The sequence below is a fragment of the Ixodes scapularis genome, unplaced genomic scaffold (genome assembly GCF_016920785.2).
Source record: "Ixodes scapularis isolate PalLabHiFi unplaced genomic scaffold, ASM1692078v2 PGA_scaffold3__209_contigs__length_174095766, whole genome shotgun sequence".
NCBI lineage: Eukaryota > Metazoa > Arthropoda > Arachnida > Ixodida > Ixodidae > Ixodes > Ixodes scapularis.
Window position 1 is genome coordinate 103,970,953 of NW_024609868.1, and position 72,089 is coordinate 104,043,041.

General features: G+C 47.1%; 1 protein-coding gene and 2 pseudogenes across 1 annotated transcript; all 3 read right to left on the bottom strand.

The window, feature by feature from the left end:
* Window positions 1-9,958: 9,958 nt before the first annotated feature.
* LOC120836643 lies at window positions 9,959-50,857 on the bottom strand (annotated as a pseudogene).
* A 246-nt stretch (window positions 50,858-51,103) lies between these two features.
* LOC115330328 lies at window positions 51,104-55,539 on the bottom strand (annotated as a pseudogene).
* A 366-nt stretch (window positions 55,540-55,905) lies between these two features.
* On the bottom strand, window positions 55,906-56,829 carry LOC121045835. The gene has a single exon (XM_040499177.1). It carries the CDS (start codon window positions 56,827-56,829, stop codon window positions 55,906-55,908), a length of 924 nt encoding a protein of 307 aa, XP_040355111.1.
* Window positions 56,830-72,089: the final 15,260 nt, after the last annotated feature.

Below are 72,089 nucleotides of genomic sequence, written 5' to 3' on the forward strand. Positions count from 1 at the left end.
CAAAGAGCGGGTGAGCTACTACTGACGCATCCCGCCCTCGACGCCCAAGCAACACCCTGGAGCAGCTAATGAGACCCACAACGTCAGCGGTCAAAACATGAAGAGCTCTAAACGGGCTAGCAAATTTGATGAGTCGCACAGACTTGTCTGATATCATATAGCAACATTACTGACGGCCCAGCAAGATATAGTGACCACTTCAGAGTTAGATGGACGCAAGAGCTAACTCCCGAGTGCTGAGAGCCATACGTACGAAATGTCCGGCCTCCCGCCTCCCCTTAATTTGTCGAACGATGACACTAAGGTCCATGACACGCCTGATGTCTATACATGGGTTGCACCGACGTCACATCGCATACTTTTGATCACCATGTAAGAGGAGAGGGAAGCTGTTTTTGTAAGAACGTTGAGTGTCGGGTTTATCTTGTATAATCTTCAAGGGAGGCGAATAGCGACGTCTGTGCAAATCCAGGGGGCACAAAAGGGGATCTTGATAAGAGGGAAGCTCCTTCTTCCCCTAATATCTGGTGACCATTGGAACACCCGTTGAATGGCATCGCGTGCAACCTATGGACACGATGACGAACCGGTGACTCTCTCGCCCTCTCTTTCTTTTTTTGCTTTCTACCTCTCCTCTCCTCCCACGGTCACCAACGGGCCTTTACAGTCTCGTAACCCTTCGTAATCTTCTATTAAAAGTAGTTATCTGGTTAGTGTGGTGTTGTATTGATGTTTGTGTGTGCCGTGTATGTGTATGCGCTCGTTGCACGTGTTAGGTGATGTTTGCGGTACGCGTAATGTATCTAGATGTGTGATGATAAAGGCAATAAAGTTGCCCGAAGCGCAATGGTAGCATGAGCCATAAAAATATTTTTCTACTACATGAATTGGGTGGTATTTAGTGCCACCTAGCCTAGTTACTTGCAACTACTCTGCTTGACCCTGCCATATAGTTTTGAGCAATCTAACTAACGAGGTAGAGGGGCTTAGAGTGATAAACCGGAAGTTCCGAAGTGGCACCCCCCCCGGTTGCCGCCATGTTTTACGCAAATGTGACCACTCGTCACGTGACCTCACAAGAGCCATGACGTCGCAGGTAAGATGGCAGCGCCCAGAGCTGGCGGATGCGAGTTTGTTCGGTGCGCGGCAGCCGTGATGTGCAGCGGCTTTCCGACGATTTCGGGCTTTTTCGTGCTCGCTGACGCAGGTTTATTGTGAAAATATGAAGGAATGAGACTTTATACCCTTTTTGCGCAAGATCGCTCTGGATCATATGGATATTAACACCTGTGAGACAGCATCAGCCGTATCGCCGTACCGGTGCTCGGATTCCGGGATGTGTTCGAGGATCGATAGAACTTTGAGTGCTTTTAGCATGAAATTTTCGCGTTCTCTTAGCTTTGTTTGAACATTGAAAGGGCTATGAATTGACGCGAAAGGTACACGTCGCGTTAGGGCCTAGGAGAGGTTGTTTCAGGCTTGCGTCACCGAATAACCATAGCAACTTTTAGCGAGGAAGCGCCTGCGCCCTTTGTGCTAATCGGCGATTCTACATTCGATCGCCTTTCTTCCTTTTTTGGTGAGTGCCAAGTGCACACTTATTTTCAGCTACGAGGATGACGTTTTATTGAGTGTAGGGATGAATAAATCGTTGCAGGCACCTGCTACAAAGCTATTCGACTTGAAATAACAACAACTGTTTTGGTGTATGCATAGATTAACTGCACCTTTTTCTCTTTCGTAGGATTTATTGCAGCAATACTTTTTTTCATCAAAACTGCATTGTATTAGTCAGTCAATTATTTACATGGTCTAATTACCTGGATAAGATGATTCATATTTGTTCATCCCTTGCCTGAAGAACAGTCTTGTTGAAAAATGTTGACCATTCCTTTCGGTCTCTTCAATAGCCTTTTTTTGAAAAGTGTGGGTTGTCTATACTTTGTATCATTGTAACCTGGAAAAGGACAACCGCCACAGCCCCCTCGAGCCAATCAGAGAGACAGAGCGAAGGTGTGTGACAAATCTGTGCAGACGAGCACTCTAAATGACATGTTGTCATGTGCCTCTCTCCAACGTGCATATTGGCTCACCGAGACTGTAGCCTTTGCTGTTTGCCAAATTGTGATGAAACAAATTACAGTAGCTACTACTCTAATTACCCCAGGCTTTCATACTTTGGTCATTTGTTCGACACGAATGTTACGTCCGCCATCACTGTGAACTCGGCTCAGCGCCCATTGGACTCGAATGCTGCATTAGCATTTCACGTGAACTGGGGCCCATTTGTGTGCTTTACGCCGAAAATAATGGCAACAGTTGTGTTGTTTGATGGGTTTCTGCAAAGGGTCTACGTATAGGAAGTGTCCTGCTATATAACGATGCATCAACACATACGATTAAAGTATATGCTCAGAGGTGTGTTCAGGAAAGGAAAAGTGGAATGAGTGCAGCCCAATGCAACAAGTCTGCCAGTCCGGTATGTCCCATCAATTAATATTGAAGGGTCAGAGATCCGAGTGTCCTCAAAAGGACCTGCGCGTGCGGTGAACACAATTCTTGGTGTATAAACTCTCAAGGCATAAAGGCAAGCGGAAATAGGTTTATCTGGTTACTGTATCAAATGTTTATTTCCACTGCATGACATAATTATTGATTCTTAGTTAATGGTTGTAGAACGAGTTCTTTCTGCGACAGTCTCCTGTCAGGCGTTCAATCGTAATACCTGTAGACCTTGTTGTGGGATGACGCTCCTGGCACGTCGGTGTTCAGTTTGGTCGAGTTGCAACTTTAACCGACTGATGACGTCTTGTAATCATACGTCATGTGCGCCTACTGACATCTGATGCACTGAAGCTGCAGGCCTGGCTTCTAATCCGCAAAATTTTCCTGGTAGTTTTCTGCATCAATGCAGCGAGCTCGGGCATGTATTGGTTAAATGGCTGTGCCTTTTGCTGTACCGTTGACTTGATAGCTGGCAACAAGGTTTGCTATCCAAGCCATTTCACTTCCATTTCGTAATGGAGATTTATTGTGCATCCCACGACCACTGCAACTTGTGCTAGTCTTGTGTGGCAAAGTGAAGTCTCGTGATGCTTGCAGTCCACTTTTGAGAGAAACCAACCATTCTATTTCTTAAGGCCACTGAGCGGCATTCTCCCTCAAAGTTAGGAATTGTGTGCTTCATGGCGTGGACACAGATAATTAGTGTCAGCAAATTATTAGGTATTGTCTTTGGGCGACAACCGACACCAGATCAACTCTCCTTGCATTGCCGCTCACCTGCTTTGTCATGCTTACCCCCCGTCCAGATGAAGTAGATCACGAGCTTCGGGGTAATGTCGGCCCCAGGGACAAAGACCGCCGAAGATAATCCTCAATCTTCCCCGGACGCTCGTCAAGACGTGGTCGAGGGTCGTTCAGCACGAACCCTTGCAAGCCAATTCATTGGTACGGGCACCTCCAGTAGACAAGGTCGGCCTCATGCAGTGGTAGCAGAGTGGTTTTCGGTTGGCCATACGCAGTACCTCCGTCTTCCTCGGTGTACTTTGTTAAGCGCGGACCTACACTGGTTCTTCTCGATATCGGGAATGCTTCGGCATTGGGGTATTTCGTTGAATTGGCATTGAATAGTAACAGGTAGCCGGTGGTGGTCGTTGTGACTTTGTGGCATAAGTCGCCCTTGTTTCGTCAGATGCCGCTTCGCTCGAACAAGTCTTTAGTTGAAACGCCTGTCAAACTTCTGAAAAAATCTCGGCGATCAAAATTAAAGCCGGGCAACTGATGGCAGGAACTAGCTTCCTTATCTCCTCCCGGACACCGTTGTGAGTGATGTCACGGATGCCTGGGGGGCTGGCGTCGAAGTTGCAGCTGGACGACTTGAGTGTCACGACGTTGGGGAGTTTTTAATATGACGTGCTCGGGCCTACAGTGTGCATTCAATGTTGGAAGCTGCACTGATATGAACCCTTCCACTGTTGTCGTGGGTTTGCAGACAAGGCTGCTGAAGGTGTCCCTCACATGAGGAACATGGGATTCTTAGCTTCTTGTCTTCTGTAGCATCAGGGTTGGCGTGGGTGCTCGATCAGAAGCAAAATATCCTCCACGAAGGTGGTGACGCTCTGGTTGGGGCCGTGTCCTGGACAGAATCGGGAATTCGGCTCTCTCTTGTCAATGTTGGCTGATGAACATGCACTTCAACTCGTTCTAGCAAACTTCCCACGACGTTAAGGAGGATTCGTGGTTCTCAAACCAGTGCCTCACAGTTTCTTCCACGAGAAGTATAGGTTCTGCAGGAGCTGGCTGTCCATCTAGCCACTGTGGCGTGCCACACGGTCATATTGTTCAATCCAGCCCTCGACGTCTTGTGCACCTTGCGTGAAAGGGCATCGGAGTTCGGGGTGCGACGGGCATGCAAACGATAGTGGGAGCGAACGTGGTTTGCTGGGGCAGGGTTGTCATTGTTGGCTTAGTCAGCTTCGATTTTTCTGGCAAAAGACCTAATTCCGTTGGTTCTTGCTAATAGCAGCGCCTGGCTTGGATTTCAAGTTCTTCGTGGTGTATTTCCGAGTTTCGCCCTTGTGGTACTCGCTCGTCTCGCAATTTTGCTGCCGGGCTCGGGATAAGACTTGGTTCACGGCTCGCCGGGGGTTTAAGACTCGGGATAATGTGCCACCCGTGTCTTGTTATCGGGCAACTCGGCTGAGGAGCCGCCAGGGTAGACACAGAGTGAAGGGCTATGGGTAAAGTGCGCAGCACCTCCACCAGAACATACAATGACAGCTGACCATGGCCTGGAACTTTCCAGAATAGTAAATATTGACAGAAAATGGAACTGGAGCAAGCATCCGAGACAATGTAACAAAACAGACAGAAAAGAGTCTATCCTGACCACTAAAGAAGCTGCACTGCTTTAGTGGCATTTTGTCAGAATGAATCCTCTCCTTCAGGGTCTGGCGACTGCCGTGGACGAGCTGAACTGAAACCGATGTGAGACCACTTTTCTGGTAATGAGCCGCTGCAGAATGCCGTCGCAAAGCGGCGTGAATGGGTGGACTGGGTAGGTAACGCGCGCGATGAAATGTCCACACAGCTTGCAATTCGCGTAACGAGTGTTGAAACTTTGGTGTCGACGAAACGTGCGACAGACCAGCGGACTCAATACCGACTGCAACACCTGTGCTCAGTGAAGGTGCAAGTCTACGCCAGAACAATTTAGTAGGCAGCACAGCATCACCTAAAGAACGGCACAGGAACTACCAGCTTGAAGGCAGCTTTTTGGCGCGCCGCACACCTGTGCTTCGTAAAAGAGCACGTCTACGCCGAAACAATTTGGGAAGCAGCACAGTATCACTTAGCACGGCACGGGAACTACAAGCGGCAAGGCAGTTCTGCGGTGCACCGCACAACCAAAGTAAGCCTTCGGGCATTTGAACGAAGCGACACCACGATTGCACACTGCCAAGCACGACTCACACAATTTCCGTCGCTAAACTGTAGTGTATCCATACATTGCACACGCTTTACTGCAGATCTCGAAGGTTCCGACGGTCAACGAGAGCACAGAAACGTCGCCTTAAATTTTATCCAAGCGGTATCCGAATCGATCCGAGGTGCGAGCAACGTAGGGCAGATTGTCTCTTCCGTGGCAACATCGCCATCGGTCACCAGCGAAATGCACACCGTTCCTCCGCGTTTTCACCTTGTACCTACGTCAGACACCACGCTGAACTCTGAAGTCGCTGTCGACCGGCCTCATATGACGGCTTCTGCGCCTGAAATCAACTCGCCGAGACGAACGACAACCAACAAAGCATCCGACAAGCTCCGGCCCAGCTGGGGCCAGCCGCTGCATGGGCGCTGCCACCTTTCCTGTGACGTCACGCATTTGGTTCGGTCATGTGACGAGTGGTCAGATTTGCGTACAATGGCAGCCGCCTTATGGGGGTCACTTTCGAGTGCCGACCGGCACCATGGTTTATCGCTCTAAGCCCCTCTACCTCGTTGTATTTAGCCTTCGTTTACGCTTCGAAGTGGAACACCGTGCAACAGTGAGCGAAATAGGCTGCTTCGCATTTCCTCTTTAAGTGCGGCTTTTGGTTTCGAAAATGGTTCACCACTCCTCCGTGACATGCGGTGCTACCAACGTTTCTAGAACCACTCAGTTGGGAAACTGCCATAGAGACTGCTCTGAAAAAGTGGCCCCGATTTGTCCTCCAGAACCGAGCTAATGGCGAACACAACGCCGCCATTTCTCCCGCAGCGGCCACTCGAGGAACTGCAGGTTATTTCTATTTTATCTTGAATCAACCATTTTGGCACCGAAAAAGATACAGCGGAAGAGGTTTCAGGAGTGTCACCCCCGTCTCCCCAGCGGACGCGCCGCGAATTACTACCGAAGTTGAAATGCACCTAGGTCGGGACGCGCTACCTGAAAGCACCGCTGAGGCATGGTTGTATAAAAACAATATTAATTGTTCCGCAAAACCTTGCAAAATAAAGATTATAAAAACATCACGCGCCCTTTATTTTGTACAAAACTCAAACAAAAATTCATACAAAAAGAGTCTTTTCCGTTTGTTTTTACACAAAAACATGCTTTCTAAAAGCTCAATGTGACCACAGTACAGACAAATGATAAAGAATGGCGCTGTTGTTGTATTTAGCTCGGTCTCGGTGGACGCCAGCGGCCCAGGTTTCGACGGCGAGTTTCCCAACTGAGTATTTTTGTAACGTTGGGTGCTACGAAGAAATTGTGGCTCGAGGAATAGAAGATATATGACCAATGTGCGCGAAGTAACTGGATTTCGGTTGTCTCCATTTAGCATGGCAATCCTGACGACGAGAAGATTCAGTGACTGCTTTTGAAACGGAAGTTTCTTTTCTCGCGGAGGAAGATGGCTTCGGAAATAAATATGGCTTGCGAAAAGCTCCTCTTACTGATTTTTAGAGCGCAGCTCCTAGGCGCCCGTTTCCGGCTTGAGCGGCGTCGCCGTCGCCGTCTGCGTAACTGCCCGTAACCCTCGTAACCCTCGTGAGGGTTACTCTCACGAGGGTTCCCCTCACGAGGATCACGAGGGTTGCTCTCGTGACCCTCGTGAGAGTAACCCTGGTAACCCGCGTAACCCTCACGAGGGTTACAAGGGTTAGTTACCCTCAAAAGCGTTACCCTCACGAGGGTTACCAGGGTTACTCTCTCGAGTGTTACGAGGGTAACACTCGTGATCCTCGCGTGGGTTACTCTCACGAGGACCACGAGGATTATGAGAGTTATCCTCACGAGGGTTATGAAAGTTACGCTCTTGAGGGTCACGAGAGTTACCCTCACAAGGGTTACAAGGGTTACCCTCACGAGGGTCACGATGGTTACCCACACGAGGGTTACCCTCACGAGGGTCCGGATGGTTACCCTCACGAGGGTCACGAGGGTTACCCTCACTAGGGTCACGAGGGTTGCCCTCACGAGGCTCATGAGGGTACCCCATGAGGTCACGTGACCCCCCCCCCCCCGAGGTCACCTGACCCCCTGATGTCACGTGACCCTTCCTGAGGTCACGTGACCTCCGGGAGTCACCTATCCCTCGGTACCCTTCCATCCTCCTCCTCAAGAGCTGCGCTCTAATCCGGCGTTACAGGGAGTTGTAAACGTCTTTCATTTTTTTTACTCCTCCTCTCCCCCCGTACAATAGACAGTGTCCTCGTCAAGCCTTACTGAGCTCGATTTTCTTGATTTGGGGCGGCCATAATAAGATGCAGACGACACAGGAACTTCGCTCCCCTGCTTTAAGGGAACGAAGGTTTCTCCCTTTCTGAAAGAACATACGTGTCAAGAGCGTTCCGCTGTTTGGCCTGCCATGCCGTTATTCAGGCGCAGTCGTGTCACCATGTCATCGAGCCGTAAACGCCAGGTATCATGGAATCTGAATGCACAACTTGTATGTACAACTGCGAAATGGCTCTGTCATTTTGCGCGCATCATGCGCTCGTCCTTCATGCACACTGGAATTGGCCTGATCTGCTTGCAACAGGGAGTAGAGGCGTCTCATGAACGTTCATCCCGCAGAAAAGTGAAGAGAGGCTGCATTCGCCATGTTCGTTATATATAACCGCTGCGCGAAATGCCCACGCATTTCTTCGAGAATCATCGTGGAGGCAGCGGCGACTTCTGCACATATGTTTTTTACTGCTACATCATTAACTGTCTTATGTATGAGCCGACGTCATGAGCTTTGAAGCCGCGCCAAGCGGAACCTAAACTCCTTTCTCCAAGTGAAGCCGCGATCTGATGGCTCCCAGCTTTGAAGCCACACCAAAAGCCTAGCCAAACGGCACCTAGTTTCCATGCTCCAAATGTGAAGCCAAAACCTGAAGGATTTCGGCTTCGATCCCATTTGCTAGCCCGTCAGTTTCAAGTAACGAGGCTCCCTTTGGCCGCTGTGGGTCAGTTTCAACGACGCCAGCCTCATTGCGCTGCATGTCCGCGCCGCCAGGGCGCCGGTAAAACCAAGTAGGGCAACCCCATGGCGCCACGAGCCCCGCGCCAGTAAAACGAACAGGGTGGCGCGCGCTCGGCGGCTTCTGCTCGTCTCGTCGCCGACGAACGTGGCGTCGCCTCCAGCATCCCCCTCGTTGTCACCCGAAACTTCGGCACTGACGCAATCTGCTCGTCCTCGCAAGTGCAACGAAGACAAACTAAGGAAGCGGAACGACGACATGCCTGCTTAAGCATTCACAACTCATTAAAATAAGCTTAGGTGTACCTCGAGTCTTTTTTATTCCTTTACCGGCCTCACCTCAACTATATACCTTACGTGACTATCACCGCCAGCGCGTCTCGCAGCGTCTCCCAATGAGCGAGGCGTTCGCTCTCGGAGACACCAAGATGGACGCGTCTGCCGCTTGGTGGAAATTCTCGTCGAGCTTGAACATATTTGGGGGCACGTCAGGGATTCACTAAAGATGGCAGCAGATGCAGCCTTGTCTTGCAGATGGTATGATAGTTCCTATAGCGCGTCTCTGACTGGTGCATTTAGCGTCCTACCCCGCCCACACACAAAAGTGGTTCCGAAATGGCAACAAATGATGTCACAGAAGCATAACTGTCTTTCTGTCAGGTGTCGCAACCCCGGTGGTTGGTCTTAGAAATGTTGGCGAAAAGCTCCAGCGAACGCGAGTGTCGCCGTCGCAGCGGCGTCCCAACTTCTGGCTGCCGAAGCTTCCGTGGAAGCTTCGGCAGAACAGGCGTCTGCGCATCTACCACATCTGAAGGGACATTGCCAGGATCGTGACCGGCGGCAGCATGACACTTCTGAGACTTCAGGAGGTGGTAAACACTCGAGTCAAGGACGCGTCCTAAGCACAAGTAAGAACCATCTATACTGGGAGAGTATGGCGGAAGGGAGGGACGTCCCGCTAGATTTAGCCAATTTAGTTTTGCACCGGGTCCGCCATGTTGTGCCGCCAAGCGAGTGAGGCTTCGTTGCCGCGCGCTGACGCTCACGGAGTTTTTGGCGCTCGCGTTTTTGTTGACGTTGCGAGAAGGTTGAAAAAGATGCATTTGTGAAGCAGGGCTTTATCCATGTAAGCGCTAGTAAAAATAACAATAAAACTGCAATCCATTGATGAACGGCAGCCGTTCATAGACGAGCCAGAAACCGTGATATTTTTTAACGTTCGGTGGCACCCAAAGTGTTTCAGAGCGACAACATTTTTGTTTTTAACACTGAATGAGACCTTGTACTACCTCGTGAGGTTTTTGCAGCGTTGCGGCACACAAATCTGATCTATGCATTTCTAGGAGGGATTCTTTTTTTTTTTTTTTAACGTGCGGGTGTGCCTTTTTTTTTCAGTTTCCATGCAAGCAAAAATTTTCGCACGGCTTGAATCCAGCACCCTTGATATCGCTGGACACAACTATGAAGTGCAAAATTGCAACTTTAAAGTAATTTTGCTGCATGATTCAGTACACTCGATAGAGGAACATAGACTGATTGAAACGAGTGGTTGTTGCGTAGCTGCTCTACAAAATGTTAAGGTTTAGTTAAAGAAATGACACTTTGGAGGCACATCAGGGAGTCTTGAGAGTGTAAGCCGGTTTATAGAAACGCATTTTGATATACATACACGTTTCACTTGAGCAGTCATTCGATGCAGAGTTATGATGGCATTGGGCACTATATAATACAACATTAATGGTTGACAAAAAACAAACATTACACACAGGAAACAAGAAGAAAACACTGCAAAGAATACATTGCAATAACTAACGAAATATATCGAAAAAAGGCAAAGTAGGCATACAAAATTGTGCTAAAAGTATGCGATAATACATAGGCAGCAAAAAAAAAAACCTTCACGTGATAAACAGTAACGTAGTGCCTAATTACTGATCACGCATTACTTCTTTGACGTCGATGCACTTGCAAACTTCCTAGATTCTGCTTATTTCCTAGATTCTGCTTATTTCCTTTAGGAAGATCTGTATCCTTAGAGAACCCTAAAAGGATGGCCCCAAATAGTCATACGCCACAACCTGCCTCCAACGCGTAGGAATGCCGCCAACCATAAAAGCAAGGCAATGCGTAGCCAGGACTAGCTCACCTTCTTCGATTTATTTTTATATGGTATAACCAAAAACACTCTGTGTGCTTGGGTCATATTCAAACTTGTCATGCAATTGCATCTTGTCAATCATCAGAACACACGTTTTCTGCTGAATGTTGATCGAGCTCACATTGGCACCTCATCATAGCAAAGACCTACGTTAGGGTTCCAGGCTCAAATTTAATGCCCCGGCTCCTTTCGCGTAAAGTGCCTTAAAATGGCATAGGGTGTTCATGCTCAAGCAGTAGATTATATCCTGTGGATCTACGGGCAAAATGGAGGTTCAAACACTTTTTAGTAGTGTCTGGCGACCATGTGCTGCCACAATTTTTCTCCCGAGATAAATGCTGAACCTGGTCTTCGTTGAACACAGACATCTGTCCTGTGATGACGCCCTTGTTTTCTTCTTTGAGCTGACGGTTTTGTTTTTGAAGACACTTGATATTATCTTGAGCTCTGTGATCTGCATCAAATAAATATCAAGGTTAGAACCTAGTTTATAACTAATGTCTGTCTCACAAAACCGAGTCACAGTTAAAAAAAATATCCAGTCAGTTTATGCTTGCATACCATATAAGTGGCATATCGAGTGGAAGCTGCAGGTGTAGAGGATCCCTGGAGGACCTCATAATGGTAGGCACCGTCGACACTGCCATAAAACCGCTGAAAAGGGAGAGGATTCTGTTTATGTTAGTAAAATGAGGAACAAACTAGTCGTCGAACGAAGCCGCACTTGCAAATTATTGAGTCAGTTTTACGCCTTCGTACCCTCTGAGCAGCGTCTTGAGCTGAAGTCGGTGGTCGAGAGGGTCCCTGAAGGGTCTCGTGATGGCAGGGAACGTTGTTACTGCAACCGAACTGCTAAAATGGGAGGAAATTTCGTTTATGTTAACATATGAAAAGCAAACCACTCGTCGAACAAAGACGCTTTTTTTTTTAAATATTGGGTCAGTTTACGACTCCGCGCCATCTGAGCAGCGTCTTCAGCAGTAGTCGCTGATCGACAGGGTCCCTGATCGAGAGGGCCGAAAATTGAGGATCAAATTTAGCGACACAACACCTTTCTGGAGGCACCACATTACTGTAACTTGTCACTGTAAGAAGCTACAACTTCTCACCTCCCGATGTTTAGGTGGTTTCTTGATATTGCTTGGCTTGAATTGCGGAAACACCATCGGAATCGTGTTGTGACTCAGCTTCTCGCGGTCGTGAAAACTGCTTTCAAATTCACTATTTTCAAAATGCTGTCTTGGGCGCCAATCCCGCAATTACTCGGCCTCTCTTGCGTCGTGTATCTACGCTCCAAGCGCCTCCTAGCAGTGTTGTTGCAGTCGAGAAGGGGGGGGGGGGGGGGGGGCTTGTGAATGTTTTGGGGGTTTCGGACTTTCCAAACCATTTTCTCCCCACCCTTTCCTACGCCACATGATCTTAGCAATCTTTGCAAATATCGGCTGATCTTCGAACATCTTATCTTATTTGTGCAGGAATGTTTGTTAATAGCCAAAACAACTACTAAATTTTGAAATTAATTTGTAAATTGAGTAGAAGTTACTCAAAAGGAGTAATTAAAGTAAACTACTAATTACCAAAATAAAAATGTAATTGAAAGTTACTAAACTACTCAGAAAAGTAGTTAAACTATAGTAACTTGAGCAGAGTAGTTGAACTATGTACAAGTTTGACACGAACTTGAAGTCCTGGAGATGGCAATGAGGTGTGCGTTCTACAGGCAAAAGCTACCTCGATTCCATAGTAGCACACTGAAACCATCGAAACTAAAAACAAAAGATGTATCTTAACAATTTTCTTGAGTGTGCCTTTGCTCTATGCAGTCCCCTTTATAGTGGACTTTTCGAGACACTTAAATTGATCTGCAGCGAAAAAGCGCTTAAGTTTAATGACGGAAATAATCCATGGAGAAAGGGAACAAGGGGGACAAAGGACAAACACAAAGCTCCAAACACTGCTAGGTGACTGGTGCGTGACCGAAAAAATCCACCTGATCCGGGTATTGTACCCGGAATTATTTTTAATTTTGTTCTTTGTCCCTCTTGTTCCCTTTCTCCAGAAATTATTTACGTCATTTTTGTCCAGCTCGCTAGCCCCTTTGCAATTAATTGGATTATAATCGCTCGAGTCCCAATTCTAGATTGTTCTCTTCACGTTGAAACTGAGACTCCTCCCGTTGCGCCAATACCAGTTTTTTTCAGCATTGAATATAGTTGTTTTATAGCTCTTCGTTTTTTAGCAGTACACAAGAAAGGCTGGCATTTTGATGATACTATCTGATACGAAGTGCAAAGAGTGTGCTCGAGAAAAAGGAGTATTATTTACTCTTGTTAAGTGGCTAACAGTGAGACAATAAGATCGGATCTAAGTAACAGTGTGTAACTGTGTCCACTCTGCCATAAAATAAACAGCAGTCGAAAATGAAAGCCTCTTCAGCAGTTGCTGTTGCTGCAGCAATCTGTCAGGGACAAACTGGGAAAGCAAGGGCCTGAAGGGCGCTACTCAGGCCTTGTTTGGGGAGCCATTGGCTAATAATTGAGTTTGTGTGTATATTTATACAGCGTGTAGTTGGTCAGCCACTCAAAGTTGCGACGTGTTACACGCTGTAGATCAGAATTTAGCCAGTGCAGTACAACCGCTAGCCTTGGGTCTTTAACATGCACCACGCAGTAGTGATACACGGCCGCACAACGGAGCCATGGGACGCGGCACACACTTTCAGAATTATTAAATGAAGAGAAATGACAGTCGTTATGGTGTGCCTCGGTCGACCTGGAAACAGTATCGTTGTACCAAACTCACCAGCAGGCAGGGTTGCCGAACCCGACTGCTCTGGGGAGGCAGGTTCTGTACAGCACCACTTGGAACTTGCGGGGGTCCTCAGGAGGACACATTCGCCTAGAATTGACGAAGACGGCACAGTGTTAGGCGTGCCTCACTCGACCTGCAAGGAGTTTCGGAGTGCCAAACTCACCAACAGCTGCGGCCATTGCGGCAGATTGCCCCGATTGAAAAGCTCCGCTCTCCTAGAATGGACAGAGATGGCACTAGTGGTAGGTGTGTCTCTGTCAACCACGAGACAGTATCAGACGGCCAAACTAACGAGCAGCAGTGGTTTCCGCAGCAGCCTGTCTTGGGAATGTTTCAGTACTGTGGGCTTTGCTTCGTGGTGTACTATTCAGACTATGCTGAGGGTGCCTCGGGAACGTTAGGGAGCGAACTAAAACTAATAAATGGAACTGCGTTTTGTAAAGGAGGCATTAAAAATCATCAATTTACGTATCGAATTTGTATTGTAGGACTGACCTAACGTGTCTAACTGAATAAAATAAAATATATGGTTTGTGAAATGTTTTACATACCATTAACATTTCTAGTTCTCTTGCAGGTTTACTCTCTTGGTTGAAGGTAACGAAAAAAGAAATGTTTGGGAGAGCATCTTTTCCAAATGTTTTGCTCTACTTTGTTTTGCATGATTAGTGTTTTGAATCAATCGATACTGAAGTGGTCCTGTAAAAGATTCAAGAGTCGGATTTTAGCTGAGACCACATCATGTAACGTCACCTCAGATGCCTGTTTTTGCAGATCCTAACTTAGCGTGCCAAAAACCTGCACGTAAAATCTGCTCTGTCAAAGCTGCTGGCGTGAGCGTGGGGTTCATCTCAAATGTTTTAATTGCTTGCGTTTTAGTTCCAATAAAAGTGCGAGCGAAGACCCTATTGAGGCTGAGAGAGCGAAAGCACTTTGAGCGGGCTAAGCACACACGTTCCTACTATATTAGCGTCGTCAGCAGAAAAAACATTTTCGCACTTGTCGCACTGGCTGCGCTCCCACTTATATTGAAACAGGCTATATATGCATTCAGGTGCTCGGGTCCGCAGCCGTGGCTGTGGACGCCTGTTTGTGTGAAACAAAGTATGGTACGTAAGCCCGTACGCAACACTTGACGAAAGAACGTAGTGCGCACGCACCCGTAAGTGGGAGCGACGCCGATGCTACACGCTCGAGCAGGAGCCGACCGTTTTGAACAATGCTCACTTCCACGGCACGGGCGTCCGTGCATGCCAAGTCGGCGGTGTTATGCTCGCTATTACATCGCTCGCGCTTACGGCGGAATGAAGTGCGTAGCTCGATCCAAACAGCTGTCTTTTTGTATGCTGATGAGCTTTATACAGAGCACCTATCTCGCAAAACTTAGCGGTTTGAGTCGGGTCTAAATCTTTTTCACCGAGTCGGTGAAGCAAGATCTTCCTTCGAGGTTCATTTTCCGTTCTAGAGAAAACATTGAAAAGCTTTCTGGCCGACTTTTGTACAGGCGCAGCAGCCCGTCAGCTGCGGTGAAGCAACAGCTTGGGAAACTAATGGCGACCGGAAGTCCAAAACCAAAAGTCTCGTGACGACCGGCCAATAGTGTGCGCGGCGGCTAGTTCAAAGAATGGCGCTATGTTTCCTACGATACAAGGCCTCTAGCGCAATCGGCGCTCCCTCGCTCCCTCCCTTCCTCACTCCATTATCCTCTGTCCTCTCTCTCTCCCTGTCTCCCTTTTGCGCGCGCGAGCCGAGCTGGCCCAAACGGCTCTTACTCAACGGCCACGGGTGTTATGTGGCTTTCATTACGCGGCCTTGGACTTCAGTCACGGGCGTTAGGTGACCTTCAGGAGACGACCACGAGGACATGATCCTTCAGAGCGCTCTGGCCCATGAAGCAATCGCTTTAATATCTAAAAATTTGGTGAATAGGGTGAACTACCAAAGGATACGCAACCGAACGAAACAAATGCCAAGACACAGCAAGAGCGTGTTCAATCAGAAGTGACACAGGAAACCGAGGCCAGTGCAGATCGAAACGCGACTTACATTTGATCAATGGAGACGGAACCCACCGATGGCACAATTGCTCATTTCCAGATACCCCTGAACACTTTATATCTCTACAACAGTTCCAAAGTGCTTCGAGTTTCTGGCGATCTAAATTCCTTGTCTTTTGATAATTATATTTTTTTCACAGTTCTCTTGATATTCTTCACACATTATTTAGCAGACCCAGATTTTTTTCTAAATCTAGTTGCCATAGTATGATATCTTTTATTCTGAGGGTTTCCCTCTTTCCGTTGCTATACAGCATTACTTCAGACTTGTCCCTACAAACCCTCAGACCCAAGATGTGCCCTTCCTCTCCACATATCTCATGCTGTTAATTCCTGCATTGCATTCGAGATATTTTTTGTTCTTGTTGTTATTAGGGTTATCTACTCTGACCCTTTGGTTCGATTCCCTTCGGGGGACGTCTACCGCAGTTCTATGTTGTAGTCTCAATTTATACGTTTACCGCTCTTCTGCGCAAGGGTATTTGTATCGTCTTACCGAGCATAAATCTCCCTGGAGGGGAGGGGGGGGGGGGGGCTGAGGAAAGCACTGCTATTTTATTTCAACCCTCGCGTCCACCACTTTGGTAAACAAACAAATCGGTTTCCGTAGCCCGACTTCAAATTCGCATCGGCGATTGAGGCGCCGCTCAAGCGAAATTCCCTTTGCTCTTTTGTGCGTTCCACTGTGGTAGCTGATGTGTTGAGCGACTGCGTAAATATTTGAATCGACGGAGAATAGATAAAGAAACCTTGAACAAAGTCGGTTAGCTGGTAACCGATTAATCACGAGCGATAGAAAATTAGGGATGCGTTCTGAAATTGTGGACATAAAATACCCATCCGGTGTCTGGAACCACCAGGCACGAAATGCGCCAGAGTTGACATGAAAACTCCTAAGCGTGCGTTCAACGCATGTAGATTGCTTTTGTTTGGAAGCAATGCACATAAGATCATAAAAAAAAAAAAACAGGCGAGCCCATAGCTCCAAAGATTTCCAGCGCTCATCATAGGAGCTTTTATGTGAACGAGGGACATACCAGCGGTTCGATTTTTGTTGTTACTTGCCATTGTATTGCCAAGCGACTGCCCAATCGACACTGATAGTAGCGGTGCTCAAACAAATAAAATTAAAAGAAACGCTTATTGTCATGATCCAGCAAACTTCCTATCGATAAATGCCCAAAAACTGATCCCTCAACCTACCGACCCGGTGGTTTGAGCAAGGCTTGGTTTTATCTTTTGTCGTGTAACGCGCCTCTACATATTCGCCGCTGAACTCTGCATTAACTCAGCCGTCGAAGCCTCGATAATGGTTGAGGTTTCTTCTTATAAATGGCGCTGCAGGCCTTCAAAGCCACGTACTCGGTTGGGGTTTTTCTGGTTTTCCGCCTTTGCATAGCTTAACACGTTTACATTGTTTTCCATATCGCATTTAAATCAATATTATTAAAACAGCAACGCTACCATTCAACAGAAAACAAACATGCGAATGAAGAAAGCAATATTTTCGTTTCCCCAGTGCTTGACCACCATTTTACCCATTGATATATAATGTTTTTCTTTTTTTTTGTTGTTTTTTTACAACAGCTTTACGATCTATGTGACTGCTGGAAATTTGAAGGAAATCGACATGTTGCAAGAGAAGGGTAAGCAAACTGTGAGCGTAGCCAGTAGTGCAAATGATTGGGACGCAGTTAGGAACACGCTTTCGAACGAGCAAGTACCTGCCGGCCACTACATCTGGTTTGAAGTAACCCTTGAAAGAGCAGGAGACACCAAAGTGCGTACAAAGTTCCCACACCCCTCACCCAGTGTCTCTGTAAAACAATTTATTCATACAATGTTCTCCCACTTCTCCCATACAGTTTTATGTCAATGGGGCGTTGGTCGCCATCACTGACAAGGTTGGTGAAGACCATATGACTGTATTTCGACAGGGGAGCAGACTTGGTTATCGCGGCACAGATAAACACCAGGGCTCTGTATACGAAATTCACTGGACCAGAGTCGATGGCAAAGAACTGAACATTTTTCCGCAAAATCCCACGGTAAATATTATCCTGGTTCTCACTAGTCATTGCCGCTCAAATTTGAAGGTCGATGTCCGGACGTCTTTTAAACCAATGGGCTTGAAAGTCATCGAGCCGAATGTAGCAGAGGCCTCGTACAGATCGACCATAGCGGTGGGCGGAAAAGGAAATCGCAACAAATGTATGGGTCATTTTAATCGTGCATATTTAAACTATGTTATTCGAATTTTCTGCTTTATTCTTCGACGCGCAGCACATCCGTCACGTATTCGAATAGGAATGCCACCTCTATTCCTTACGTTTCTTTTTTCTTTTTTTTTCAACCACCTCTTTCCCGAATCGGCAGCAACGACATTATTTTTTTCAAAAATAAAGTCTCTACATTCATTCATTTCCAATTTATATTGCCTCTAGAATAGTTCTCAAAATCTCACACTAAAGGCCAGTTCAAGCATACATTGCAGCGTTAAATAAACGGCAGAAAACAGATATGATACAACGCTGACTTGAACGAAGCTCATCATTGATTCAGCCTGCTCTCAGTGCTAGAGGTGCCACCAAGATGGCGTGAAGTCAGCGCTGCATGAGTAAGTCCAGAGCTATTTCCAACGCTTACTAATAAATATGAGGTAGCGCAGTGGTGTGTGTCTGTGGAGAGGTATTAAAGGTTGCCTCCGCCACGGCCTTTCTTGCGAATTCTGTTGAGGCCGTTATTGACGGCCTCCGACGAGGTGGTTCCTATCGTCAAGGAATATCGCGAAACGCGTCGCAGAGGAATGTAATGAGCTGTCCCGCAATGAACAACACTCGAAGCCTGTTCACACATACACTACCGCGCTATTAGTCAACAATGGAATCAGTGCTGGCCTTTCTGAAGTAGCGCATATTGTTTTCGTCCATAAACAGGAACTGTGCTATGTTCGGCATATCTGCGAAGATATGCCGAACAAAACATGTCCCGTCTTTCGGCATTATATCCAATGTATCGTTTTCGTTCACAAACAGGAACTGTACCGTAGAAACGCGAATGAGCTATTTAGGTTATGAACGTCAATTTCCCTCTATAACTGACAAGGGCCTTGCAGAAGAGCCTCTGTGTGCTTGTTATAACATCCATGCTAATTAAACGTGTCTAAAAACGCCCCAAAATTGTATTTATATCGACCTTTATCACTTCACGAAAGCACACCACTGCGCGAACCGCAGCACGCAACGCGCAGAGCGCCGGTGATGACAGCCCCAACATAAGGCCACTCAAGCGAATAGAACATGAATGCCGCGTGCTCCGACTTCAAGTCTTCAACCGATGTTTTCCCAACGTGCCTATACATTCAATCGAGTATTACATGAGTCCGCACACCGAATGTGCACCTCTCATGCATGTGCATCTCACTTCTGCAGGGCCACAGCTGACATTGGGCTCCAAAAGTCTCTCTTTTACAGCGAAGCTGTTTAAGGCTAAGGTTCCGTGAATTTTTGTGCGGGCAGCGGCTGAAAACTCTACGCTCGCACCGCCGCACGCGCACGCCTTCCCGTATAAAAGATTCAAACTAAATAACCAAAATAAGGCGTTCAGAAACGCGCGTGAAAGATGACATTTGTTTTAAGGCAGGTTCCCATTGCCCCATTTTCTTACGTTAAAGTACGTTAGGTATAAGTCACCGAAAAACATTCGTGTCTCGAATGTCGCGTGTCATGCTTTCTTCTTGAACTGGTAGCCTCGCTTAATATAAAGAATATAAAGCACAGAGGTCCCGGTGACTTCAACGCAATATTTCGTAACGTAACATAACGTGAGAAAATTGGGCAGTATGCACCAGCCTTTAGGCCGTTTTGCTTTTGAACACTTGAAGCCTTAGACGCCGACGCCCGCAGGCGCATTCCTTCCCCGTATAAAAAATTCGTAGTAATTAACCAAAATAAAGGGTTGACCAACGCGCCTGCAAGATGCCATTTTAGGCTTTTGCTTTAGAACAGTGACTGCTGCAGACGCCGGCACGTGAGGAGTGTGGAACACCATTACCTGCATTATCTTTGATGCTTGGGTAATTTAGCAAAAGGTCTAGTCTAGCAAAAGGTTCAGCAGATTAGTTATCAATAGGAACAATTTTCAAGACCAGTAGACTCTCAGGCAGATATACAGGTTTCTCAAAGATTTGCCGCTGTAGGACCGGCGTCGGCCATGTATACGCTCGCACCGCCCTCTCTTTGTCTTCGCTCCAAGCGCTTGCGTGCCTAGTTTCCTTTTCGTTCCCCTCTCCCGGGGTGGCGGTCCCGTCGCGCGTGTCTACTTTCCTGAGGCTCCTCGGGGCGGGTCTGTGTCGTGGGCTTAACAGCTTCGCTGGTCATCCACGGCGTGGAATGGCTCATGATTTTTGTACATTTTCTGACCGCAAACACCCGCATCTTGGATACCACCCGATAGAGAACGTTAAGCGATCAACAGAGTGAATGTTTTCGGGATGCCATCTAAGTTTGTTATCCTCCGTTTGGGGATTTAACACTCCACCACGCCAGACATGCAGCGAAGCGCTAATGTAGCGCTTCTCACGTGTCGTCTGCTACTTATTGTCTACCATGAACAGCAGTATTAACGGTGCGACACAAAGCTGGTGAACACTCCCGTCAGCACGCGCGCTTAGCGCGAGGTTAGCGCTACGCTTGTAGCGCTCCGCTACATTTGTGAACAGGCCTTTAGCCTAACTAGAGCCACTAAATGAGCTGCGCTTAGAGTATCGGCACTCCGTTCCCCGACATTGTTATGGGCGCCGCCATTTTGGGGCTTCTGCAGAGCAGACGGAACTGCCGATCGTCATGATTCAGAAGTGCGACATCCTCAGCATTAGATTCGGTGTTAGGAAGCTTATGTGATATTGTTTCTCTCTGTAGCAAACTGTTTAATCATTTGTTGAGGGCGGAAAAGCGTTTCCTGTGATTTCAGATAAAGCTTCAGATAACAGGCAATCATGATCCTATGCCACAGTATGGTCAAGTGTCGTTACTCTGAAGTGTAGCTTATTTAGTGGCACTAAGCCTAACAGCTTGTCAGAGGGGCCCATCCATTGGCAGTCGCGTACACTCTCAACAAAAGGGTAGTCGTAGGGTACTACATTTGGGGTAGTCAGAAGCTGTCACAGATATCGCTACCCCCCCCCCCCCCTCCCTTAGCAATACTAACAACCCCATGGGTTGTCACGCGGCGTGCAATCAACAGGTAGTCACAGTGAGCACCCCCCAAAGCAACATGGCGGCTGGCAAGCGACAGTGGAGCAATACGAGTATAGGCCTAGCGAGCTGGACTGCTTTTTGCTAAAATACAATTCTCAAGTGCGCACGCCCGTTCGCTGCCTTCCGTGCGCACTAAAGCACTCCAAAACGCGTCTCGAAGCACCGGCACCGCACCTATTACGAGTAGGGGCGGCGATGTGAGGGGGGGGGGGGGGGGGGGGGGCATTCGGGGGGTTTGTCCGCGACTGCTTTCGGCGCGGCCGGCTGCATTTACTTCGCGGCCAGAAAACATTCAAAGAAGGAATCGTATAGCGACAAATGAAATGATGTCTTTATTGAACAGAGAATCTGCTTGCTGTGATTGCCGCAAGTGATCGGGCGTTTTCGGTTGACAGCGGCAAGGCGAGGCACCACCGATTCAAGCGGCGTCGGTTCCGATCGTTCAACGCTCCTGCTCAGCTGTTAGCCCTCGTTATCCACTTTCAAGTCCCTGGTAATCCCCACCGCGTCTGTGCACGCACTATTCACCGCACGGAACACCCATTCAACTGGCTACGAAACTGATCCCACTGAGACGAGAGCACGAGAGGCCGAGAACCGAACCCTTTGTGGCTGCTCCGCGGAGCCATGGAGCGCCTCCATGTTTTTCACTCAAATAAGTAGACACATAAATGCGCGACTCCTTGAATTGGGCGGCGACACGCGCCACCTAACGGACAGCACTCAAACTAAGAAAAAAGAAACCAACAGTCTTGTGCTCTGAGCGGCTCGCCAGACATGCACGTACTACATTTTCCACACCACACTTAACACAAACGCGACATTAGACACCATACAATATTAGACATGAACGCGTTCACAAACAGCACAAGGTACAACATGAGATATTCACACACCACATTCCTATATATACGACTAGTCGACACAACCAGCTTATATACTGCTGTATTTTCTGATTAGGATGGTGACCACTGTCATATTTTGCATAAATACGGAAAGACTGTGCAAGATTTATCCGTATATATTATATTCCTCTACTGCCCTTAGAAAAGCGCTCGTATCTCTAATGTAATCCATTGCAAAAGTGACCTGCAGGTTATAAATAAAATTGAATTGTCGCTACACGTCACGTTTTGATCAGTTTCGTTTTCTCGCTTGACTACACTTCAAGTATACAGAAGCCTGTTTAATTAATTGTATTAATTATCGAAACCAATTTCTGCAGTCACAACTTTCTGAACACGCTGATGCATTTTCTTTTCTCTTTTTACATGTCCGAATGACTTCAGTGGCGGTTGAGTAAATGTTGAGTACACTGAGCGCGCGCAGGTGATTCTAGCGAACCCCGTCCGCCGGTCCTCCCCAAAGCGCAAGGAGGTTAGAAGTACTTGGAGGGGGCACGTTGCAGTATTGGTGAAGCCTAGTCATAAAAAGTTTAAACAATTTTGTGCCCAGCGTGACCGCAGATCTGTCTGGCGATTGGTGCGCGCGACATGTCACGTGGGAGATGGATGGTTGATTGTAGAACGACTCCTTGCAGGCTTGCGCGCGCTCCGTCCGGTAGGTTTTTGTCAGATCGAAGGCCAGACCGGCCAGACTGTGGTTTGTTCTAGTACCCCATAGCAGGACGAAGGCTACCTACGGTCACGTGATGTGGTCACGTTGGCATGGTAAGTGAGGAGAGTAAGGAGGAAAATGAGAAAGAGGCGAGGCGTCAAGGGAGCATGGCTGGTGGAGGCTACGCGGCCGACGTCATGCCCTCTCCTACCCTTCTATCCTCCTTGCCAAAGCGTTGTTTCAGTTTTCTTCTTTTCACTACAATTATTTCTGCTCAACGCGTCTTTCAAATATGCGTTCTATGCGCTCGCGCTCGCGCCAAGAGGACAGTGCAGAATTGCCGTTTTCGGGCCCGTGCCTTCACCTACAGCGAACGCGAAATGCGTATGTTAAATGATCTGAAGCCTGGTTCAGACAGTTGCGTTTGACTGCGTTGCGGCAGCGAGAAACCAGGACATCCCTGCTGCTTATATCGCGTGCCAAGACGATTCCTTGAATTGGATTCCACGCTTCATACGAAGCACAGATGTGCCGGTGAGTCGCTTTCGGTTCTCGACGCAACGCTGTCAAACGCATTCAAACGCAACTGTCTGAACCGGCCTCAAGCATCAAAGAACGCCGAGAACATGGTTCTCTGCGCTGCACCTGCTGGCTTCACCAGCAGTACTTTTTCTAAAAAAAAATCTAAACCAAAAGTAGCACGTGTATGTTTGCCAACGCCTTATTTTTGGAAATTTACTTGGAATATTTTATATAGGTAAAAGGAACGCGTGCCGAAAGGCCTGAAATCCTAGTCCCCTTCAAAGTACTCCACCTTGGACGACACACACTTGTTTGAAGCATTTTTGTTTGAAGCATTTTTTATCGAGTATGCTCGATGAAATGTGCCAAATGAGCCAGTGAAGGCGAATCATATATCCCAAGACAGAGAAATACTGAAATACACGGTCATGATCCCAGATATCTGTGTACGTTCGTCCTGTCCGGCCTCAGTCGTGGTGTTCAATGCTTCATACTTCACTGCACTTGAAAGCAAAAAAAAAATGGGTATGACAGGCGTGCGAGCTCGGCGGAACCGAGGAGGTTATTTGCAACTGATCTGCACGCAGAACTGACCGATCACATCTTTAATGAGAGCACGCTCTTTACTGAACCGCACAATAAAAGACGACAAGAGTATCTCGTCCGGCGAACATTCCAGTCAACTCACGCCTGTGCGTAGCTTCCTGTGCTTTTCTAGAGATTTAGTTAAATTCCTCGAGCACGACGCCAGCTGCCAGCTGTTTACTAGTAGTACATGGTAAAACCCGCGACGGAACCAAAAAGGACAACCGCGATACTTTTTATCTGCCTCGGGTTTTAGTAGGTGCCTACCAAGGTTGCCTGTACTCTTTGGCATGTTTGTTTTCTGCCAGTTTAGGCGAACCGAGCCACACGCCTGTTTCGACCGGTTCAAATTTGAATAAATGGTAACCAACGCAAAAAGAAAATAAGTTTCAAGTACTTTTTGAGATCTTTGAAGTGACTTTTACTATTGAACGACTGCATGCACTTGAATGTTCAATTCAAGAGTTTATGAAACGTGACTACCCCGTTCTTGTCACTTGCCAACAGGGTGGTAACGCTATTAGCGGCGAGATGTTTTGGTGGCGCCCTCCTATCATTCCCCTTTGTGACGTCATTACCTTGCGAACAACAAGTTCGATGGTGTTTGTAAATAGCATGGTGGAAGCCTGAAATCATTGCGCTTGCAAAGCAGCACTGCCAACACCGTCGAAATTAAAGTTCTTTCATTCCTCTTATTTTTGTCGATGGTATTGCCTTTCCGACGTCATAGTCACCTTTTGGGCCAATCGTGCAAGGCAGACCACAGCGACGCTTTCGGTCGCGCACGTCGCCAATATGGCTCGAGCCCAGTGGGTAGTTCAGTAAGCCTGTGTGGTAGCTACAGCCGTCAAACCGCGTGATGACTAGGGTGGGGGCTCACTTTTTCTTAGAGTTTAGCCAGGGATTTTTTTCAGAGGGGCGGGGGAGGGGGGGGATGGAGGGGGGATGAGCGAGGGACCGTAGACTTTTAAGGCGATTCCGACAGCTGAGCAGCAGTCATTGAGAATGGACTTTTCTCTTGAATTCTGTAGTGCGCGTGCGCGCAATGCTCTACGCCTCTGGTTTGAGATTGAGTGAAAACCAAAACTCATCCGAAATATTGTACGTTATCCACAAACCATGCTTATCCAATTTGCGAGGAAGAGCTTTTTTCCGTTTTGCGTGCCCTAATTTCCTTTAAAGCAAGCCTTTTAGCAAGTTCAGCCTCCTCAAATGTTAATACGAGGTAATACACGCCAGTATATTGGCGAGAAGAAGAGAAATACACTTTCGATCGAATGGAATGATCGAAGAGCTATGACAACTATAGCGTCGGTCACTTCATGACCCCATCTGTTTCAATTGAATACTTTGTCGTTTACTTTATGGAATTAAATGAATTATGCTTGTAGACACGGTGTAAACTATCAAAAAATATGTGTCTGTTATTTATTTTTTTTTTGTGAGTCGAGTAGCGTAGATTTGTGGCGCAGCATGATGGGCCTTGTTTGGAAGTATATCGCGGTCCTCGGAGGGGCTCGCCTGGTTTGGGAGATGACTGCTCACTCGTCCGCCTCAAACGCAAACCACATTTGCTCATCCCAAGGATATATGTGAGAAGAAATCCTGGAAATGTCACGATGGTATCCAAATCCAGCGGCCAAATGAGTCGTACAAGCGCATTCGCACTTGTGTTAGCAAGAACAGCTCCCACCAGAGGCAGAGCTTCTAGTCTCAGCTTAGGTTAGTATTTAAGTCAGAATGTCATATGTTCGAAAGGTGAATTTTTTACCAAATGGTGAGTGTGCAGTCGGATGCAAAAATGCAACATGTGCTGACATCGTTTCCAGCAGAACATCTGCTGCTTTTGAGCATGGTGGCACACTTAACGTAATTAACACCAAACCGCACTATCATAGCGGCGTAAGGGACATATTCTTGCTAACCTGGTTGCCGCAGCGTGTCCCGTACTAATTAATTACGCTACACGTTCTGTAACTAGTGGTTTGGAGCATCTTGTGGCAACAAGGTTAGCAGGGACATGTCTCGCATTGAAATGGGATATATTCTAACAGTTCATGTACACTAATACGACGCCAATAAAGCGCTGCATCGGTGTTAAGCTACGTTCAAGTCAGCGCTGTAACGGTGCTGTTCTTATACTTCGGCTCAGCTAAGTCCCGACGTAGCCGATGCCATGAGGTAATGGAATCTGTCAAGCCGCGTCAAAAGCGCAAGACGCTATACTTATTCTGTTTATGATTGGTTCAGCGATGGTACCAGTACAGGCACATGACGAACACCATGATGATGCGATTTTGATGTCTGATAGGTCCCATCAGCGCGTTGCGTCGGTTACGTCTGGACTTCAGGTGGAACCAAGTAGAATGTTGAATTAGCGCTGCAATGATTGAGTGAACCGGCCTTCAATCGTAAATGTCTGAACCAGCCTTCGATGTATTGGAGGCGTGCAACAAGGCGCCACAGTCCCCGCGGTTCCTAGCTAAAGTATTTCGCACAGGAGTGCAGCAGCACGGTGAAAAATAGCATATTTATTTGAAATCAAACAAACAAGTGCATCTTATTAATTCGATCTAAATAGCTGATGCAACAAATATTTTAGCACTAGATGTATTTTTCAACGTGGCAAGTTAATTATTCAGTTCGTCTAGTGGCTGATAACAATGTTGAAGAAAAATTAGTTGATAAGTACAAGTAGACTTTAATTAACTTATTTCTGTGATGTAATCTCCGCCATACAAAAACAAAGAGAGTCTGATATACTTACCTAAAATCCTTATTGCAATAAGGCAATATTCTTCTAGTTTTGGTTTCTTTAAACGTACGGCGTTCTGATTTTTTTAAAATTGTTTTATTTATTTATTTTTGCTACAAGAAAATACGTATCTCACTAGACCAAATGGAAGTTAGAAATTAAGCTCGAAGCTGCGGTTTGTTCAGAATAGTACCTTTTTTGTTAGCGCTCAAATTTACATAAGCATTTATGGCTTCATATGTTTTTTGATTAAAAAAGAGAGCACATAAAAAGCGTCAAATAATAATAAAAAAACAGTAAATAAAAATATCGGGAGATGTTTTGTCTGAAACATTTGGTTTTGAACTCAGGATCGATTTAAATCATTCTTTCTTTTTATTCTATTATTTTTTTTATTCTCTACCCAGTGTACTATACTTACCTCAATTACTAATCAATGTTGGTTTACCTCCGCCCGGCATACACAAAGTACTTGGGGAAAGAGTCGGCGTAAACATTTTTAAGACGAAAGCCTTGTTTGTCCCATTACCCGAAAAGTAATCGGCGTTGACCCCCCGAAACAGTCATAAAACTACGCAGACAAGCACGCGCCTCAAAAATAAAACACAAAGAAAAGCACAGCCACGCAGATGCTTCGTCACGGTAGCCGGCGTTGTCGCTCAAGGTCAAAGCGGACGCTCCTCAGAAATAAAAAAAAAAAAAGAAACAAGGAAACGCACAGCAACGCAGATGCGTTATTACGGAACAATCATTCATCGAAAACTAAAACAGCCCCCCCAAAAAATTGAGGACACGACGAAGTGTGCACAGAGACGGGGCTGTTTGTTCACTTCTTTTGTGCAGAGAAAAATACAGGGCACTTTTCACTTCGTCTTCTTCTCCTCCATTTTTTTGTTTTTGGTATTTTTTTTTTTTTTTTTTTTTTGGGGGGGGGGGGGGGCGCTGTTTTACTTTTATGCTAATCATGTACCATCAAATCGGCTAACTTTGTCACCATATTACGGAATGCGTCGTGAGCCGGACGGGGTTTACCGCGCATGCTCAGTGGGGCAGCGTGATCTCATCGCCGCAGCGCCGTGTGCGGAAAGAAGACGTGGCGCGCTGCATGTAAGAATGCGCTGCGTGTACGAATGCTTCCGAATTAGCAGACGTAAAAAGTTTTAAGTGTCTTCGGCGAGTTTTCGTTTTAAGCAAGACCGAAAAATTAAGAACACAGATTCAATTTATGAAGAAAAAAACAAAAACAGCCACCATCTTTTTAATATTTTTAGACAATCGCCAACGAGCGAATAATATAAGAGAGGCAACCAATTACTCGCACTAGACAATATTGTCCCGCAGTAATTTTCGCACTGCCTAACAAAGGAGCGCTTCGTAAAAGCATATTCTCGCGCAAATAAAAATTAAAAAAAGACAAAAACAGAAACGGAGGAATTTTTAACCTTGGCGTTACTTACAAGTACGGGAAGCACGATTGAACCGAGTAACGAACAACTCTTGCCGGCAGATTGACATGGGAACGTATAGATGAATACATTTTTGAATTGCAAGCGGACAAACCTTTACTCCGGAGCGAGGTCGAGAATTAACGGCCGCTGGAAGCCGTTGACGTGGTCGAGACTCCGTGGACACACTCGAAGATGTCTGAGGGCACAGCGCTGCACTATGCGACGTAAAAGAGGAAATTCTCGTCGGTGGCGCTGCCACCTACCTGCCAATAAAACCCCTGCATCTGGGAAAAGTGCGGCATACCCGTCCCTCCCCATCCGAAAACCTCCTTACACCAGCTTTAACTTCCGGTTGACGACGAAGGCGCCCACTGGGTGTTTCCATAGCTTCTCGACGTCTCGGTCGGCGCGATGCCGGTCGTGTGGCCTTTATTCGTCATATAAGTGTGGCACTGACCTCTTTAAGAGCACGCATTTACACATTTACTCATTTACACGCATTTATGGAGACGCTGTTGAATCTGTTCGTCCAACCGTGGATCTCGAAAGTGCTTTAAATAATCGTCCCAATCGTCCCTACCGGGTTGCATTATCGGTCAGTGTCTCGTAGGTACCTGTCCGCCCCTTCGGCTTCACAAGAATCGCAAATCGTTTTTATTTATCATATCAAACCGCCAAAGTGCAATATTTATTCTCCACGGTCTCAGATGACTCACTACTTATGTTTAATGCGTGGAGAGAAAGCATGCTCGTGTTTGTTGCACTGGCTTCGCTAGCACTTATGTTGCATTGGGGTACAGACACATCCTCATGCTCGCGTGTGCAGCCGCCTGAGCGTTGCAAGCTTATGAACTTCGTGCGAAACAAAACTCGGTACGCGAGCACGTACGCCACACTTGACGAGCGAGCGTACCCTGCACCACCGCACGCTCCCGTAGTGGGAACGACGCTGATGCTCCGAGCACGAGCAGGAGCAGACTGTTTTAAACAAAGCCCGTGTCTTTCCATGACACGGGCGCCTGTGCATGCCACGCTATTACATGGCCCGGCTCGCGCTTACGGTGTAATGCAGTGCATAACTAGGTCTAAACAGCTGTCTTTTTGCATGGTGGTGAGCTTTATACAGGGCACCTACATCACATAACTTTCCGGCTGCCTTCGGGTTCAAATCTTTTCGACCGACTTGGTGAAGCAATATCTTCCTTCGAGGATCATTTTCCGTTCCAGAGGGAACACTGAAAGGCTCTCCGGCAGAGGTTTCCACGGGCTCTACAACCCGTTAGTTGAGGCGTAGCAACAACTTGCGAAAGTATTGGCGACCGGAAGTCCAAAACCGAAAGCCCGATTCTGCCGACGACTGGCCAACACTGTGCGCGGCGGCTTGTTCGAAGAATGGCGCCACTTTTTCCAGGATAGCGGGGCTTTACCCGTCAACGCATAGCGACGAGCTCCCTATGCGCCGAGAAAGTGGGGGAGAGGGGGAGACGAGAGCGCGCGGTGGACGTCAGATGGCCGTGCTCTGATTGGAATGATTAGTGGGTAGAGCTAAAGATGGCTGTTTTCGCCTCCCCTGCGCTCGGCGAACGCGTTAGAATGTAGAGCGCCGCCTTCCAGCGATTGGCTTTCGCATTCGGACGCGTTTGACGACTGCAGCGAAGTAAAAAGCGGCTAGTTTTTCGCCCACCCACTAATCATTCCAGTCACAGCTCGGCGTTCTGACGTCACCGCGCACTGTCCTCTCCTCCTCTCCCTCAGTTCTACGGCGCATAGGTGTCGCAGACTCCTAATACACAGTGTGCGCATTCTTTCATTACGATTCAGGAAGTGTTCGTTCTAGTGCCACCGAAAAGCAAATCCTGAGAAGACAGTTTGACTCATCATGGTCGCCTCTGAGACTACGAAGTACTACAAACAAAATACGCAAAATGAGTCGGAGAATATAGATGCAAGACACAAAGCGTCGAGGGTCTTCTTTCGGAAGAAAAATATATCGATTGTCACGGCGATTCTTCAGGGTTACTAAATGACGCCTTCGCTGACGGTGTAGTGAAAGATCTCGCGATGAAAAGACACGGCAGATTTCTCGATTTATTCTCGCTTTGAAGCCAGGACTTCAGAAGGTGGGCAGCAAATGTCGCTGCCAAACAAAAGGCCCTATTTTCTGAAAGTTGCAGCGCGACAATTTTAACAACGAAAAAATTTGCTGCTTCCAAGTTTTGTAGCGTTTACCTTGGCATAAGTGGGACAAAACATGGCACCTTACCTCAAAATGCTGCAATGCAGCGATGTTATTTAAAATAAAATTGTTGCTTGACGATCAATGTGATTCGATCAAAATGCTAAAGCATTTCCATCGGATGACGGAATTTTCATCGCAAAGGAGCCGACGCGTGGCCTCTGCTTTCTTCCGTTGTCGCTCTCTGGATACGGACAGCCATATTGTCACGAATCAAGGCGACGAGAGGATGAACAGTAAACTGAAAGTAAAGGTTTAATTGGCAAACTTGTGCCAAACAAAATAAAGAACGAGCGTAGTGGCAGCAGAAAAAACGGACGGCAATTTGGCGGCGTAAGAGAGAGCGAGAGCGAGACTGACTCGACAAGGTCCCTCGGAGCTCCTTATCTACTCGGTGATTCAAGGAGCGGCCAGGCTCTTTAAATCGACCGCGAATGTCGATTTCTTAACCTATCGCACTACGAGTTTGTACAGCGTTGCCAGGGATGGTACACTTTTTTGTAAAATTAGCAAAGAGCGAACTTACCTGAGGAAAAAGTAAAGAAAGGCAAAGGGCTAGCTCCTATGGAAACGCAGCGAAGCCACCGGTCTTCAAACAACACGGCGTTGCTTCGCGTGGGAGACAAGGGATGGCGCAAGCGGTCGCGACGCCAACTGCCGCCAACGAACGAACATACGGCGCCGAAATCCGGCGTCTTTAGCAGACAATCGTTTCGACTCAAAAGAGGGCGCGCGTTCCGCAGGTGGCGACAGTCGCAGAAACAAAAACAGGCGCGGTAACAACGAAAAACTGCAAACCAGACGACACAAGTACCACGAAAAAAAAGCGGTCAAAGTATACCGACAAACCATTTTTTAATCGATTATGTGTTCATTCAATATGCTTTATTAGTAAGGATGATAAAATAATGCATTGTCAACTGATATCAAAAAAAGCTCGCGCCGTTTTTTGAGTCGAAAAGATTGTCTGCTAAAGACGCCGGCTCTCGGCGCTGTATGCTCGTCCGTTGGTGGCAGTTGGCGTCGCGACCGCTTGCGCCATCTTTTGTCTCCCGTGTGAAACGGCGCCGTATTGTTTGAAGACTGGCGGCTTCGCTGCGTTTCCATAGGAGCTAAGCCTCTTTCTTTCTTTACCTTTTCCCCGGGTAAGTTCGCTCTTTGCTACTTTTACAAAAAAAAAATATGCACCATCTGTGGGAAACGCTGCAAAAAGTCGTAGCGCGAGTGGTTAAAAACCCAATTTTGCGGTCGATTTAAAGAGCCTGGAAGCTCCTTGATTCACCCAGTAGTGTGCGTAAGAATCTCGAATATTCTTCCCAGAAGGCTACGTCGCGTGTTTAGGGTGAGAATAAGCAGGCACTTTCGAGAACAAGAAATCAAGAGGAAATGATAAAACCTGCGTCCCGAGCTGCAAGAAACACGAATCTTCTAGACGTCCGTGACCGAGAGTCGCTTGCTCTGCCCTGCCCGCCGCAATATCAGAAGTGGAAAGAACCACATTCGTCGCTGGAGCGGCAACTGAGCGGGGCCGCATTCCAAAACGGCTCGGCGCCTGCTCGTCGTTAGCTCCGGCCTCCCTGCGATGCTCGAATTGGTCCGGAGCGCCGACATCAGCATGCACCACCCTCTCTATTTCTCTCCGCCGGCGTGGTGAGATAGTGAAGCTGTTGGCACGATACCCGTCCTCACAACCCAACTCTCCTCGCGACATCATGCATGGCGTTGAGAAACAGACGTTCGTTCTTTCTTTTGCTTTTGGCACCAGTTCGCTGATGAAACCATTTTCAGTTCTACGTTTGTCGATCCTTTTCAAACCACTAATATATATTAACCGCAAATACTTTCCGCCCGTTTCATTTTTTTTTTGTCGTTTATGTTTTTGATTCATTTTTTAGATCGAGCTTATGCCGCCCACGCCGCTTATTTTCCTTTTTCTCACTCGGACTCAACAAATCAGTCCGTAAGCAAACTCGTGATGCGGAGCCTCTTCCTTGCTACTTGCAAATAATAATAAGATGCGGTAAAACTATAGGAGGCTCGCTTAAAAGGAGCAAAAAAAAAAAATGGGTACCAGAAAGGAAAAGAGTAAAATGTTCCTCAAAAGTGTGTAATATTCGTTAATTGTGTGTCGTGAAATTTGAAGGTATAGCTTTGCGGCTGTAAACAAAAATATACACACGTCTTCGAGATTTTCATTGAAGGGCCTCTAAAACGCAGACGTCGTCGGCTTTCAAACGAGTGTTTGCTGTACAATTAAAACTTGTGTTTGGGCGAGTTGGTTCATACTGTCGTCTTTGTGTCTTTATTGTCCTCGTTGTGCTGCGCTTTTTAACCTTTTAAATCAGTTTGCTGTACATTTTTTAGATGGCGCAGCGAATGCAACACTCAAGCATAGAGACCGTCAGCGTCGAAGAACGCCGATAAAATATAGAAATGTCTGTCTTATCGTGCAGATCTCGGGTCAGTGATAAGAAAATAAGAAACTTTTGTGACAAAAAAAAAAGAACAGCAGAAAAAAGTATTGTGTTCAGTTTTATTATTTGTTTTATCTTGTCTCGGTCCTTGATTTATAGAATGTCATATGTCATACATAAACGAAACTACGCCTTAACCTTTAGCAAGGTAGAAGCGTCCCTAATTCATAACTTTGGTCAATTTTTAGGACCTGCGTTCAGGCGGCGATCTTCCCGTCTCGTTTTACAACTGGGGGCCCTTTTTTATGTAACCAGATATATAGTGTCTTTTGCGTTTCTTACGCTCTAAAGAAAGCCGGTGAAATGAGACCTGCACATAAAAGGATTAAGCAATCACCGAGTGTGGATGAGATGGTGCATTTTAGCTGATGACATACTAAGGCATAGCTTCGTTTCTGTTAAAAAAAGTAAGCCAACAATATTGCCAAGGCTGACGACGGGTGGTTTCGCAGACGATCGAGTTAACGGTGCTTGTCACGTGTGGCGCTATCACCCGATAAGCGCAGCGAGCAGATGGAGCACACTGTCGTCTGATTGGTGTGTCTATCGGGAGATGGGACCATACGATACGAGCTTCGCTTACACGGTCGTCTGCACATAACGCGCGTTTTCGACCCTGGCAAGATTGTTCGTTAACTTTTTCACAGAAATAAAGTTGCGCACTAAACTTTCATCAGCGAAAATTTCACCATCTCAGAAGTGTTTTAAGTTCACCAACTCAATGTACATTCGGGCAAAGTCTGAGATATCAATGAGCAGGCGTCGATTTTTCCGGCACGTTTTACCGATTAGGACCCACTGCAGTCACCCAATGTATTTGCTGATTACACAATAAGCTTCTTTTCAGTCTCGCGATGTGCCCGCTCTTCGGAGTGAATCTCGCAGTTTGTCTTGACATTTATCTCCCTCTTTACACCTGCTTTGCTTTAGATTTGTTAGCCCTGCAGGATTACCACCATTTCAATAATTTATTTCAGATGTTTTATTTTTTTAATTTACAAAGAAAATCTGCAACGCCGAAACTTCCGCATTGAGCTTATTATTAACATCGTATAATATTCTCAATACTGAACTAAAAAGCAGAACATTTGAATATGCAGCCTTTGCTGTAGAGAACGAGAATACATATGTTAAAAATAAATAACAATAAAAATCAAGATAATTTCCTCAGGTAAATGCTCCCACGTTGTCATTAATAAAAAAAGACTAAGGCAACTGGTTTCACTGAGCGATTGTCTGTAGAAGAACTGAAAACTTGTTATAATATGTTAAACAAACAATTTCACTTATCTTTCTGGAATGATCCACACGATTTAAAATAAAGTTAGGTAATTCTATGTATGTGCTTTTATAAATCGTTGCGTCTTATCAATAAAGTTTCCCTACCAAGTACATTCTAAGTTCTGCAACGCTATTGTTTCTACTATAGTTTCCTGATATAAATCTCGCCCCACGGTTTTGAAGTTTCTCTAACTTATCTCCAAGGTACTTTAGATGCGGATCCCACAAACAGATGAGTACTCCAGTGTTGGTCTGACCAAACAGCGCTAGGCTGTCTCCCTTAGTTTCTTTGGAGTACCGTGGAAATTTCGAATAAAGAGATTTAAAGTTCGGCTGGCCTTTTTTGCAGTTTCAGTGACATGAACATTAAAAGAAGTGCGCTTGACAAGGCAATCCCAAATATTTAACATCAGTGTTAATGCTTAATTTATGATGATCAATAAAATAGTATGATAAGACGGGGTGACGTTTTCTCCCGAATGTGACTTGCAAAAACTTATCAACGTTCAAGCCTAACTCCCAAAGCCTGCGCCAATCCGATATTCTATCCAGATACAACTGTAAAAAATTCGAATCACTGACACTGTCAACCCTACTGTACAAAACAAAATCGTCCACAAACAGCTTTATGGACGAGTTAATGGTCGATGATGTATCATTATTAAACACAAGAAATTAAAAAACAAAACTGCACTGCACGAGCGAGCATGCCTGGTAGGAACGCCGAAATCCGGGAGCTCGCGCTTGTAGCATCGTTGTGTAATAAAGGCCTGAGCGGTATTCACAAGTGATGCTTTATGTATTTCAGATTAAATTTCTGCTTGGAAATGTACATTTGGGAATATCGGAGTTGGGTTTCTTATTTCCTCGTTCACGTTTCCATAAGTACGATGCAAATAATAGCCGTTTGATTTCGAAGCAATTTCAGTTCTGTAAAGTGTTCGATACAAGTGCACTGCAGTTCAAAAACCCCTATTTCAGTGTTACTGTGCAAATTAAAAAACAAAATAAAGTGACGAAAGAGACATTATACTCGTGAGTCATACATATAAACTCAGAAAGCAGGCTTGACTTTGCTAAACTCTCACGATGAGTTTTTTCTTCTCAGAATATGTTCTCCAATGCCAAGGAGCTCTGTAAGATTACTGCTGGAGGCAAAGTCACGATGAAAGGAAGATACAAGAGCACCAGCCCGCATAATGGGTAAGACATTGACGGAAGGTTAACACACTATCACTGAATTTAAGTGTTTGAAGCGAACATAATCGGTAAGTGTAATAATGAATTAACTGCGAACTGTACTTTAGTGCTTTGATCCCAGTTTGAACTGTCAACAAAAATCGGTTTCTCAACGTATCGCGCTGGCATTTACTAGAAAGGTGCCCGAAGGGTGTGCATTCATTAGTTGAGAGTATGAATACGTGAAATATTCGAAGTCAGAAGAAAGAAAATATAAACCGATTCTGTCCATGGAAAAACTATCGCCAAGTCTTTGTCTCTGCGCACTCATCAAAAAGTCGTTCTGGGGTATTGTGGCATTTATTACGACTGAACAGTATGTGAAATGAAAATAAACTACTATTGGTTTCCCTACTCTTCCTTTCATTTCCCCCAAATAAGCACCACAGTGATACACCATATTATTTAAGTGGACATGCAAGGTATTTAGAACACATATATATTTTTTTTATTTACTCGGTTGATTTATCTTCCTGCTACTATTTGAAAAACTCTCACCACCTTCGGGAAAATTTTTATTAAATCCAAGCGCGATACGTTAGGAACCCAGTTCATGTGGACTATCCAAAGTAGGATCGAAGCCTTAGCGTACACGCTGTATATTTTCTTAGAAAGCAGGAGGGCGCCTGAAATTGACCCAAAGGCTATTGTGTATATACACAGATATATATATATATATAGAGAGAGAGAGAGAAGGAGAGAGAGAGAGTGAAAGAGAGAGAGATATAGAAAGACAGAGATATGGGAGCTTACTTACATTTTGTCTCCATTAAAGAGTTTGCTTTATATGGACAATAAATCTTAATTGCTGCGCTAGCACGAGTGTGTAGATCAGTCAGTAGGTAACCGCAAAGCGATATTGAAAAAAAAAAAAAAGCTTCCACCGGCGCCGGAGATCGGACCCCGGTCATTGGCGTGGAAGCTGAATGCACTGCTGACTGAGCTACGAAGCCCAGCACGCAGGATCGGGAAGAGCACGACCAGGTGGAGTGAGAAAGCGCGTGGCGCAAAGAGGCTGTGGAAAGGGCAAGGAAGACAGGAGCAGAAGCAAGTGGGGTAGGAAGAGCGCGCGGAACGAGGAGGTGTGGTTAGGGCAGGAAAGCGCGCTTCCCTTCTCTTGGTGACCCAGAAAAGTAAACGCAAAGGCTTTGTATCGGGTTGTACTAGAGGGACGCGCGCAGGGTCGCAAAGAGACAATCGTGTAACGTAATTTGTTGCTATACTAAACTCTCCTCCTGGGTACCACCTGACCTATAACTCCCAGCAAGGCCAGGCACTGAAAGACAAAAAAGGTTATTGTGGCCTAGGCACCACCCGAACTTAGAGCCTCCCGAACTCTATAAAGCTGGCGCATTTAAAGCGTTTGGCAGAATGACTAAACACGCAGCCATTTTTTTTTCTTCTTACCAACTCGCCTGAAAACTCGGATATTTATTGAGTCAGCTTTTACTAGTGTCACGAACTTCAAACTTTCTCAGTCAGGGGAGGAAATGTGCAACTCTATTGCCACAGCGAGAGCTTCTAAGTGTAGCGTGATTTGGCGCATCCCAAAGGTTACACTTTCAAACCTCTACCACGTAAGAGGCCATATGGTCACATACATAACGACTCACCCTATCCGGATAGAAAGGGGTTAAGGGCCACTTAAGAGTCTTACAAAAGCGCCGTTCACACACTTGCAACTCAGTAGGACCTAGAAAGACAAGACCTAGATTTTAAACCTCTCGGGATGGCGATGGACCGCACGTCCGACTGCGGAACAGGTCCAAAGCCAACGCAAGAGGCTTAAAAACCGGTCTTGTCTTCTCGGTCATACTCGGTTGCGAAAGTGTGAACAGCGCTTAATTTTCGACCATACTGGGCTTTGTGCTAAAACAACGATCAAGGTGCGGGTCACGGGCAATATTTTCATAGCCGCATGCTTAGTTGTATTAAAGGAAGTATAATGCGTCTGGATGAAGTGAGTTTCCTTTGGACAGTCGCACTGCGTAAAAAACGAGCGCACTGTTGCGAAAAACAAGATTTTCCCACTTCGCGACCTCCAAGAATACCGCGGACCTTTTTTTATTTAAGGTATTAATCAACAGAATGCATTATTTAAGCCGAGATAATGTCATTCCGTATATGCATGGCGTGGCCCATAACCTCAAACTTATTGCGGGCAGATGAGATGTGGACGTTTTGTTCACCGCTCCTGACAAGCTTTCTAGATAGTGCCGAGCCGTTAATCCCTCTGATTGGGAGGCGAGGGTCTGCACTATGAAGCATTGCAATCGCTACGTCACCTGCGCTGAGGGAGTTGTGTATTCCCTCCCTCTGTCTTGCGGCAAGCGTTATGTCGGCCAGACAGGTCGCTGTCTCAACGACAGGCTAAGGGAACATGCTCACAACTTCTCTTCAGCTGCTTCCGGTCACCTTGGCATACATTGCCGTGACTGCAGATGCCAGCCTCAGTTTCAACAGTGCGAGGTCGTTAAACATCACCGGGACCAGCTGACACGTGAAATTTTGGAGGCCCTAGAAATAGACAGATTGGGAGTCATGTGCGTCAGCAGCCCATCCGTTGCCTTATCAAGGAAGGAGATTCATTTTCTGGCCACTTGGTTAGCATGGTTGTAGCGCGTGCCTTTGTTTGTCTTTTTAGAGGTGATACTTGGTTTTTTGTGCTTTTGTTTTGAGTGTTTTTTAGGCTGATTTTCTTCTTTTTGTTTTCAATTGTGCGTATATATTGCCCCATTGAGTCCAGTAAAGATTTAGTTGCGAGTCAGCGCTCTGTCCGTGTCCTTCTTTACCCTGTCCGTCGTTTTTTGCGCTGTTCTAACCTTTTAAGTATGTCATACCACCTAGCCCAGGCTTCAACTTTATGGAACAGAGGTTTGGGCCTGAAATATAACGAAGTTTAACATCGATCAGTGGTAAAACAAAAATGCTGTAACTAAAGCAATTACACTTTCACAATAGTAATAAAGGTGCATACTATCCGGTACAACCGAAATAACAAGCGTTATTCATGTTATTTTCCGGCGACGAGACAAAATTCACCCGCGCTTTCCCATCGGAATACGCAGGAAGACTGGAGAAGTAGACTGCATGCTGTCTGCTTCAATTTGCAACCGGAAGCCCCGTAGACACTAGCGCCAGCTGATCCTCTAGCGTTTAGTGTATTAAGTCTATGGAATTGTGTACTCGTCTGCTTGCGGGTACCCCCGATTTGCGACAGATGGCGTTGCGGCACGAAGAAAAAAATTTAAATCGAATTCGCATGGAACTCTATGGGAGAGTGCGCAAAATAAACCGACAGCACAACAGTCCGCCATTGAAAATCCACGAGAAACCTTCTCCATCAGTATAGCCGGTCGCCACCGTACGCCCAGCCGGAGTGAGAGTTCGCGGTGCTCCACATAGATGGCGCCACAGAAAAAGAGAAAACCGAGGGGGACACAATCCGGTCGCTCATTCGGCTCTCGTTTCCACACCTGTCTATCTTACACCCTGGGGGAGACCCGAACGCTGCGCGCCCTAGCGTGGTTGTGAGCCTCTCGGTCTTGAAGCCGTGGGAGCATAAAGCGCTGGATATCCTGACTTATCCAAGTACCGCAATCGTTTGCTCGTGCCGCGGGCGCTCCTATTGGATGTCGGCGACGCACCGCCATTGTTGGCGCAGCCGCATCGCGCATACAGACGCGCACGCACCTCTTTATCAGCTGAGTTTGCTGGTGACACGCCGCCGTTTGCGAGCACGCTCCTATGGGTCTAGGGCAGACGCAGGCACCGCGCCGCCGCGCCAAACTAGGTCGGCGCCGTCGCTCTGACATTTTTGGCCGAAGTGTGTCCCATCATGCACCATCTTGCGGTACTTTGAAATTATATCAAATTCATCCAGCGCTTTATGTAGGGACGGCTCTGTGTAGGCATCTCATGCCGCGCCATCTCTTGGTGTTGGTGAGAAATGAGAGCGAATGCATAGACTTGCTCTGTAGCGAGGCGGTGACGCTCAGGCGCCTCTCACTTCTTCTTTGGAAGAAAAGAGAGGCGAGCTTGTTGATAGCATAAAAAATTGCAGAAGCAGAGGGAAGAACTTTTACCAGAGACCCAGCAGAAGAACGCCGAAAAGTGTACGGCCTTTCACATGATTTATGCACACCTGTCTTAATCAGCATCATAAAGCTTTTTTTTTTCTTTTCCGTCGGGAGGGAAGCTTTATATATATATATATATATATATATATATATATATATATATATTTGCAAACTTGGAAGGAAGTGGTGAGCGTCTTCATCGCGTCGGTCCGCACAGAGATCTACACGCTGTGCTGTCTGTCCTCAAGGCCTCCACGGTTGTTGTTGGAAACAATAAAGGGAAGGTGATGACAGTTACACGACGCAAAAAGAAGAGCCGTGATGCTTACGTGGTTGACGTCCTCACTGAAAAAGTACGCGAGCGCCGCAACTCTTACGCGTTTTGAGAAGCGCGCGAATCTGCTGCAGTGCCCGGCATTTGCACGTCCTGTTTTGACAGCCCTTAACATTGTATTTCCGGTAACGTGTTCGGAGGCCGCCGGCAACAAAAGCGCGAGAAAAAGAGTTCAAATTATAGTAATGTTATAAGTGGGGCGAATTCATAAACGTCGAACATGTTGAAAAATCGCGCACGAAGAGACAAGCACAAAAGAGTACCTTCCCCTTTTGATCTTCCTCTTTCGTCCTTGTCTCTGTCTTTTTCCCCTTTTGTCCTTGTTTCCTTGTGCACGAGTTTTCAATACGTTCAAAGATAAAATTGTAAACCTGCCGAGCCCCAACTCCAATCCTCTTTTGATAAAAGATCAAAATAAACACTCCACCCTCCTAACATAGCAGTTCCGAAGTCCTCTTCGTGAAACAAAAGCTAGTAAAATCACACGCTAGGGTAACCCTAAAAACAATAGTACTTAACGGCCCGTTGACACACTTGCAATGAGGGAGGATAAACTTAGACAAGACCGGTTTGTTAGCCACTTGCAACGGTTTACGACCGGATGCACTGCAACAGCGCTAGTCGGAAGCCAGTTGGGGTCGATTCGAATCAAACCCAAGTGTGTGACCGACCCAGTGATCCCTGCGAAGCGGTATTTTCACCAAAATAAGCATATTGCTTCCTGTTTTGGAAGTTTGCATGCTCCGCCAAAATATGGTCTGAATGCGAGTATTTTTACATATTGATCAATATATATATCAAGATTTATATGTATCATTCTCACCTCTCACAAGGTTTTTTTTATTTTTTTTAGTATTTATGTCGCGATGGCAGATGCAGAAAATCAAGCCGCACCAAAGGCCTACCACATCATTAAAACCACGGATTCGTCGAAGGTGCAGGTCATTCTCGTTACGCTGGGTGGTACAGGACCTCACGTGTTCAGCGACGCAGGATCGGCTGCCATGAGCGGCACGGGGGATATTACTGGAATGAAGACGGCTGTCATCGAATTTGAGAATTTTGAGCCCATCAACGTTTCCATCGTGAGTCACGTCTTTATTTATTTATCTTTACCATTTTTTTCCCTTTACGGCGGGCACATACACTCTTCAAAAGAAGAGTGTCGCTATGACTCTTTTTGGGGGGTATTGGCGCGCCGCAGAATCGACTCCAGTTTGTAGAGTCCATCGACACTTTTTTTAAAGAGAGTCGCCACGACTCTCTGTGGGGAGTCTTTGCGCGCTACAGATTTGACTCCTCCACGACTCCAGTTTGTAGTCACATGACTGATGTTTAAAAAAGAGTCCTGCGACTCTCACCACACTGGAGTCATGGTAGTGTATGGGCGACTCCAGGTGACGTAGTCAACTGCGACTCTTTGACGACTCTTATCCAACGGAGAAAAAGAGTCACACGACTCCTTCCTATTAATCCCCGTGACTCTCTAACAAGAGTTGTGAGGACCCTCCTTTTATGAAGAGTCCCCCAACTCCTATCGCAAAAGAGTCATGGGAGTGTATGAGCGACTCTCCGAAAGAGTCAGTGCTGACTCTCACTTTGTTTGGATTATAGCAGCCCTAGCCATGTATCAGTTTGTTGAACAAAGGGAAACATTGTGATCTTTAGGAGACTTCTTGCCGCCGGCAAGGTTCAACTTGAATTTCCCTAAAACAAGGGTAGTAACGTCAACTGCGTGAAAGTATAAAGGTTGCAATGGAAACTTGGATTCCACCTAAAAGAAACGGTAACATCGATTGTCTGCAAGTGTAAACGTCGAAATGCAGAACTGATATCTTACAATTTCCTGTAATGAAATGTGGAAAAATGAAGTGATAATGGTCTTAACGATGCATGAACTGAATGCTGCTCTAAAATTTATCATGAAACACAACAGGAGCTTTCAGGACAGCATTGTTTTCTTACATTGGAATTTTCACACAACAAAAAAAGTAAAAGTTTTGTTTTTAATCGGCAGCTTAACTTTCTATTATTTTGATTATACTTATCATTCACAATAGGTTGTATATCTTTTTTATCACATGTCTAGACTATTGGCAAGAGCTGGTGTGAACGAGCATAATCTGTTGCTTCATGCCTGCTTTGAGTGGCCAGGTGGATGGCAATAAATTGCGGGAATCTTCAAATTTAACAATAAAGATAGCTGTTTTCTCTCAGCTCATATCACTGCCATTTGTGCAAATGCAACTTCATGAGTCCTACCATGCAGGTATTGCAAAACAAGTCACAGGTATTTAAAACAATCACTTTATTAGAAACTAATGTGATACATATTGGCTCAAAAGCCTGCTTCGGCTTTTCACAGTGGTTTTATCACAATACCTAAACAAATAACATCATAATAAATAATACTAATACACAAAACTGGTATAACTATTAGACAAGAACGAAAATAAATTAAAATGACAAGTTTTGTGAAGGCTTGCTTTGCCTGCTTGGTGTTGAGGACTAAATTAGAATAAAAAAAAATGACAACAAGTTTCCTAAAAGCTTTGTTTGCCTACTTGCTGTTTTTTCAAAGCTTTGTTTTTCTTTTTGCAGTTTCTTCTTCTATGGTTTGAATCCTCATATCAAAATATGCACAAAACAAAAATCGAACAGAAGTTTAGGTACAGAATGGAACACACACACCTTCGTATTATAGCTGGAATATTCACCAAATACATATGGAAAATATTAAAACAGTAACCGTTATTGGTAGTTCTATTTCCCTGTTCTAGGAATGTGCTCCGAGTGCTATCACAACTTTCACAGCTCTTACCGAAATCTTTGTATTTTTTTACCCATGAGGTGCTCAAGCACAAAAAGTGTGCTTCGTCGATTCCCCCCCACATACTGACCTTTCTATGCTCAGTACATGGCTAATACCCGAGAGATTCTTTCTGGAAAGTCCAGAATGTCGATTCATAGGTCCTCGCAGACAACGCACATGCTGCCAGATGTCCATGGGTGCTTTCCAGTGAAAAGTAATGCAGGGTTCCCGAAAGTTTTTACTGGGTCGTGGAAAAAAAGCCAATGATAAGAAATAATTATGGAAGTCAGACGAAGTTGTAGGTGAGCAAAGTAAAATTATCGAGGACATATTAAGTGCCCACAGTGTCATAGATGGAAAGTTCATGCAGCAGAGTGAAGGCAAGTGAGGCAGACGCCCATTGCTGCCTTTCGATATTTTGCTTTCCCCAATTCTCACTTGATTGTGAAGTGTTTCGTACGGTGGAACCGCTGCATCAGGGTGTCTACCAAATTACTGATTTCAAATTCCTTGACTTTTCTAGAATTTCCCTTGACTATTTTGATAAAAACTTCCTGACCACTTTTCGGTCAAAGGATCATAATTCAGAAACACGATTCAGCATAGTCGTGCCCATGCGCAACCGTCAAGCTTCGTTCCGTATCGCCGTTCCACTTTCAGTGGTCATTTTCCCTGATGAAGCCAACTTTTTGACGATTTCCCTGAGAATTTCAGGTTGGTAGACACCCTGATGATGCATCAGGTTACAGATATCCCTACCGAAAAATCCGGCTTAAATTTTCGCTATCCGGATTATGGAACCGGAAATCTATCTGGATTCTATCTGGATTTTATCTGGAATTTAGGTTTTCAAAAATTATTCCTTTGTCTGCAATCTGGATTTCGGGTTTCCAGAAACAAATTTCCGGTTCCATAATCCGGATAGGGAAAAGTTAACCGGATTTTTCGGTAGGGATGGACACCATAAAAATGCAGACTATTGCATTCAAAATTATTTTAGCCACCAGGAGGAACCTAAAATATTCCCATGGAGAGAGATAGAGTGGAGGGGCGGGAGAGGCTGCTGCTGCTATTGTCGGCTTTTCCTTTTAAAAGAATATCAATTTAAGGCTCAAAGGGAACTTAAATAATAAATCAGTAAGTGCACTGAGAGCACTTGAAGCACAAGGCGCATGGTCCCTACTGAGGAAAGAGGGGAGGGTACCAAGTCCAGCTGAACCTGTTCTGCAGCACCCTGCATAAGCTAGGTGCTAGGCAAGACTGGGGCTTATCTACTGAAACTGTCTAGTACAGTGAAAGAAAGCATTATAAAATTCTTTGCTGGGCTGCAGTGAAAAAAAAGAGTACACTAAGACAGGGACAAGGAAGGAAGGGAAGGCCTTTTTTCTGAATAAACTGGTTGGTAGTGAGCACTTGTTTCTTCCTTTCTCGTCCCCGTCTTATTGTGCTCCCTTTTTAGTTGTAACGAAAGCAAGTCACGATGGAATTTAGAGAGGGCTTAAAGCTTGCCTTAACATCTGTGTGCATGTGAGGGAATGCTTCATGTACAAGGCCTACTACAGGGTAGTAATCATCACAATTTTTCATCTGAGTAACAAAATAATGCATCTCTGCACTACAAAGTATCTTATAACATTTCGTGTGCTTTACCAATATAGGCATCTTTTGCATGCAGAAATGGTGGGACACTAAAACTAATAGTAATTTGTTTATCATCTTTGCTTAGATAAATGTTTTTGAAATTTGGCAGGAAAGAACTGCCTTCCAACATGAGCCCGAATCTGGTCTTTGGTTTGCTTTGAAGTCATGGCCAAGTACTCCTAATAAAATAATGACATAACCAGCTGAGAAGACAGCGGATGATACTTATCTCACTTGGTCTCCAGCTTTAAAAAAAAATGTTTACAGATTGACATAGCGAAGACACCCTTTCAAGCAGATTTATCTTAAACAACCATAGTTGCATGTGATTTATCTTTAGCATGAGTAGTTACATCGACCACGCAAACGGCACGGCTTTCTTCCGCTCTTGTCCCTTCCCCTACCTTGTTTTCTTTTGCGAAGATCGGCATTAATAAGAATAGCGTAGGCCCTGACGACAGCAAACAGAGCTTGTTAGTGGTTGTCCGCACCAATTTAAAACCGTAAAAGCCTATCCCTCTTTTTAAGAATGCAAACAAAAAGATGCTCTCCCACTGAAAAAAAAGGAGCAAAGTGAATTAGAGTATGACCATAGCACCTCTATACTCACAAAGCCTGCCAGTCCGAAGACGGAGTCTTAGAGTGCCTGGTCACAGATTTGGAACGTGAGGATTTGGTAACACAGAGCATTAAAGAGCCATTCCTCGGGGAACCTGGACGTCAGCACACAGCTTTTGTAGTGTCGAGGACCCAAAACATACTTTTTTCGTGTTTCGCGTCCGCTGCGGCGAGACTCTTCTCCGTTGTATGCCACTCCACCTTTTCCATTCCGGCGACCGCTTCTCGTGGCAATCTGCCAGGTTTTGTCAGCATAAAGGAGGCTATGGTCCGACATAAAGAGGTGCTCTGTAGAGGGGTGCCATCCTGCTGTGTAATCTTTGGGCAGCCCCCTTGTCCACAGAACTCTGAGAATGTAGAGGTTATCTATCCTACCTGTGACCATCATCTGCAATTCACATATTTCAGTGCTGCATTGTATTGTTTACAGCATGGCATGCAAGTGAGGCATGTTTTTTTTATCCGCAAAAACGCAAAACTTTCAAATGGCCCAATTGTTTACCTCGGCAAAAACTGCACGGTTCGGGGCACAGCCACGCAGGCGGCAAGGCGTTGACACCAACAGGTCCCGTTCTCTTTCCCTCGCTAGCTCTTGTGGTACCCTTGTCTCCGTCGACTGAAAGAAAAGTCCCTTCAGTGTCGTGCATACTTGAGCCTCCACTGAAGCAAAAATGATTCCATATGAACCTACTTGCCATTAAAGACGAAAGTTCACTTCTTCACTCTTATTTTCTACCTACCTAATACAATGGTTTGTTAACAGCAGGGATGGGCAAAATACATGCAAATTTGTATCGAAATACAAATACAAAATACTTGTTCAAAAATGTATTTAATTACAAATCTAATTACACTTCCAAAAAATCATTTAAATACAAGATACAAATACAACCAAATGTATTTGGTCTCCTCCAAATACTTTTTCAAATACATTCCTCAAAATTTGCGTCAGCGACTTCGGGGCACCTGCAACGGGTTTCTGGGTATCTCATTTTAATTTTGCATCGCACACTCGGGAGTTAGTGTTCGAGGCTCTAGTAACGTAACAGAAATATAATCACAAAAAATGTAATCAGCTTGGACGTAGTAGGTGAAAAAAGTACAGAGCTTCGAGCAGCTTTTTTTGTCGATTACATTTAGGTATAGACCAACAAAGAACCGAGACGACCAAGACACGCAGCCCTAGTCAGAGAATGTTTTATTGTTGGGACTCGCACCAGTTACGAAAATCTGGACGACCCGCGCATTTAGAATGTTTCAGGCACTTATGGATGGAAATCAGGCTGGAAAGCATCACAAGTTGTCACAGGCACTTATTTAGCCAGCCTGCCGGTGAACGTCGATTTCGTCACTATTTTTGCCCTGGACTAGCACGGTAATCACAAACTCACTAAACGCTTGTGCTTGATTGAGAGACACTGCATTCGGTGCAGAGCATAGTTTTCCTCGTTCTCTGGACACGTATTAGGATGAGCAAAATGAGTCGTGACCATAAATTTGAGGGATGTATTTTTGCCCACAAAATTGTATTTAATTACAATTGTATTTGAAATACCTACGTTTTAGTATTTAAATACACACGTCAAATACATTACCCAATTTGTAATTAAATACAAATGCAAAATACAGAAAGTATCTGAAATACGTATTTCAAATACTTGTATTTAAAACACTGTTCATCCCTGGTAAACAGGAACACCACCGTTAAATAGAAACCTCATTCGTAATGCAAGTCCTATGTAGTAAGGAATCATGTTCAAGGTCTAATTAAACAACAAGCATGGGCACTAAAGACACCCTCCTACATGGGTGGGTATTAGTGGACCCGATTTGGCTAACATTTGCGAGGCCTAGCTTAACAACATAATAAATGACATTGTTTCTGGTCACATTATTTTTTTTAGATGCCTTGGCATTAGATCTGACCTTGGACTAGTTTTGGGCGCACCAATATAATGTTTGCAACTTCGCCATGGGATCCACAAAGTTCTTTCAAAGCTAAATAGCAAGCTTTAAAATAAAATAACAAAAAAAGTTGTAAAGATGCACGAATATAATTACCATTGTCTATGCCCGTACCTGCTGGCACCTGTTTCCAGAAAAATCAACAAATACCAAAGTAATGCACATATTATACATCGTGAAGAGGCCTGCCGAAAACCTGATGAAATGCCAAGAACGCATGAACTGTTAAGTTTTCAGTTCACTGCATCGTTTTCTAAAGGCCCGTTCATACTCTTGCGAGCTCTAAAAACTGGGTTCCTTAAAAACTCTTACAACGAGAGGACACACTGGCGCCATCTATTGGGTAGCAGTGTAAACTTGGCGGTCCGACATATTTACTATTTCTCTTGCGCATCATCTTTTCTTTCATGGCTCGAAAAACTTTTGTCAACCTTATAAACAAGCATTTCTTACAGGTATTACACACGTTTGACCTCGGAAATTTCGCGAAACCTTCGCTTTTGCAAAATGCAGTTCCAGGGTCACCGTATAGATGGCGCAAGAATGCCCAGTGTGTACCCTCGTCCTAAGAACTTTTAAGAAGTTTTAACAGATCTCGTCTCTCTCGGTCGTACTCGGTTGCAAGAGTGTGAACGGGCCTTAAGACTCAAGTTTTTGCCAACTGTGTTCATTTTCTTTAATCCTGGAAAGTGCTTCCAAGATAGCAGTGCCCATGTATCCTCCCGAAGTTGCTGGTGCATGCTTGGGACACCCTCGGAAGCTCCTACCGTTGGCTTTGGAAACCTGTGGACGCACACATACTTCGGTTCCATCCTCCAGCCAAGGCTACCCGCTTGCGCTTGCACAGCTTTCGCAGTTAGTTCATGCTGAGGCCAGACGAGGTATAGTGGCATTTGCACATTCTAGATATCAAAACCCACCACATGTCGCTCCGAGCGGCATGATGATGATACCCAAGAGCTATTTCGCGTATGGTCTATAAAACCTATATAATGCACGATGCTCAACCTGTCAATTTTTACATAGTTTAGAGCCGGGAAGGTGGACATGCAGCAAGGCACGCACCTGGAATTGCATCCACTTTGACAGGTGTAATGAGCTTCCTTGCCACGGTGCCATACTTTGTCACGCCTGGAAGGTTGGCCTGTCACACTCCTATTGACCAGGTCCTCGCCCTTGTAGACGCACTGCGACAACAAAATCAGCAGCGCGAGTCGAAATTGGCCTTGCCTATGGCCCAGTCAAAGTTTTCTTCTGGTAGAAAAACCCCCCTCGGAGGTAACGCTGCAAGTGTAAAGATAATCATAATAAACAGATGCTCAAGCAAGTTTTATTAGAGGTATAGTGCCTGGACGTATTCCCCACTGGTGCAATTGCCATCTTGTTCCTCCCATGTATTAAGAGTTGTCCCAAGGAAGCAACAATGATGTTACAAAACCGAAAGTGTCATGCTGTCATAAGTCTACAGTTGGTCTTCAAACCTCTAGTGAATAAGACAAGCAGGCACAAGTGCCGCTGTCATCATGGCGTCCCAACTTGTTACTGTGAAGTGACTGTGGACTGTTGAGGCACCGTAAAAAATGGTGCGGCAAACACACCGGATGGCTAACCCCACCTAAAACCCCTTCACGAGTTTGTGCTAGTTTCGTAAGTGGCATCAAAGCGCCTGAGCAGGAGGCCCGTGCAGGACTTGGAAGCAAATGGCAGTGTAGCACTGAAATGAGAGGCACTTGGAAGTGAGTGGCAGCACGGTACTCAATCGTGGCACGTGTCTCTCGCTTTCAGAAAATTAAGGCTGGTCCGCATGTAAGCGATTTAGTGAGCAACGAGACGAGCATCGGCAACAGCGACGGAGATTTCTCACTGTCGCTTGTAACGCTGCTCGGGTCTTGCATTACTAGAAAACGTCGCTCATCACATTAGTCGCTTGCTCCTGTCGCTTTCATGCAGTGTGCCTCGTCGTGCGGCTGAGCGATAGCAAAAAGGGTCGCCCCTCGCTTGTCCCGTCGCTCCCTTCATGGTTGTCAGCGCTTGCAGAAATGTGAAGTGTGACATTTATGTAGGGCTTTGTCCATGCCGGCTCTCAGACTGCTGGCAGAACTTGGGTTTCAGTGAAATACGACCACATGGTTTCTCACTCTGCTTATGTACTGAGGAGGAAAGCTGACGAGGAAGTAGTTGAAAAATCAGTTCATGATATATTCAAGAAAGTTGTTTGAAACACCTCATTTTCTGTAGTTTTTTGGCTGTCTACAGTGCCGTCCGACGGCACTCCACCCGCGCCTACAAGTGCCGGCCGAAAGAAAGTCGAACAGCACATGTATCCCTGGGGAGCTCGTTAACCAACCCCCCCGCATACATTCATGCCGCCTCGCGGCAACAGTATGCGGCTGCTAATTACAAAACTATTAACCCACTTGGCACCGTTGCACATGACGCCTCGCAGCGTCCAGCCCCTCTGTCTCATACCAAGCCCCGCTGTCCCCCATGTACCTCCGGAAAGGGACGCCGATACCATTTTGTTAAAGGGGCCCTACAATCATATTTAAGCGCCTACCTTCTTTGCGGTTTCCACGTCTCTTGGGGTTCGGGCACGCCAGCGGGCACCGAGAGAGTAACTAAATATAAGTGAGTCATAGTTTAACCGGAAGACGCGAAAACCTCCTCCACCTACGAGGGCAACCCGCATTGCCGAAAGCGCGCAATATGTGACGTCTTTGGTTCTGGGCTTACCACTGGTCAGAGCCGCTAAAAGCTTTTTTTTTAGTCGAAATACAAAATATAAGTGTCGCGAACCGTTTCAATTATGTATGAAAGTAGTTTTTGTTCGGTAATTTAGATCAGAAAAGAAACAAATGCAGTTTATTAAGTACGGAAACAAGAAAAGACTCGTCGACAAACCCGCCACCAAGCGGCGGAAAAAACGGCGCATACTAGAAAAGGCTTGTGGAATGAGGCTCCGACGAACACCGAGCGTAAAAAGGTCCCGGATGTACGCGGCGGCGCTGCGGTCGTGTACCATATCCAGGATCCGACCGGTTCCGAGCAATCCGATGGCTTTCGGCGCGGGCTTGGCTGTCGATTTGGCCATTTGGCGGTATGGCAGCCCGAAGTGGCACCGTTCTGAACCGATCTTTACACCGTGTTTGCTGTAGTTTGTGACCAATGAAGTGTTATGCCAAATTAGTCCTTAATCGCGCAGCAAATGCAATGCAAGCCGCCCTGGCCACCTGCCTCATACAGCCTATCCAGAACATGCTTTAGTGGCACCCTCTCGAGCCGTCGACACGGAATCCGGCAGCCGTGAGCGCTCGATGAGCTCACTACTCCTCTAGTTCACGGCCACTCAAGCCAGGACCTACGACGTCATGAAGGAGGTTATTGTTTGTTTGTTTTTGTAATTCTAGATTCCCTATAACTTTTAAAATAAAGTGAAATTTGAGAAAAGATTAAGTTACTACGTTCAGTGCGCTCAAGTTGGGTGCAAATTAAAAACCGATAAAAAAGTTGCTGCAGGGACCCTTTAAGCAAAGTTTCGTCGACAACATTCTTTTTTTTTCCCCAGTGTTAATGGTAAAAAAGGAATGACGTAAATATCGCCAAATGCCTTGACGAAACAAAATGTTCGAGAAAAAAATTAAAAAAAGTAAGCCCACACTGTGGATCGAATAAGGGTCCGCTGCCTATGAGGCGAGCTATGCTACAATTTCCAATAAGCTACGCTACAACTTTGAAAAACTCGTTTTGACAATTCGCTTTACATAAGACATTCGGACGGCACTTGAAGACGTGAGTGGAGTGCTATTGCACGGCACGTGAACGTTCTGCAAGAGTGCCGTCGGACGGTACTCGACACTACATTATATATTGTGGAGACGAAAAACAAACACCAGTTTTCGCGGTGTTCAAGCTTCGACTGCCCCGCGTGGCCGCTCACCCCCCGGTCGTCCGTCCTCTTTATTCTCGTCTTTTTCCGTTCCCTGCACATTCCCCTCCCCCACTTCGGGGGAAGGGAGCGTTTGGTTTTGACGGTAGCGATGGCCGCCTGCAGGAAGCGGTCGCCCTCCTTGAAGAGGAAGTGGTCGTCGATGAGCTGCTGCTGCGTCTTCTTGCCCATGCCAGCCAGTGGGTAGTAGGTGGCCTACAGCTCGCCCTCCAGCATACGCTGAGTCGAGCTCACTTTCTCCTCCATCTCGCTGTATTGGGCCTCCGTCAGGCACGGGTTGAAAGGGTAGCCCTGCAACGAGCGTCCGCAGCGCACGCCGGTGAAAATGACGAACTGGTCGTGGGGGGTCCACGTTGACCGAGGTGCTGAGGTCTCCGAAGTGCGTGAGCGGGTGCTTGTCGGTCGCCTTGAAGCCGCCGTGGTAGTCCTCGATCACCGGGTTGAACAGGCCGGCGAATAGCGTGTACGACTTGGCATCCGGGGCGCACAAGCCGACGTCGCTGTCGAGGTTCTCGACGCCGGACTGTATGATGTCGACCAAGGAGGCTCCCATGGCGGTTTTGCGAGTCTTGAGCGTTTCGAAGATGAACGAAGGACCGTACGATGGTACTGGGACTCCGAACGGTATCTGACGTGCGGTCCAAAGGACCTTTGAAAGGGCGCGAATCCGAGATCTTGGGGTGGCGCGACGGCTGTCGGGAAGGACGGTGGAAGCAAACTCTGGCTTTTGGCACTCTGAGCTTCGACTGCAAAGTGTTGACTCTCGACGCCTGCGCTGAAACGGGAGACGTTCACTGTGGTCCTGGTGTTCTATACCGTGTTCGGGGCCGTTGGCTTGATGAATGAGGCAGGAGGGAGGGAGCAGGGAGGCGGATTAAAACTCGTCAATGATGACATCTTCGTGTGCGTGTGCTGCCTGGTTAGGCGCCCTAAGCCTCCCGAGGCACGATCTCGACACGACGATGAGCGCTGCCTCGACGTCGGCGGATGTTAGCGGCCGAGTTGCTGCCGATGCTTTGTTCTCTTATCGTTGGCGACGCTCAGTGTGGAGGGCCCCGTATAGATGACTCTCCCCCGCTATCATGGGCACGTGGCACAGGGCGCATAACCCGGCACGCTCTTCGTTGGTGTAGGTCGACGGCGTGTCCTCTGCGCAAAGCTCATTCAGGGTGCGTCCCTGGAATGGTTCTGGGACGTCGGCCGGCGCCAGTCCTTGTGGGACCTGTGGCTGTTGGTCCCAGCGCAGGCGGGAAGCGAACCCCACGAGGCTGTGATGCTTCATGATGCACCACGTCGCAACCTCATGGGTTCGGGGGCGTCGCCGTGGGTGCTGAGGAGGCGGCCGATGGCCTAGACTGCCGCTGCCGTGGGAGCGCTACCGATGGTAAAACAACCGCCGCGGGGGTGGGCAGCGTGGCCGTGACCACGGTCGGTCTGGCGGCATGGCTGCAGGTAGTCGAGGTTAGGAAGAGGCACAATAAGACAAGATGGAGACGACGTTACTGAACTCTCAAAACTCTTCCCCACGTTCAATAAAAGGTTTCAAGTCATTGATGTTAACAGGTCCGACGCGTGCGCCGGTTATGGGGCACCGTAATCGATATGCGAGGCGTGTAATTCGCGTCTCGACCACGAATGGCCCTTCCAGTCGTTTGGCGAGTGAAGCGGAAAATCCTTGGCTGGCGTTACTGAGTGGCAGAGTGCGTCGGAGAACTAGATCTCCGACAGAAAATTCGACGTTTCTCCGGCCTCTATTATATTGGGTTCGTTGTCGTGATTGGGCTAGTTCGATATTCCCCCGGGCCATTGTCACTGTATTCCGGATATTACCGCAGAGTCTTTGCGCAAACCTTGAGTGTGATTGGCGCGTGCGAGCATCTGGTGCAAGCTCTATAATGTTTTCCATGGGTACCCTTAGCTCCCGACCAAAATTCAATGGTGCCGGCGTGAATCCCGTTGTTCGGTTTTCTGTGGTATGGGTAGCAAAGGCCATCTCTGGGATATAAGATTCCCAGTCGGGGTGTTCGTTAGTGTACAAAATTAGCATTGCCCGGAGGTTGCGATTTACTCTTTCAGTGATATTGGCCTGGGGGTGATAAGGGGAAGTACAATTATGTTGGATACCGAGAATCTCACAGCAATTTTCAAATACAGTGCTGGTGTGGTAGGTGGCCTGGTCTGTTAAGAGGACAACAGGATACCCAAACCAGGAAAATGTTTCTCGAAGTTTGTCCCATATCTTCCTGGACGTAAGTTGACGCAGGGGATGAAGGTCGACCCACTTGGAGAAGTGGTCGGTGACCACAAGGAGGTACCTGTTGCCTTGTGGGCTGCGTGGAAATGGGCCCATGATATCACACGCAACAATTTCCCAAGGACGATGACTCTGAACCGACTGCATGAAACCCAGGGGTTTCCCGCCTCGGGGTTTTGCTGTCTGGCATTTAGGACAGCTGCGGGCATAACGCAAGACATCGCGGTTCATTCGAGGCCAGGTTGCAATGCGGCAGAGTTTTTGGTAGTTTTTTTTTCCATCACTGTGACCTGCCAGGACACTGTCATGAAAGTAACTTATAAAAGTACCTCGTAATATTTTCGGCACGACTACGCGAAATGGCGACGTGGTAGGGTCACCCTCATCTGCTTGAGGTATGTATCAAAGTAAAAGGCGATCGTTACTCTGAACGTAGGTGTCTGTGTGTGCATCAGTCATGTCCTGTCCCCTGGAACTGGGTTGATTTAACCGCGTAGATATCTGCTGGCACATATCGTCTGCTTGCTGGGCTCTGAGCAGCTGTTCCCGGGTCACAACTTCACCCCAGGAAAGTTTCAGGTTAGTAACAGCGACCAACCCCGTCGCTTCTTCCTTTTCCTGGGGTGGAAGGGGGGCGCGAGACAAGGCGTCAGCCGCAATGTTGGATCTGCCAGGCCGGTACTCAATGGAGAAATTGTATCCCTGTAAGGTGAGAGCCCATCCAGCTAGACGTCCTGCTGGGTTTTTAAGATTTTTGAGCCAGGTCAACGCTTGGTGGTCCGTCTGAATTGTGAAGGTGGCTCCGTCAAGGTATATATCGAACTTCTTTAGGGCAAATATTATTGCTAGGCACTCCTTTTCGGTGACGGTATAGTTACGCTCCGCTGCCGACAGTGTGTGGCTCGCAAATGCAACGGGTCGTAAGGCCCCATTATGTTCCTGCAGAAGCACTACTCCTAGTCCGTACTCGCGGGTGTCGGTTTGTAGCACAAATGTGGCATTGAGATCGGGAAGACTGAGGGACGCTGTATCGGCAATGGCGACTGCCAGCGTTCTAAATGCTTCCTCGTGAGCTGCAGTCCAATTCCATGGGTCATCCCGGCGCAGCAGCTCATGAAGAGGTCGGGCCAAATCGGCACAGTTCGATATAAATTGGCGGTAGGATCCCACCATGCCGAGATATCGCTGTAGACTCCTTTTGTCCTGAGGAGTGGGAAATTCTATCATTGCTTTCAACTTCTCCTGTGGATGAAGGAATCCATGCTCCACCACGAATCCAAGAAGCGCTACCCTACTTGACGCCAGCTGTACCTTCTTTGGGTTAATCGTTAGTCCTGCATCATTCATCCGCTGCAGAACAACCTGCAAATGGTTAATGTGGTCGTCCAAGGTCTTTGAAAACACCACTCCGTCGTCCATGTAAGCCATTGCACAGTTAAATTTGGTATCCCCCAAGACGGTGTCCATGAGCCTCTGGAAGCTTGCGGGAGAATTAGACAGGCCAAAGGGAAGTCGATCGAATTCAAATAGACCCCTCTGGCAAATGAAGGCCGTCTTATGAGTGTCAGCCTTGGCGACAGGAATCTGGAAAAACCCTCTACTACAGTCAAGAGTGGTGAAAATGCTTGCCGATCCCAGAGCAAACATTACGGACGAGATCGATGCGAAAGGGTATACATCCCTTCTCGTTATGGCGTTAAGAAGTCGATAGTCCACGCATAAACGCGCTGTTCCATCTTTCTTGGGCGCCAGGACAATAGGAAATGCCCACGGACTGTTTGAGGGGCGTACCGTTTTGGTCTCGATCATTTCTTCTAACGCGCGGTCGAGCAGCTCTCTTTTATGAACACTCAAGGGGCGCGCGTTGAATCGAATTGGTCAGGCATCCCGGTATCGATTTGATGTTCTAGTATATTAGTCTTCCCGGGAATCTCAGTGAACATGTGAGAAAACGGCTTCAGCACTTTCGCAAGACGTTCGCGCTGAATATCTGTCCCAGAGAATGAACTCAAGGCTACACGTATATTTTGTCCTACGTCGGTGATCTGCGAAACGCCTGCATTTTGTTCAGAACGGCGTGCTTCGCCTCGTGGGAGACGCACTGGTATTGTCTGAGGTCTCACTGGAAAATTTAAAAGGGTTGAGTTCCAGCCATACCTGTACTCTCCCATTGCGAGGTCTAGGATGATGCCCTCTCTGGTTATAAAATCCCTCCCAAGAATGATGCCACAAGCGAGACCTGGCAGGTAAGTAACGTATTGCCGACATTTCCGTCCATCATAGGAGAGTTGCAAGCGAGCTCCTTCGCTAGCGGATATTACTTCGTTCGATGCCATACGCAACTTTGTTTGTGAGGATCGCATAGATATACTACGGTCTTTGCACAATTGTTTTACAAAGTCTCCGAAAAGAGATATTGTGGCACCCGTATCTAAAAGGGCTGCAATTTTCTGCCCGGCAATGTCAACTATGATGTAAGGTTCTCTGGCTCCGTTTCTGGTTCGTCGCGTCGCATCAAGAGATGGAACAAGATCGACTGGTGCACAAAAACGAAATGGCCAAAGCAGTTTGGCGCGAATTTGTTTCCATGTCACTGCCGATGATGGCCCACTTACCCGACGGACGCTAAACCATGTTTTTAGTGCCGTCATCATTGCGGTGAAGCGGGCAACCCATTGACCGGCCCGTCCTATCCACTCACTACTGGAGCGTGGTTTGGGTTTGACATGTCGCGGGTTATTGTCCCGAGATGTACGAACGGTCCTAGTCCTACAACCGTTATTCAATTCCGATGAGATACTCAGCTTTGCGATGTCATGCTCAGTGACTCCGGGAACATCTGGGGGAGAATCACTGCTTGCTGGAGTGGGATCCCCGGACATGTTGAGAGGCGCCACAGAAGGCGCCTCGTCCGGCACCTCCATGTCTCCGAAGGGTCCACCGCTAACCGCAGTGGGATCCTCGGACATGTCGGGAGGCGCCATGGGAGACGCCTCGTCCGGCACCTCCATGTCTCCGAAGGGTCCACCGCTAGCCGCAGTGGGATCCTGGGACATGTCGGGACTCGGGAGGCGCCACGGGAGACGCCTCGTCCGGCACCTCCATGTCTCCGAAGGGTCCACCGTTAGCCGCTGTGGGATCCTCGGACATGTCGGGACTCGGGAGGCGCCACGGGAGGCGCCTCGTCCGGCACCTCCATGTCTTGGAGGAACCACTGGCTTTGCGAAGCCTGGTCCTCGGACACGTTTCCATTCGCCCGGCCAGCATTAATGACCGTGCCATCGTGGAAAGGCAGGTCGAAGGTTGGGTCTCCTCGTGTAACCATGGCTGCCTCACGGAACCGTGAGGACCAAAAGGTGCGGGAGACTTCTGGCCTGGATTGAAAATTCACCGGCGACTGGCAAGCCCTCATTATCACCGGCTTACCTCGTTTCCCGACTGAAGGCTGTAGAAGAAGACGGACAGTTTCTGAGGAAATGACCTACGCCACCGCATTGAAAACAACGAGGTGACGGTATCTGCTCCGAAGTTTGGGATGGCTGGAGTCGCCGGGGCATGGCAGCCGTATAGTTAGTTCTGTCCCGGTCCGTGATCCATCTCCGTGCCTCATACTGCGTTTCTGGCTGCGGAGCACCAAGTCTCTGCACCAAGGCTCGACCACCGGGAAGAGCATGGGCGTCTTGCGTCAGAGCGTACGCGTGTGGATCGAGCGCACGCGGCATTGTTCCAGGGTGGTGCCGCGGATACTGAGCTCGGCCATCTGCAGCACCCCGGTAGGGTGTCCTGCCGGACCAGGCGCTTGAGGGTTCCAAAGAGTCCTCAGGTTGGTGAGGTGGTCTATAATTGAGCTCAGCCATAATGTCAGCCTGACTCTGGCTGGCCGCCCGGGCCATAGCGTCTAAGTTTGAAAAGCTGCGACCTCGCAAGTAAGGGTGAAACTGCGGATGGCTTTGTCGGATGGCCCGTGCAACCCTTTGGGCTGGCGAAGCGTTCGGTTCGGCGCTGTCGTAGAGCGTCTGTAGGGCGCGCACAAACTCAACTAAAGATTCATCTCTGCGTTGCGTCCGTGCCCGAAGTTCGTCCCGGATACGTTCAGCGTAACCTGGTGGTAAAAACTCGCTTCTGAAGCGTTCTGCAAAGTCGTCGAAGTTCAAGAACGATTGCTGCCTCCTGCGCCAGTCTGCCGCACTCCCTGTCAATGCGACCGGGAGGACGCGAGCCAGCAGCGCTACCTCGGATATACCGGATGCTTCCTGATAGTCGCGAAGCTCTAAAAGAAAGTCGGCGACTGATTTTGTGTCGGCGTATCCAGCGTATTTCGGTATTTCTAGCCGCCATTGCGGCATATCTGTAGCTGGCTGTACGAGAAGTCTAGATATGGCCTCGCGCTCTTGCAGTAGTCTAATCATACCGGCAAGAAGTAGGGGAAGTTGGTCCTGAAAGGTTCCTACCGGCGGACCGTCAGTGTTAGGGGAGGCATCTCTCGGTGTCGGGGAGGGGCGCCTCTCCGCCTGCAATTCGCGCGACTCGGGGTGCGCGATATCTGGCGCTGAAGCTGACCCCAATGGTGCAATATCGGATCCATCTCCAACTGTATGTGGGTCTCATTCAATCGGAGGGCCCTCTCCGGCAGGATTTTGTCCCTGGTCTCGAGCGCGAGCTGCCAAAGCGCGATAGATTTACCTTGGTCGTGTCGACGTGTAGCTGCGGTGATGTCGGGCCCCACGTTGAAGACGCCAAATGTGGAGACGAGAAAACGAACGCCAGTTCTCGCGGTGTTCAAGCTCTGACTGCCCCGCGTGCCCGCTCGCCCCCCAGTCGTCGGTCCTCTTTATTCTCGTCTTTTTCCGTTCACCACAATATATATATATATAAATATATATATATATATATATATATATATATATATATATATATATATATATATATATATTTATTTATTTATATATAGACAAAGAAAAGACAGCGTAGGATGCCGAAGACTATAAAGTAATAAAGTCGCACTTCGAAACGTTGTTGGAGTTTTAAAGCATTTAGTGAGTCGACGTTTCGGCCTGAGACAGGCCTTCTTCAAGACTGGTTGCCAGAGTCGGTTACAGGGTTGTTTTCGCTTTCCCCACCCGGGCCACGTCACCTGTCAGATCACGTGTAAAAATGCCCAAGTAAAAGAGCCCAAGTGAAAAAACGCTGCTGTACTCCCCCCACTCCACGCACGGCCGCAGCAGACGCCGCAAGCCATCGGAGCAAACCAAAGGCCACGTCAGACTTCGTGACCCCAGGAACGTCACGTGCGGAAGGCGCAGTAACGTTCACATAGTTGGATCGGCCCAGATGGCCAGCAACGCACGCCGCGGAAAGACGCAAAGTCAAAGAAAGCAAAAAAAAAAAAAAAGCGGGGGGGGGGGGGATGTAATAAGCTTACACAGTAAATAACGCCAAAACACATAGAAAAAACTCCTAAATAGAGAAAGAAAAGTTGAAATAAGCACACAGAGTAAATCAATGCCAACGCGCATAGACAAATCCTCTGCATTAAAAAAAAAAAAAGCGCACGCATTAAATTAGGCAAACGCTCGGCCGAAGAACATAAACAAATCTCCTGCAAAAAAAAAAAAAAGAAAGTCCTAATGATAACAGTGTTAACCACAGTCCCAGAACATTCAACAAGGAGCAACAGGTGGAAGATGCCTGTTGAAGGTCATGACCCGTTGAGTCATCGACAGGTTATACAGAAATGTACACGAAAAAATTAAAGGGTTGAACGAATGCGATTGAATTAGCTACAGTCACTCCGCTACAGGGGGATCAAGGTAGATTGCATGCAGAGATGACATTATACCTGGATCTTCATTAATACCGGCCCGGATTGAACTAAATTTGTAAATACGATACGATTCTCTCTGCTCGCGATCACGGTTGCTTTTGAAATTGGATTGTAAAAATGTAACGTCCACTTTGTCAAACGTGTGTTTGGGTAAAGCCATATGTTTTGAAAGGGGGAGTTTGGGAAATGAATTTACATGCGCCCTGTGGTTGTTAAACCTCAATCGGAAAGGTGTGCTGGTTTGGCCCACGTACTGCTTACCGCAGGTGCCACATGTGAGGAGGTATATCACATTACTTGTGCTGCAGTTTAAGTTTCCGTGGATTATGTAGGTGAAATTGGAATTCGTACTCTCTACCGTGGTTTTAGGTGTCACGTGTTGACAGACGTTGCAATTTGTTCTTCCACAAGGGCGACTGCCAGTGCTTTCAGTGTAAGTTGTCTTAGACCTAACTATGGCGTCCCTAAGATTGCGTGAGCGTCTGTAGACCACTCTGGGAACGGAGGGGATAATCCTTGCGAGGCGTTCACTTTGTTGTAAAATGTTAAAATGTTTTCTTATTATGGGTGCGACATTCGGAGTCTTATTGTTGAAAGTTAGTACGAGGTTCGCCCGACGCTCCTCTGTCTGAGGGCTCCGCTCACTCAACAAGAGGCGACGATCAAAGACCTGTGCCTTATTGATCGCATCGTCTATGATTTTTCCCGGGTACATCTGTTCTTTCAGGACTTGGCGTAATTGATCGGTGTTTATTTTAAAATCGTCGTTGTTGGAACATATACGTTTAAACCTATGAGCCTGACTATAAGGTATGCTATTTTTGCAGTGCCGTGGGTGGCAGCTGTCGTAGTGCAAGTATTTCTGACGGTCCGTAGGTTTTCGGTACAGTTGAGTGGCCAATTTAGAGTCATTAATTAGCACTCTTGTGTCTAGAAAGGTAATTTCAGATCTTGAGTAACTATGTGTAAAACAAATGGAGGGGTGCGCATAATTAAAAGCTCTAATGAACTCGAGAAGCTCTTCTTCCGAATGCGACCAGATAAGAAATATATCTTCAATGTATCTTTTATAGAAAAGTGGTTTAAGTGAACGCGATGCCAAAAAGTTGGATTCTAAATTTCCCATAAATATATTAGCGTAGTTAGGTGCCATCTTCGTTCCCATTGCAGTGCCGCTGGTTTGAAGGAAGAAACTTCCATTGAATTCAAAGCTATTTAACTCAAGCACCAGTTTCGAGAGTGTAGCCACGACATGCTTATCTGGTAAATCGTCACTCCTGCGAGTGTCGTACGCATTCACAAGGGCCTCTATGCCATCATTGTGGGGGATGTTCGTATATAAAGACGACACGTCCATCGTAACGAGAAAAACATCTCTAGGGATATTAATTTTAGAAATTTCTCTAAGGAAGTGGTTCGTGTCCTGAATGTAAGATGGGAAGCTGGGTGGGATGTTCCTAATCAAGCTATCAATATAGCTAGATATTGGTTCGGTGAGGGTTCCTGATCCAGATATAATGGGACGGCCTGGGTTCCCTTCTTTATGAATTTTTGGTAGCATGTAAAATCTACCTGGCACGGCGTTTTTAGCAGTTAATGCCTTTGCCGTATTTTCGGTAATTTCCCCCTGTTCTACCAGCTGGCCCAGCTGCTCCCGTATGATGTCGGCATGTTGCCTGGTCGGATCGTTTCTGAGATGACAATAGAATTTTGCATCGTTAAGTTGTCTATTGCCTTCCTGTAAGTAATCGCTGGTGTTAAGAATGACTATGGCGCCCCCCTTGTCGGCAGGTTTAATCACGATGTCGTCTCTCTCGCGAAGGGACCTGAGTGCCCTCCGCTTTGGAGCGGAGAGGTTGTAGTGATTAGGCTGCTGTTTTCTAAATGCCGCTACGATGTCTTTCTGAACAGCATTAATAAAAATGTCTAAATGCTTGTCTCTGCCAGTTTTGGGAGTCCAACCAGTCGATGTGGATGGAAGAGCAGACGCGCCTTCGCGGGGCCTGTCGAAAAAGAACTCCTGAAGTCGAAGGTTGCGAGCAAAATTGTCTAGGTCTTGAAGCAAAGAAAAGTCATCATATCGGCCTGTTGTGGGGCAGAAGTTGAGACCCCGCGAGAGGAGCGACGTCTCGTGGGTGGACAGTTTTATGTTTGATAAGTTAACTATGTTAGTGGATTCGGGAATACAATTCTGCGTTTCTCGTTCGCACACTCTCTTCGGTGGATCCCGAGTGGGTAGTTCTACGTCTGATGAGCTAACTGCGTTATGGGATTCGGCCCTGCAGCTCTGCACGTTGCGTTGAAACACACCTGCCGGAAGAGGTCCAACATTATCCCTAGTCAACTTGTGTTCCTTTACCTCACTGAGCATCCCCCGTTTTCTCTCTTCGAACACTTTTAAAGCCACGGTTTCATGCTGTGCTAAATCACGATCGCGGAGTAAATTACGTTCGGCTTGTTTAACCGCGGCTGAAGCTGTTTCGCAATGTTCAATAGTTATCCTCACCAACTCGAGAGACGCGTTAGTGAGAACCGTATTCCATCTCTCCAGTTCACTCTGAGACAGCGCTGTCATGCTAGGCTTCAAGGTAATTTGTAAGCCTTTAGGGGCGATGCGCGCGTCAAGGTAATAGTTAAGGTATGCGGCATGCAAATCGTGGCGTACTCTTTTGTCAGCTAATTTTCTAAGTTGTAAAAAAGTCCGAGATGGCAAGTTGTCGCGGTCTGGGTGGGTCTCACTCAGTACAGGGGGAGCTCGGGATGTGTCCCGCGGTGGTCGTCAATCTCGCTGGGGACGGACAACGTCGCCGAACGTCCTCCGCAGGTTGTATCTGGGTGGAAGGGTGGGCCTAGGGATTCGATTCACGCTCCCCGCAGGGCGGGTCGCCAGGGCGGGACGCTTGGGGTTGTCCTCCGACGGCGGAGGGGTGGCGTTTGCCGACGAGCCGCAGGCGAGTCCATGGTCCGACTGTTCGAAGCACTCGGGGACGACCGCCGAGGACGGGAGCGGCGGGAACTCTGCGAGACCGCCGCCGAATCCAGGGTCCGGCAAGTCCGCCGGGACCGGGCGCCGAAGATGCAACGATGTATGGGCACAGTCGTCCGAAGGAGCGGCATCCCGCAGGGGGCCCGCCGCTCCCGCCGCCACTCTCAAGTTAAATATTTACACCACCACTTCGACCCGTGCAACGGGGAATCGCCCGCCTTCATTTCCCAACGAGGAGCGTGCATCATGGACGCCAGGCATCTGTTGGACTTCGTGCCCCGAGGTGTCAACCGCCTCATCCTGCACCTGGGGACAAATGACCTCGCCACCGTCGGCGTCTCTTTGGCACTAACCAGGTACCGTAACCTGTTAAAACTGGTTCGCGAGCAACGTCCGGACATCGTAAACGTGTACGTAACCTTGGTTTTGCCTCGTGCTCCTAACCGGCGCCGAGGCTCTTCAAACTGGAGTTACGTGGCAAGATTCAATTCAAAGGCGCGGTGCTTCAACGGTGGCCTCCGCCGCCTGTGCCACCAGACACTCAACACGTTCTTCCTGGATCACTGTCTCGACCATCTTCCTATACGCCTTGTCATGGCGGCGGATGGCGTACACGCGAGTTTCGCCGGCGTGTCCTACCTAGCGTGGAACGTGCACCGACTACTCCAGCGATGTCACCGCCGGGGAGCTCACATGTGGCGGGACCACGCCACGTCTCGAGAGACCACCAACGACCCCGACTTGAGCGTGGCGGCGGGCCCCCTGCGGGATGCCGCTCCTTCGGACGACTGTGCCCATACATCGTTGCATCTTCGGCGCCCGGTCCCGGCGGACTTGCCGGACCCTGGATTCGGCGGCGGTCTCGCAGAGTTCCCGCCGCTCCCGTCCTCGGCGGTCGTCCCCGAGTGCTTCGCCCAGTCGGACCATGGACTCGCCTGCGGCTCGTCGGCAAACGCCACCCCTCCGCCGTCGGAGGACAACCCCAAGCGTCCCGCCCTGGCGACCCGCCCTGCGGGGAGCGTGAATCGAATCCCTAGGCCCACCCTTCCACCCAGATACAACCTGCGGAGGACGTTCGGCGACGTTGTCCGTCCCCAGCGGGATTGACGACCACCGCGGGACACATCCCGAGCTCCCCCTGTACTGAGTGAGACCCACGCAGACCGCGACAACTTGCCATCTCGGACTTTTTTACAACTTAGAAAATTAGCTGACAAAAGAGTACGCCACGATTTGCATGCCGCATACCTTAACTATTACCTTGACGCGCGCATCGCCCCTAAAGGCTTACAAATTACCTTGAAGCCTAGCATGACAGCGCTGTCTCAGAGTGAACTGGAGAGATGGAATACGGTTCTCACTAACGCGTCTCTCGAGTTGGTGAGGATAACTATTGAACATTGCGAAACAGCTTCAGCCGCGGTTAAACAAGCCGAACGTAATTTACTCCGCGATCGTGATTTAGCACAGCATGAAACCGTGGCTTTAAAAGTGTTCGAAGAGAGAAAACGGGGGATGCTCAGTGAGGTAAAGGAACACAAGTTGACTAGGGACAATGTTGGACCTCTTCCGGCAGGTGTGTTTCAACGCAACGTGCAGAGCTGCAGGGCCGAATCCCATAACGCAGTTAGCTCATCAGACGTAGAACTACCCACTCGGGATCCACCGAAGAGAGTGTGCGAACGAGAAACGCAGAATTGTATTCCCGAATCCACTAACATAGTTAACTTATCAAACATAAAACTGTCCACCCACGAGACGTCGCTCCTCTCGCGGGGTCTCAACTTCTGCCCCACAACAGGCCGATATGATGACTTTTCTTTGCTTCAAGACCTAGACAATTTTGCTCGCAACCTTCGACTTCAGGAGTTCTTTTTCGACAGGCCCCGCGAAGGCGCGTCTGCTCTTCCATCCACATCGACTGGTTGGACTCCCAAAACTGGCAGAGACAAGCATTTAGACATTTTTATTAATGCTGTTCAGAAAGACATCGTAGCGGCATTTAGAAAACAGCAGCCTAATCACTACAACCTCTCCGCTCCAGAGCGGAGGGCACTCAGGTCCCTTAGCGAGAGAGACGACATCGTGATAAAACCTGCCGACAAGGGGGGCGCCATAGTCATTCTTAACACCAGCGATTACTTACAGGGAGGCAATAGACAACTTAACGATGCAAAATTCTATTGTCATCTCAGAAACGATCCGACCAGGCAACATGCCGACATCATACGGGAGCAGCTGGGCCAGCTGGTAGAACAGGGGGAAATTACCGAAAATACGGCAAAGGCATTAACTGCTAAAAACGCCGCGCCAGGTAGATTTTACATGCTACCAAAAATTCATAAAGAAGGGAACCCAGGCCGTCCCATTATATCTGGATCAGGAACCCTCACCGAACCAATATCTAGCTATATTGATAGCTTGATTAGGAACATCCCACCCAGCTTCCCATCTTACATTCAGGACACGAACCACTTCCTTAGAGAAATTTCTAAAATTAATATCCCTAGAGATGTTTTTCTCGTTACGATGGACGTGTCGTCTTTATATACGAACATCCCCCACAATGATGGCATAGAGGCCCTTGTGAATGCGTACGACTCGCAGGAGTGACGATTTACCAGATAAGCATGTCGTGGCTACACTCTCGAAACTGGTGCTTGAGTTAAATAGCTTTGAATTCAATGGAAGTTTCTTCCTTCAAACCAGCGGCACTGCAATGGGAACGAAGATGGCACCTAACTACGCTAATATATTTATGGGAAATTTAGAATCCAACTTTTTGGCATCGCGTTCACTTAAACCACTTTTCTATAAAAGATACATTGACGATATATTTCTTATCTGGTCGCATTCGGAAGAAGAGCTTCTCGAGTTCATTAGAGCTTTTAATTATGCGCACCCCTCCATTTCTTTTACACATAGTTACTCAAAATCTGAAATTACCTTTCTAGACACAAGAGTGCTAATTAATGACTCTAAATTGGCCACTCAACTGTACCGAAAACCTACGGACCGTCAGAAATACTTGCACTACGACAGCTGCCACCCACGGCACTGCAAAAATAGCATACCTTATAGTCAGGCTGATAGGTTTAAACGTATATGTTCCAACAACGACGATTTTAAAATAAACACCGATCAATTACGCCAAGTCCTGAAAGAACAGAAGTACCCGGAAAAAATCATAGACGATGCGATCAATAAGGCACAGGTCCTTGATCGTGGCCTCTTGTTGAGTGAGCGGAGCCCTCAGACAGAGGAGCGTCGGGCGAACCTCGTACTAACTTTCAACAATAAGACTCCGAATGTCGCACCCATATCAAGAAAACATTTTAACATTTTACAACAAAGTGAACGCCTCGCAAGGATTATCCCCTCCGTTCCCAGAGTGGTCTACAGACGCTCACGCAATCTTAGGGACGCCATAGTTAGGTCTAAGACAACCTACACTGAAAGCACTGGCAGTCGCCCTTGTGGAAGAACAAATTGCAACGTCTGTCAACACGTGACACCTAAAACCACGGTAGAAAGTACGAATTCCAATTTCACCTACATAATCCACGGAAACTTAAACTGCAGCACAAGTAATGTGATATACCTCCTCACATGTGGCACCTGCGGTAAGCAGTACGTGGGCCAAACCAGCACACCTTTCCGATTGAGGTTTAACAACCACAGGGCGCATGTAAATTCATTTCCCAAACTCCCCCTTTCAAAACATATGGCTTTACCCAAACACACGTTTGACAAACTGGACGTTACATTTTTACAATCCAATTTCAAAAGCAACCGTGATCGCGAGCAGAGAGAATCGTATCTTATTTACAAATTTAATTCAATCCGGGCCGGTATTAATGAAGATCCAGGTATAATGTCATCTATGCATGCAATCTACCTTGGTCCCCCTGTAGCTGAGTGACTGTAGCTAATTCAATCGCATTCCTTCAACCCTTTAATTTTTTCGTGTACATTTTTGTATAACCTGTCGATGACTCAACGGGTCATGACCTTCAACAGGCATCTTCCACCTGTTGCTCCTTGTTGAATGTTCTGGGACTGTGGTTAACACTGTTATCATTAGGACTTTCTTTTTTTGCAGGAGATTTGTTTATGTTCTTCGGCCGAGCGTTTGCCTAATTTAATGCGTGCGCTTTTTTTTTTTTTTAATGCAGAGGATTTGTCTATGCGCGTTGGCATTGATTTACTCTGTGTGCTTATTTCAACTTTTCTTTCTCTATTTAGGAGTTTTTTCTATGTGTTTTGGCGTTATTTACTGTGTAAGCTTATTACATCCCCCCCCCCCCCGCTTTTTTTTTTTTTTTGCTTTCTTTGACTTTGCGTCTTTCCGCGGCGTGCGTTGCTGGCCATCTGGGCCGATCCAACTATGTGAACGTTACTGCGCCTTCCGCACGTGACGTTCCTGGGGTCACGAAGTCTGACGTGGCCTTTGGTTTGCTCCGATGGCTTGCGGCGTCTGCTGCGGCCGTGCGTGGAGTGGGGGGAGTACAGCAGCGTTTTTTCACTTGGGCTCTTTTACTTGGGCATTTTTACACGTGATCTGACAGGTGACGTGGCCCGGGTGGGGAAAGCGAAAACAACCCTGTAACCGACTCTGGCAACCAGTCTTGAAGAAGGCCTGTCTCAGGCCGAAACGTCGACTCACTAAATGCTTTAAAACTCCAACAACGTTTCGAAGTGCGACTTTATTACTTTAGATATATATATATATATATATATATATATATATATATATATATATATATATATATACATATATATCTATACAGGGTGTTTTTTTTATTCTTAGACATTTGTTTAAATAAAACCGTGGAAGCTACACTAATACCGTTTGTGCAGGTTACGGCCGGGCGGACATTTTGTGGGTGGCTAATCTTTGCGATAAGTCTGCTAATTAATTTAAATTCGTTAATAAACTTTTTAATTAGTGGAAATAAACATATGGTTTCAATTATAAACTTGCTGAGCTTCATCGAAAACCCCGAAATCAACTATTTTGAGCAGGGTATAACGCCGGGACAGCATTTTACGCCGTTCTGTAAAAACGCTCCATTTGGACGCGTTTCTAGATTTGGGTTTGTTATCGGTGCGCATCTGCGCGCCCGCGATCCTGCTCCACGGTGGTCGCGGCGCGAAGCCACCTCCTCGCCTCCCTCGTAGAATGGAGGGAAGTACGGCGCACGTGTGTTGAGCGTCTCAGCCACTGGGGAGCAGTACCGCGGGCGCGGTGATGCGCTCCGATAAGAAACCGAAATCTAGAAACGCGTCCAAATGAAGCGGTTTTACAGAACGCTGTAAAATGCTTCCCCGGCGTTATATCCCTCCAAAAATAGTTGATTTAGTAGTTTTCGATGATGCTCTACAAGTTTCTAATTGAAACCATATGTCTATCTCAACTAATTAAAATGTTAATTAACAAATATTAATTAATTAGCCGACTTATCGCAAAGATTAGCCACCCACATAATGTCCGCCTGGCCGTATAACCCACCTGCAGAAACCGCATTAGTGCAGCTTCCACGTTTTTTTTTTTTTTAACAAATGTGTAGGAATAAAAAAAAACACCCTGTATATGTATATATATATATTGTAATTACTCAATGCGCGTTTTTTCCCACAACCTTACAATACACTACAGTCAGAGGGCTAGCAAATAAGTGCAACACATACAGCATTTTGTATAAAACGTTCGTGCCCTAGTCAAAAAAGAACTCTTCGCAAGCAACATCATCAATGCAGAGAATCGAACCTGAATTGGAACACCCGCAGTGAAAGCAAACGAGGTGCAAATACGAGCGCCAGCATGTAGTGGGTACCTTTAGCAGTCATGGGTTGCGCGAAACACACCACTTAGGTGGTACCAAGGCGCCACCCGATTTGTAGAACTGCCTTGTCCACCGATCCACGAGATAAAGCTCCCGATACACTTACGAAGTCCCGTCCCCCACTCCGGCTTCGGCGGGTCCTTCGCCTCTGTGTGCGTTACCGCAATCTGACTGCTCGCTCAGTGACAGGCCGTGGTGACAGGTCGATTGCGCGACTTCCTTGGGAAAAGCTCGAAGGTCATCCCATGCGCAAAGCACGTGTGCGACAAGAAGCCCCACACGTTCGCCGCGTTCGCCTTCACGCTTCCTGCACACACACACAAGGACACTCCACAAACGCTCCGAAAAGGAAGCACTGAAAAAGTCAAGCGAATAGGCGAGTACTCACTAAGTAGACTCAAACCAACAGCTGGCTCCATGCACCTGGGACACTTTTTGTTTTTCGGAGAACGCTCTTTGACGTTTTTTTGAAAGCCTAAAGGCCTGAAACTGCCCGAATTTTTGCAGCTTGCTTTGGTTTCGATTTTGGTTACGGTGGCGATGGCGACGCGGCGACGTTCGCTGGTTACGACGAAACTCATTTGACGCAACGTGAATGTTTCTGTTTTAGTCGACTTACATTAGAACTTTTAAACGTAAAAAAATTTGTTTAAACATTTATCTAATTCTTTGTAATGAAGTATGTTGGTTGTGTACTAAACTGAACCTTGTCCTGGCTCAGCTTCGTTGTGTACTAAACTGTAGCTTGGCCTGCCTCAGCTTGGTTTTATTTCAACATGGCGGCGACAATCGCTGCGTGCTGTGTCGTGCTCAACCTATTTTCTGTGCATTGGTCGTCCTGTTAGCCACCTCCTGCAATCCACATCAGCCGCAAACATGCTGTCGGAGTATTGTGTGCCCGCCGGAAAGAATATACAGTCTTCTCGGAAGCAAGGCTTCTACTAGGGTTGCTGGGATCGTGGCTTGGACGTCGTCGGCTCCCACGAACCGCGTCCGCGAGCCTCACGTCGTTTGCTTGGTTCCTTAACGGTTCCGGCGATGAATCCCCCAGCCTTGGCCTTGGCCTCATCCCTACAGGACCTAGCTGGAGAAAAAAAAATCTACGACAACTCGGCGTTTTTGGAATGCGATTGCTACAATTAGTGGCTCTTAAACCCTCAGTGGCCCGCCTTCAATTGTGAGCTCTGTGTGTGTGTGCAGGCGTTGTAAAGAGAGCTCTTCGGTGTGAGCGCTCTTACCTTCACAGTGTGCAAACTCTTCGAATGGTTATTCAACAGGCGGCGCTGCGAGACGCGAGCCTTCGGCGTTTCTTCAACTCGCAGTGTGGTGGTGTGGTTCTCAAAATGGGCACTTATACTCATTTTCATACATAGCGTGCAAAGCTGTCAAAGGTACTGAAGTGGTGCGCATGAAAATACAGAAACAAATTGTGTTCCTGGGCGCGTTTCGTGGACGAGTGTTAGGGCTGCTCTGGCGATACCGATGTCTTGGCGGCAGTAATTCGAACCCACTAGACGCGAGTTTTTTTTTTTCTTTTCTTTTTTAGACTTTTTTTTGTGCAAGATTGTGCGCATTGCCGAACTGCATATTTCGATTCCTCCTTCTTGCTTTTTATTTATAAGTCGCCGAGAGGCCACATTTCCACCATCTGCTCTGCCACTTTGCAAGTGTTATTTGCCTCCAGCACCGAGTTATATATTTTTTTTTTCGTGCAACGTGGAATGAGGATTCTCACTGATAGCAGCCTTGTCCCAAAATTTATAATAGGACGTTAATCGACACTAGTTGTGGCCTGAACAGTTTATTTTGAAACAGCTGTCAAGGGTAGGAATCGTACTTGCGATGCACGTTCAGGCGAATGGCGTTGTGTGTGAATTCGGCATGCTTGACAGTCCCCGTGCTCGAGAGGTACTTGAGCTTGTTGCGTAAGACGCCATCTGCTCAAAGCCAGTCAGTGCCACACAACCCGAAAACCCGCAGCTGCTGCCGCACGGATGAAAACGAAAACAATTTAAAGTAGTTTACATTATCTTTTCTTTTTTACTGAAAAATATTTGTGCTCCGTCGACATCCCTACTGAAAAAAACCAATTGAAATTCAAACGGGTGGCAAACTGGTAAATCAAACGGGTGCAAACTTGTCGACCCGTTTGGATCAAACGTGATTATGGGATACGGGTAGCCGTTTGAAACGGTACCCGCTCGAAACGGTACCCATTTGATACAGGTGCCCGTTTGATACGGGTGCTCGTTTGATACAGGTGCCCGTTTGATACAGGTGCCCGTTCGACCTTGCACGTGACCACACGTTTGAACGTGCCATTCGAATCGGGAAATTATGCGCTAGCCCTAAACGGGGATCGTCTGGTTGGTTGGTTATCTTAAACTTATTTAAGACGTTCCGAAACTCATCAAGCTATTTATAACATGCAGGAAACACGTAGAACAAATGTGCTCACGTAGGTGCTTCCAAATGGACAGGAAAACAGACACAAACGATTGTTTTCAAATCTCCTCAAAGTTTATTACGTCTTCTGTAGACAAGTACAAACGTGCAAGCGATCTGTGAAATGTGAGAGGCACTCTAAGCTTTTATACAACTGAGAGGATAGCAAACCAAACAAGAACCGAGGTAATTCTAGACTATGAAGGTAGACTTCCGGGAAATTATTCGCCCGGCTGCCGCGAGAATAGTGGCTGCATAATGATATAAATAATCTGGAAGAGTACGAGTAGAAGAACGGTCAATCGTTGCCAAGAAGTAGGTTGCAGTGCACTTACCATAAAAATAGCGGACTTGAAAGATGTAATCCGTGATAGTTGTCGACACGGTCAAAGCAGGACAACCACACAAACACAAATGAGAGGGAACGGCTTCTTGGAAGTTTCAACACGATCTGGCGCACAAGTGTCAGTTGCCGAACCCAACCAAACCGCAAGAATTCCTAACTTCTTTGAAGAATCGCTTGTTGCCGATATAGACGTAGGACTTTTCGAACACTGATAGCTTTGGTGCACATCCAATACGTTGTCGAGAGACATCCTAATAAGACCGCAGGGTTAGGCGACAGATCGAAGCAGGTGGACGCGCAAAGTTTGAGCTGGAACTGACAACAAGCAGACAAAGAAAAAAGCGGCTGCTAGGCGCACCCTTCCGGATCTCGATGCTTATCAGCGTGTAGCTCGCGCGCGGGTGCGGGTCACGTGACGGGTGACAAGAGAGGAGGGAGGGGGCGAGGACCAGAGGGTCAGCCCCTCTCCCTCTCCCCAGGCATTCCAGAAAAATGTTTTTGTAACCTCGAAAAAAAAAAAAAAAAACGCGCGCGTTTTAGCACGCTCGAACCTTGGAAATGGCGGCGGGGCGGCCAGAAGCTCGGCTTGCGCCCGAGCGAAGAGAGTACCCAGCGCGAGCTCATAGTTCGACTGCTGCAACGGCGGGCGTGCTCTCGCAATGCTCGATGTTCTTGCAACCGGGTGTACGCGTGCTACCTTCGCTGCGTCTTGAATTAAAGTGGAACGGAGTCTAGACGTACATTCTTTCACGCGGTCGCGTCGTCTGCGAGAGAGATTCGAGCTGAATAAGTAAATTGAGGCAACAAAGATGGACAAAGTTTTTTAAGTTCTGTGAAAAATATCGGATTACCAACGTCGCGCGTTTACGGAAAACAACAACAACAACAAAAAGATCTTAGTGTTAGTTGCAGTATAAGCCAAAATAAGCGCAATTGAAGTATAAATATAATTACTTGCATTACGCGGACGATCTGAAATCGATGAACCGGCGCTCCCAGCCTTCCGGAAACATTGGCTAGGGGTGACCACGCCGCCGATCTGTACGTTCAGTATCAAACGGGCTCCGGAGAGCCGTTTGATTAAACCGGTGCAGTTTGCAACATGGTCACCGGTTTGAGCAAACATGCGACAACTTTGCCCAAACGAGTCACCCATTTGCCCAAACGAGCGACCCATTTGCCCAGACGAGCGACCGGTTTGCCAAAGGAGTGACCTGTTTGTCCAAATAGGTGACCGTTATGGCTCATACGGGTGACCCCTTTGAGCCATACGGGCGACCCCTTTGACAAACTGGTGACCGGTATTATTAAACTGTTACCGGTATGAACCCGTTTATTTTCATATAGGCGCCAAATGGTTTTTTTCAGTAGGGATCATATCACCACTATCAGTTGCCAGCTCCAAGGAGGCACATTTTTTTACTTTTTTAAAAGTGTTTTCGCAGGGGACGCACTATTTTATGGGGTGAACGTAGATACGGTCGGCGATGCAAACCGGTGCGCTAGCTTTGACTGCGTTGCTTGCAACGAATGAAACGGAGTATAGTCTTGAATAAGCTGGTGCACCTTCACTCACTCCCAGAGACGCACCCCACGACAGTTCCAGAAATATGTAAAATGCAGACGAAGGATTCGGTTTCGAATAATATGCACGACGCGAAACTTGTTGAATCTCGTATAAAACGAATTCTCAAAACGAGTACTCGCAGGTGTAGCTATGTGGAAAGATGCCCGCTTCTTACGGAGCGAACCCCAGTTCGATGCAAAGAATAAACATACTTTTTTTTCTATTTCTTTACAATTATTCTTGAGAAAAGTGAATGTCGACGAAACTTTGTGCATTATTTTTTCTTTCCTTACCTTTTTAATTTTTTTTTTTTTTTTCATAATGATATTTGAAAAAAAAATGTCGACAAAGTTTTGAACTAAATGGTGTCGGACTCCCTTTCTAGAGGTGCATAGGGAAACGGCGGGGCTTGGGTTGCCGGCTGGACGCCGCGCAGCAGCATTCACACTTTTTTTTTTCGGTAGGGCAAATGCTGCTGACCTGTGACTCCCGTTGAGAAGGGGAAGAGTCAAAACAGAGTCACACGAAAACTTGACTCTCTAAGAGAGTCGTGAAGTGTCAAAGAGAGTCATGGAAGCAGTGACTCCCTTTG

Bases quoted from the DNA above. Each gene is read 5' to 3' on its own strand.
- LOC121045835 (XM_040499177.1), bottom strand. From the start codon at position 56,829: ATGCCGCAATGGCGGCTAGAAATACCGAAATACGCTGGATACGCCGAC.